General features: G+C 39.2%; 4 protein-coding genes across 6 annotated transcripts in view; 2 read left to right on the plus strand and 2 right to left on the minus strand.

Moving 5' to 3' along the window:
- The window catches only part of taf13 (TATA-box binding protein associated factor 13), a 2,166-nt gene extending 804 nt beyond the window's left edge, over nt 1-1,362 (plus strand). The window contains exons 2-3 of one of the 3 annotated variants that reach the window (XM_053317618.1): nt 371-445; nt 578-1,362. In XM_053317618.1, coding sequence (XP_053173593.1) covers nt 579-950 — 372 coding nt within the window. In that variant the 5' untranslated portion in view covers nt 371-445; nt 578 and the 3' untranslated portion in view covers nt 951-1,362. Of the gene's footprint in view, nt 1-370; nt 446-574 lie in introns of all 3 variants that reach the window. The other 2 variants (XM_053317620.1, XM_053317619.1) reach the window with 2 other exon arrangements.
- A 240-nt stretch (nt 1,363-1,602) lies between these two features.
- Nucleotides 1,603-4,734, minus strand: tnnc2.2 (troponin C2, fast skeletal type, tandem duplicate 2). Its single transcript, XM_053317617.1, has 6 exons — nt 4,651-4,734; nt 3,724-3,775; nt 3,216-3,359; nt 2,615-2,729; nt 2,358-2,494; nt 1,603-2,141 (listed from the first exon to the last, which is right to left on the minus strand). The coding sequence occupies exons 1-6, from the start codon at nt 4,651-4,653 to the stop codon at nt 2,110-2,112; spliced, it is 483 nt and encodes a 160-aa protein (XP_053173592.1). The 5' UTR covers nt 4,654-4,734; the 3' UTR covers nt 1,603-2,109.
- A 2,418-nt stretch (nt 4,735-7,152) lies between these two features.
- On the minus strand, nt 7,153-13,226 carry tnnc2.1 (troponin C2, fast skeletal type, tandem duplicate 1). Its single transcript, XM_053317318.1, has 6 exons — nt 13,212-13,226; nt 10,485-10,539; nt 10,042-10,185; nt 9,319-9,433; nt 8,384-8,520; nt 7,153-7,184 (listed from the first exon to the last, which is right to left on the minus strand). Exons 1-6 carry the CDS (start codon nt 13,224-13,226, stop codon nt 7,153-7,155), a joined length of 498 nt encoding a protein of 165 aa, XP_053173293.1.
- Nucleotides 13,227-23,825: 10,599 nt separating this feature from the next.
- Nucleotides 23,826-44,970, plus strand: si:rp71-17i16.5 (phosphatidylinositol 4,5-bisphosphate 3-kinase catalytic subunit gamma isoform). Its single transcript, XM_053317320.1, has 14 exons — nt 23,826-24,966; nt 28,965-29,096; nt 31,689-31,933; nt 32,633-33,825; nt 35,081-35,747; nt 36,259-36,324; nt 37,595-37,814; nt 38,809-38,903; nt 41,206-41,349; nt 41,440-41,530; nt 42,684-42,814; nt 43,040-43,151; nt 43,246-43,403; nt 44,678-44,970. The coding sequence occupies exons 1-14, from the start codon at nt 23,826-23,828 to the stop codon at nt 44,933-44,935; spliced, it is 4,653 nt and encodes a 1,550-aa protein (XP_053173295.1). The 3' UTR covers nt 44,936-44,970.
- Nucleotides 44,971-68,162: the final 23,192 nt, after the last annotated feature.

The raw sequence follows: 68,162 nt of genomic DNA on the forward strand, positions 1-68,162 counted from the left end.
TTTTTAGTAGGCACAAAGCGCAAGTGAAAATATGGGTTAATGAACTAGTTTATACACACGTGTACGTAGCTCACTTTAATAGACAGTTTAAGCTAGTTAGGTGGTCACTCTTAGGCGCTAATCTTTTCAACATTGTTAGGTTTTCTGAATGAAGTTTGACCTCGCTGCGTCTCCAAACATTGTCAAGAGCTCACAAAACAGAAACGAATCAGAAAATTGAAACCTACCGTCTGGCATGTTAAGCTACGGATGAGTAACAACTGCAAACTTTGTGGCGTAACGGGAACCAGTGTGAGGAATTAACCACTGGGGGGCGGCACTTTTAAAATACGACATTTGTTCTTAATTATTCACTAAACCACTTCCGCAGGCGAAGGAAACAGCTCCGGTGAAGGCAATACAAACGACGGTGTTGTTGTGTTGTGTTGCAGCAAAGAGCTACAAGGTAATGTTTGTTAGCCATGCTTTAACTGCACGGTATAACACAGCTAGTATAATGTTAATATGTGTTTCTGCTCAGTGTTAAGCTGCTTTAAACGGCCTTTATTAAAGCTGAAGCTGTGCTTTTTTCCAGCAGAATGGCGGATGAAGAAGACGAGCTGGACGAGCAGGAGCTGGAGGACGGCTCCGGCGGGACGGACGTCTGCCACGGAAGAAGAAAGAGGCTCTTCTCTAAGGAGCTCCGCTGCATGATGTACGGGTTTGGAGACGACCAGAACCCGTATACCGAGTCTGTGGACATCCTGGAGGATCTGGTCATCGAGTTTATCACTGAAATGACCCACAAAGCGATGTCCATCGGACGCCAGGGACGCGTCCAGGTGGAGGACATCGTTTTCCTCATCCGCAAAGACCCGAGGAAGTTCGCCAGGGTGAAAGATCTGCTGACCATGAACGAAGAGTTGAAGAGAGCCAGGAAAGCTTTCGACGAGGCGAATTACGGCTCATAAACTCTTAAACTTCACTATTTTTTTTGACCACATACATAGACGTCTTCATTCAATTTGGCTGTTCATTCCTTTTAATTTGCTGCCCTGGTAATTAATTGATCTGTGTGTCCGCTGTCAAAGTTTGTGCTGACTCTGCGTTATTTGAGACAAGTGATTGGCATCATTTTACATATGACAATGAACAGTGACCTGATTTCATGCTGTCTGGGACTGTAATAAAGTAATATACATATTGTTTTACTAATACTGAGTAGATTGTTTAAATTGAGCACCATCATTTTCAGAGGAGATATTATATCATGTTGCACCTTTTTTATGATTTCAGAACAGCTGATACACTTGCAGTCGCTTTGTCAAACCCTTAAATGCCCTTAAAATGACTCATGACCCCTGGAAATGTGCACTGGTCTAACATGTAATCCTCCTCGTATTATTGTGAGGCCTCTTCAGATGTAGACCTTCTGAAATACAACATTGACCCCAGTTATGATTTCAAGATACTGCAAAAGTCTGAATGCTCAACACAAAAAGACAAAAAAAATGTCTGTGGTTCAAACAAAATAGACAAAAAGAAGAAACAAACATTTTATTTATATTCCTCTAAACAAAAAAAAAATTACACAGACCATAAATATGACAGACCGACTACACGTGAGCATGTGTTAGTTAATTTATTCTGTTCAAGCAAATTACTTCTTTGTACAGTGAAGTGGTTGATTGAATTGGTCTAAGCAGCAGGTAACAGGCCGCCGTTCCGTCTAGACTACATCTAGATCTGATCTTTACCAGCAGGAGGGTCGCCGATGACGTGTTATCGCCATGCATACAGCAAAAAAAAAAGTGTGTGCAGTGAACTTTTTTCCCCCCATTTGCAGCCTTGCCGTCCTGTCACGTCGTACAGTTTCAGCGCAGCATCCATGGGCTTTTAATGCGATCACAAGCGAGCTGGGGAGGGGGGAAAGATGAAGCCCAGCCAGCGACCCTCCCCCCAATCACCAGGTGCCCTAGCTGTCTGTTGAGGATGTCAATAAGGATGGAGATGGAGAGGGAGGAAGAGGGGGTTGGGAGGGATTTGAGAGGGTTAATTGAGGGACCGGATGTGTTCAGAATGAGGGTTCACAGGGAAGAGGAGGAGGAATGTCCATGAGTCTTTCTGGTTTTACTGCACATTCTCCATCATCTTGAGGAATTCTGGAAAAGAGAATAAAGATGGGGTTGTGTTAGTGAAATTGCGACATTCCAGTGACCATCAGCAGCACACACATGTCCAAATGATTTGTCTCCTACAAGCAGTATTTATGACAGGAGTAGTTCAACTGTAAGATTGTTGAGACTGTTGATAATAAGATGAAACAAAGAGGCTAAAAACAATGAAATCACATAAAATATATTTAAAAAAATAAGTACCGTCAAAGTCCAGCATGCCGTCAGCGTTTTTGTCTCCATCCCTCATCAGCTCATCAATCTCCTCCTCTGAGATGGGCTCACCGGTGCTGCGGATGATGAGGGCGAACTCCTCTCTGTCGATGTAGCCGTCGGCGTTCCTGTGAAAAGAAAAGAGAAGTATATTTCATTATGAACGCATAGAGATGGAAAACATATAAGAAATCAGTTTGACACGCACTAAATGGTCCACGCAGTGCGCAGGAACAATGTAAACATACTTGTCGAACACACGGAAGCACTCTGCCAACTCTTCCTCGCTCTTGCCGGCCTGGTCCTCCTTTAGGAGCCTCACCATCATGACCAAGAACTCCTCGAAGTCGATGGTGCCGCTACCTGAGAGTAAAAAGAAGCCATGTCATTGATTAACAATGATCAGCCGTTCCAAAGGCTCAAAGTGCTATACGCTCCCTGTGGGACTCGACATCATGGTCGTCTTTACGCACAGTTTTACGCACGAACCACAGTGAGAAGAAACACTGGAGTTAAGTAATCCTAGGTTAGATATAGTTTATATAACATGATGACATGTGAAATTTAAAGCAAAAGTATTAGTAAAGATTACTATCTTTACTAATAACGTCTTGTTTTGGGAATAGGGTTCATATTGGTGGGACAAGATCGATGTTCGTTGTGCGCATCTATGTGCCTAATCCTCATCTATCCAACTCATTATGCGTTATCATAGAGGGTCTTTGTGCCCTATGATGCTAGATACAGGTACTGGATTAATTGTGCTGATGTGTGATACTTATAAAGTGCGCAAAAAATACAAAATACGGTGGTTGCCGTTTAAAATACAAAGTGCTATCAGTTGCTCACCGTCCTCATCGACCTCCTCGATGATCTCATCCAACTCCTCTCTTGTCGGGTTTTGACCCAACATTCTCATCACCTGGCCCAACTCCTTGGTGCTGATATCACCGCCACCGTCGGTGTCGAACATGTCGAAGGCGGCCTTGAACTCTGGAGAAAGATCACTGTTATATATCTTTGTATAGGAGCATATTTTATTTTTCTAGGACTTTTATGCTACATCCTAAATGCATCACGTAAAAGGTTACAACACCTGGAAATAAGCCTGTGTGGATCATTAAGGAGACATGTGGCAGTACGCTTATTATCACTCTGCTCCTTCAAATCCAATTACCGGCTTTTGTTTCTGAAGGAGCTCATTCTAACAGGAAACTATAGGTGGAACTCTATGGCTCATTCTATATTTATATTTAGATGAGTGATGACTGATCAGTACTTATAACCAGCTACTGTACACTCCTAGCTCCTGGATACAGTAACGATATAGTAACGCGTTACTGTCATCTGTACTCACCAGACAACATTTCCTCGCTCAGGTAGGAGCGGGCCTCTTGTTGCGCGTCAGTCTGGAAGAAAACAGGGGCCACTTTGTTACTTCACAATCACCACAGGCCTCATTTAGGCTTCGTTAGATATTCAAATTAAAACCATGTTAATTGTTTAATTGGATATACTGTAGCAAGCTCTAAGACGCATAGGCTGCTCCTGTGGCTGTTTTTTTTTAATATGACCAAAAACTATGATACCACAGGAGAGTGAAAAATGCCATTACGCACAGCACAGGGATATTCTAGACACATATTGTATTGTAGGTATTTTGAACTTGTATTTCCAATTACTGCATGATATATGTTTATCATGGCATCCTTTCATTAGTAAGCAATGTTAAAGGATGTAGTGCATGCGTCTCTATAGGATTGTTGAGCTCAGTGAAAATGAGCCCAGCTATTTCAGGCTCAACACATTACGCTGGCTGTATATGGCCGGCAGACATCCAATCCCTTGGAATTTGACGCCTAAGCAGAAGCGGCACCTTGCCAGTTGTGCGGCCCACCCCTCTCCCCCCCCCCCCTCCATCTGCACCCAATTCTAATTTACAATTATGAATAATGTGCGCACTAGAGAAATGGTTAAGATATATACATTTTTATATATATATTTAGCAAGAATTCTAATGAAATGCAATTAAAGTAAGTATAAAAATGTACTAAGAAGAAGATAAAAAGAATTTAACATATTTTAAGGGAAGCCAACAGTTAAACTTCTTAATCACATTTAAAGATGGAAACATGCTTCCCTACAACTCATACTCTCACATGCTTTATTCATTTAAAAAACACTAAAATTGTACTTTTCTTCATGTGGAAATAACCAATGGCTAGTCGACTGATCTACTTGTCATATTTTCAACGGGTCATTTTGCACAATTCATTGCTCTTACCATATTTGTGGTTTAGCTTTTCCCCCCCAAATATCCAAGGAAAATAAAAGCCCAAAGGAGTGGTCAATCCGTGTGCACCCCAACAGAGAGACTAGACGTCAAGTGAAGGTTCAGACACACTTTAAACTGGACGGCCAGGTCCCGCCCCCAAGCTCTCACAGGTCTCCAGATTTAGTATCCTGAACTTTTAGGGTTCTGGGGCCAAGGTAAGCCAATCACACTTTGGAGGGGAAAAGCTCTTGTTTCTAGGAGTTGAAGTGGCTGAGAATGTAGTAGAAGTTAAGTCTTGGGGGTAGTTTTTGGGGCACTTTTGGGTCAAGGTACAATCTATGTGAAAAAGAATGGAGATGTAAAAAGGGAATAATGCAAAGATGCAAGAGAGTATTGGAATGTGTCTGTCACCTGGTTTGTTAAAATGGAGATCATCAGAGGTAGGATGTGAGCAAGGACTGTGACATACTGAAAAATAGCTAATACTGAAAAATAGAATGCACTGAAATCATAAAAACATATTAAATAACTCCACAGAAACCTTCAGTTGTGATCACCTTAGATAATGACTCAAATTTAAACAGAAACAGTGAAACTACACATCTTGCAGTTCGTCATCGGCCATTATATAGACCTTGTAAACATAAGAGAGTGGTCAAGAAGGGGGGAGGGGGGAGGCACAGATTTTAAAGTAGGTTACTGGTTTTGTGATGGTGGTGTTTCAAACTCGGGGCGTGAAACTCAAAACCGAGAGAAAGAAATTCTGCAGGGCTGGACCCCATCTCACCCAGCAACCCTCAGACCCCCCTATCCCCCCCCCCCCCCCCACCCTCCACTCCGTCTCCTCCCCTTTAGCTGTGCCCTGAATAGCAGGCAGATTTCAGACTGAGCAGCACAAGCGTAGAAGCTGGTGCCACGTCGCCTGATAAACACAACCTGGTTGCTCCTTATATGGCAGGCGGTTCCTGAAGGGAGGGCCCGAAAGATGAGCGAAAGGGACAGGGAGGCAGGGAAGGTGTGATGCTGAGGAGAGAGCAGCCATGAAGAAATGGGAGGGATGTTGCTTTCTTTAAAGGTGGTGGGGGGCTGCGGGCTATACTCAGAGGGAAACCTGCGTTTTCCCACCAGGGAGATAGATAGAGAGAAAGCACTCCGACTGCTTGTCTGGGGCTTGGCTACAAATTGTTTGCCTCTTCACCTCTCACGCTGGAGCTGAGACATTCGGGAGTGGTGGGGGGGCATTGATTTCTGTGCTGGGAGACCGCTTGCCTGAAGATCAGTCACAGAGATTAGAGAGTTCTGACAGATTTAGGCAGAGAACCTGTGGGAAAAGATCAATTTAAATCAGATAACTGGAAATTTCTGCTTCAGATGACATTCAGTTTTTTGTTGAATGAGACAGTGATTTTGGTAGAAGTACCAATTAAAAGTTTGGCCACACTTTTCTCATTCAGTGGGAAAGTGTGGCCAAACTTTTGACTGGTACTGTGTGTATGCAAATAGAGGTCATTCTGAAGTCCAGTGATGAGGCATTTTGAAGTTGAGATATGGAATAGTGAGATAAGATTGATTGTAGTTGAACAACAGTGTGTGTGTGTGTGTGTGTGTGTGTGTGTGTGTGTGTGTGTGTGTGTGTGTGTGTGTGTGTGTGTGTGTGTGTGTGTGTGTGTGTGTGTGTGTGTATGTGTGTGTGTGTGTGTGTGTGTGTGTGTGTGTGTGAGTGTGTGTAAAAGGTGGATATCGGTGGTGTAGAAAGTGTGCATGAGGAGCTGGTGTATATAGGAGCAACAGCTCTCGAGTATACAGGCATTTGATTGTGTGTCGGAGTGTGTGGTGACTCAATGTGTGGCTGTGCATCAGTGTTTATGTGTGGGTGTGTGTCTAAAAAAAAAAAAAAAAAAAAAAAAGTTGTGATGTCAGGCAGACAGTGGTCATCCAGAAGTCCCAGAAAAGCCTTTGATAGATTGAAAAAGAGACAAGAATCAGACCAGATAAGACGCGTCGAGCATGCAAGGTAGAATAATTTGCAAAGATCCACAATGAGCTGAAGGAGAAATTTGATTTATTTAGAAAGCACAGAACAGGGTGGAGAAGAGATTCAGTTTTAAAGAGAAGAAGAAGGAAGGGGGGTTGGTGGAGGGTGGGTTAAAGCTAGTAGGTGGTGTAGCCTTTCTTGAGAACCGACAGCTGCCAAGGGACAGCTGGGTCGTCGGCGTAAAGGAGGCGGCAGGCAGGGTGGAAAGTGCCATCGTCTTAAAAGGTTTGAACGGATATTTATAGATATCCTCACCATATGAGAAGGGGAAGGGGGGTGGGAGGGAGGGGGGTTGAGTGAGGGTGAAGGCGAAGGCATTCTTCAGCTTCTATCCATTCTGACGTCTCAAAAAGTACATCATATTCACAACCGTAGAGGGATTCATAGAGGATTTCCATCACCCTTGTCTTGGTTTTAATTCTCTCTCTCTCTCTCTCTCAGAGGAAGGGTCACCGAGGAATGTAAAGCTGGTGTCATTACTGGACGTTCTCCATCATTTTCAGAAACTCTGGAGGGAGAAAGAGAGGGCAACGGTCGATTAGCCAACCCGCCATCGATCCAACATACAGTGATTGATCAATGACTGAATGGATGAATGAATTAGTCAGTCAGTTAACGTCAGGCCACAGTGTATAGAAAGTCTTTATGTGAGGATATTTAGTTCAAGTGACTGCAGAACATAATCTGTTTTACTGTAACTATTTCAATGTAACTTATTACATTTGATTACTTTTTCATTCATTTTCTAATTTTCTAACCAATGTTTTCAGCTGTTAGGGTAAGTGTTCCCATTAAGCACCAAAATCTAAGTTCAGCTGTTTTTCATGGATACTGACATGTTTTATAAGGGAGATCATTTCTTATAAAGCAACATTTATCTCTCATTTGAAAATGTTTTCATTAGTTCATGTAGAGTTTGGAATATAAAATAAAGATATTTGATGAATAAAGTGGCTTTAATTGGTACTGTGAAACCATTTAAGCCCATGTGTGCTCCATATAAGCCATGATTTATTTACTAAATATAAAAAAATTGATTTCAAAGAATTAAAAAAAGCAATGTACATATTCAGTAACATATTAAAAAATGAGGAAAAAACACTCACTTAAAGGTCTGACTTCATAATGAAGCCCCTTTGTAATAATCAACAAGGTTTTAAGGTTCAAGGGTATCTCTATTATTTAGGGGCAATTCAACACTTTCATAAGTAACAGTAATTTAATGACACATTTTTTTCTCAGTAACTGTAATGGATTACCCTTACATTTATTTTGTAATAAAATTACGTAACACCATTACATGTAACTAGTTACTCCCCAACACTGCTTATGGGGAGGTTGAGATTTGAAGATTGATACCACTATGAGATGTGAGTGGAATTAATGTTAGCATCTAACGCTCTGCAAAGAAAATAATAATTGTTTTTTTCCAAAATGTTGAACATTTCCATTAAACGAGAGTTAATTGTGGACTGTGTTTTCATTTTCTGCTCAATATATAGCTGGTACCACCTTTACTTGTCAAAAAAAAGGTGTAATTTTTAAAAGGGTTTACAAAATAGTATATTATTAAGTCTGTAATTGAGTTAAACAAGTGAGAATGTATGTTTTTCTCTTCCTCTGATATTTATAATCTCTTTTTGGAAAAAATGCTGCCTGGATCACAGGAAAGAAAAATCTCCTCCTGTTCACGTGGCTTTATCTTACCATCAAAATCAATCTTTCCGTCCTTGTTATTGTCAGATTCTCCAAACAGTTCATCAATATCTTCTTCTACGACTGGTTCTCCGGTGAGATGGAGAATGTCTCCAAACTCCTCCCGGTCGATGAAACCATCTCCGTTCCTGTGGGTAAAAAGCAATATCAAAGTCACCATGTGAAAACAAACAAACCTCTGCTGACTGGATTATGAGATACTGAAAACAATATTATTGGTTGAAAAAAACAAACAGTAACGTTGTATTGACAGACATGTGACAATATCTTGGCCTATATAACTACTGGATGGACTGCCACTAAAATTAGAATGGATATCCATGGCACCTACAAGATATAGTGTGATTTTTTTTTGGTAAAATGTCTTACTACTAACCACTAAAGACTAAATATATGGCCATGACATGGCTCACATTCATGTCATACTCAAGATAAATATAACTTGGTGATTCATTTTCCATCTACCGCTATCATCAGGTCAATATTTGTCCAATACTTTAGTTTATAATTAAATACTGATGACATTTCCATCTGCCACAGCTGTACTTTGTGTTTAGTGCCAACTATAGCAAATGTTAGCATGCTAACATGCTACACCTTAATGGTGGCATTGGTAAACATGATTGGCATCAGTCATTGTTAGCATTCTAGCAAACACTGCTGTTGCTAATTAGTTTCACAGAGCATGCTTGTGTCTATTATTGTTCCTTCCTATAATTTGTATAACAATAACAAATAAACATTTTCCATATGGATTTTACTTCAAGAAGTAAAGTTAAATAAAGAGATGTGTGCTCTCTGGTGGTCAAACAAAGGAATGGCAACACAGATGCTAAATTGTCTCAATCATTTGGCTTATGTTAATTATATATAATACTAAGAGTGCTAAAACATATTTGGCTTTCCATTAGGGTTTGGTGTCATACTTGTCAAAAATACGGAAGCATTCCGAAAGTTCTTCTTCACTCTTTCCGGCCTGGTCCTCCTTTAACTGTTGCACCATCATGACCAAGAACTCCTCAAAGTCAATGGTACCGCTGCCTGAGAAGAGGAGAGAGGAGTAATGTGTGAGTAACAGTTTTTTTTGCTCTAAGAATCCCATAATCAATAATCTTGTTTCCTGTGTCCTTGGAGGTCAAGCTTATTTGTAGCCACTTTCTAAAAACCATTCCAAGTGTATGTGAGTCACAACAGAACACAACCTTTTCTTGACCCAAACTACGCATGTTACATAGGCTACTAATACAGTAACTAACTGTGGTAGTTAGTACTATGTGCCAGTTAATCTAAACAGATAGCACAATATTTTTTTTCCTGAGTTTAAATGCTTATTTTTTTATTTTCCAAGACATTTCTGGAGTTGTTTCAAAACTACACACAATTTATTTTAGTTTTTCAGCTGTGAGAAGGTCCTCCATTTTCTTACATTGCATCATTGCATTGCATTAGTGTGTGCATCAAAAACACAATAAAAAAGTACTCTCAACAGAACACTCAAACCAGCTAATATAGTCCACTGTCTTATAATTATGAGAACAGGTACAGGGAACACTGAAAGCTCAATTTCATCAATCATATCTATGGTTTTTGCATTTTGACACAAGATCCTTTGTCCCTTTTCTATTTGTTTGATCTCACAGTGGTCTCACCATCCTCATCCACCTCCTCAATGATGGCATCCAACTCCTCCCTTGACGGGTTTTGGCCCAGCATTCTCATCACCTGTCCCAACTCCTTGGTGCTGATGTCACCGCCACCATCGGTGTCGAACATGTCGAAAGCAGCCTTGAATTCTAGATGAGAGAAGGACATTGGTTGCAACTTCACACAAGCTGAAAATAATGCCAAGACTTTGTGCTTGAATTTTAACATTTTAGAGGATTACAACAAGCTGACTCATGACTCATTTCATGAAATTTTTTTTTCATGAATTTTCAGCTCATTTAAGAGCCATTCATTAATAATCAAAATAATTACTAACAATAGGATTGGAACAGTTGGAATAAGTCCAATCACTGGAGGAACGTCAGAAAGTGTAATTCACTAAATGATTCATGTGAAGAGATGCATGATCATGATAGTACAAACTGACCTGCAATCATCTCCTCAGTCAGGAAGGAGCGGGCATCGCTTTGGGCGTCAGTGGGCTTAAGAGAAGTAATTAAAATGAAGGGAGGAGGGGACAGTGGTGGATGAATGAAAGAATAGGACAGTAGTTATCATTCATATCACTCATATTCATGTGAAGCTGCATAATGATGACGCTGAACTTGTTAAGAACTAGAACAGGATGTAAGGAGTGACTATAGTCTAAGGATGATAGCATCTTCATCAACTCTCTATAGAACCATTAAGATGTTTGTATCAGAATTTATCAGCCACTTATTCTCTGCCAACCTGTCTATTCCTTCATGTTTGGGCCCCCTTCACTGCAAATCATAGAATACAAAAAAGCACTTCTCAAATCCTATTGTGGTGTTTTATGGGTGGTTTTGCTATCTTGCAAGCAGTCACTGGTTTACATCCGCTGTATCAGACACCAAATACAAATGTCTTTTTAAATTTACATTACAGTTAAACATGATATCTGGTTTTAAGTTTAATTACACAGTAACATTATCATTGTATCATATTGCATGTATTGCCTATTTCAAGGGGGTTTCTAGTTTTAATAGGGTTATTTTCATACTTTGTGAAATGAATGGAACACTTGTCTAATGGGTAAGAAAAGAATTACAGTAGACTTTGAAAAATGGTTAGTTGTAATGCAAAGTATGTCTGAAATTGCGGTAAAGACATGTGTTTTTGTGTCTTTTAGTTGATACACATTGGTATGATCCTTCAGTGGTACGCTCTGGTCATTCTACCTCCTTCTAGTTAAGCCCTGTTGAGCCAGAGGAAACCAAAAGAGAAACCTAAAGCCAGAGAAAGAGCTGTCATTGACATAGTGACAGCCAAGGACTGGAAATAGTCTTATGTCAGGTAAGAAGTCATGTTTAATCCCCCACCAGCTGGCTGCAGCTGCTGATGATGGTTCTTAAAGGGGAACACCACTCAATATTAAACATGTTAGCACAGACTCAGTGTTTTGACAAATCAATATGTTGGAACAGTTACACCTGAGTGTGTGATGGCAACTGATGTTTGCTTGGTTTTTATCTGTGTTGTTCCAGTTTTTAGCAACAAACACTTGCTGCCATCTTTCCAGTCTGTTCTCGTATCCAGACTTTAAACCCAATGACATCACACCTTTAAATTGCACTGAAGGTCATGCATCCAATATCAATCTTTCTTGACGATGCTGGCTTCTTTTTTCATTTTCTTTATGAAACAGAAAAGAAAACACACTATCCGTGCTATTACATCACGGCATTGCAGAAGAATATTAAAATTGAGTGGTATTCCCCTTTAACTGTTCTATAGACCCTTGTTCCTCAGTAGTTGAGGACGACAGCAAATTATTTTCCCCTCTTTTTCTGTTAACGTGAAAGGCGCTCACTAATCTTGACAAATGGAAGGTCACACAAAACAACAGGGGGTTAGTCATTCGTCCACTTTAAAGCTATTTTTAAGGTGACACTCTGGAGAGGATTTGGGAGGGATTTTCTCAAGGTGAACGTCCAAAGTTAGGACACTCAGAAAAGGCGCCATGTCTCACTTTACTCAGCTGTGTTTCAGCTTTCTATCTTTAGCGTCGCTCCCTATAATCTAAATATCAATCGTATTGAGTTAAGTGACAATGTGATGGAACACAAAAGCGTAGTAAAATCACATCTGTCTGTCAACAAACTGCAGAGAGGAGTTACAGAAGTTGAACAGAAGGTTTCCAACAGCAGCTTATCAGTCAGAGAAGTTAACTTTCCTGTCTTGAGCAAGCGTAAAAAAGTTACCAACAACCAAAACACCATATGTGCCTCGAATTAAATGCTACTTTCAAGAATCCCAAAAGATAAAAGCATTCGTAGGCATCCAGCTGATAATCCAGCTGTGTTGCAGATGAGGACTTGCTGTGTGACTGTGGGCGAGCAGAAGAAAACATTTCGTTTTGCTTCGGATAATTGTTTCCATCTTCTGTCATCACGCTTTTTATCCTCCCAAAACAAAAAGTGAAAAATAAGTCCTCAAATATTCCCTTTAACCTCCATCTCAATTTTCGGTTTCTTACCATGGTGGCCGGCTGTGCTGCGAAACAGACACCAGTGCAAACAACAGACGGCTGAGAAAGAAAGTCTCCCTTCTACACAGTTCAGGTAGCACTGTGGCTCCCCTCCCCTCCATAAGTACCCTCTCATCCCACTACACTTTTACTGAAAATGATCAGGATTGGGCAAGAGACCCCCTCCTCAGAAGAGTCAGCCAATCAAATCCAACTTTAGTTTGTGCCCTCTTACAAACTCCCGATGGACATCCCCTTGTGTGGCACACTCTCCAATCCGCCATATTTATATTTAGATAACAGACAAGCCCCAGTGACATTTATTTAAGAAGAAAAAAAAAGAAAACACAGCGGAGGCATCGGGCAGCTGGAGGTTATTTTGGCCATGGATCAACTGGGCATCTCAGTGCAGATGGACACTTGATTTCACATACATTAGAAGAACAGGACGCATGCACACTCATACACACATCACACGGACAAACGTGCACAGAAAGATTAACACCTCCCAGTGTGCACAGATTCTCTACCCCTTTCGCAACGTCCGTCAACTCATCTATCTGCCTGTCTCCCTGTCCTCACTGCCTCGGACTTGGCCTTGCACTTGTGACATCTGTAACTTAAGAGGCGTGCAAATAGACTTTTGATCTCACACAGCTGTACCTCATCTTTAACCATCTTAGCTATTGGTTTCTCACTACTTTAACAAGCAAAACGACTAAATTAGATCACCTAGCCACAAGCGTGATTATGCAACCCATGGTTAGTACATCAATCATTCACCAAGCTGAATCATACTGGACAAAGTATATGCTTTAAAGGCAAATTAAAATGAATATACTGCTGCAAAACTCTCACCACTCTTTAGTGCCATTGTGTAGAGGTCTTACATGGAGGGAAAGATGAGCCTTCAGCCATGGTAGCATCTCTGTGAGTCTATACTTAGCTAAATGGTAACATCAGCATGCTTAGATGGTCACATATGACAACAGGTATTGTTAATGCTCACCATCATAGTTTGGTTTGTTAATTATGTTCATTTGCTGATTAGTATGAAACACAAAATACAGCTGAGTCTGAATGGATTGTCATTAGAATAGATTAACAGGTATTGGGTCATAAACCAAAGTATTGGACTAACAGAAATGCTGACATGATGATGGTGGCATAAACTTTCAGGGATCACTGAAGCCATTAGGATTCATCCTCTAGGGACCTTAAATGAAAAAATAAATCATCTATCAAATAGTTGTTGGGATATTTCAGCCTGGACTAAAATAGTGGAAAAAATGTTTTATTTGTCACATACAAACATATACACTATCAAGTGTACTTTCCACTTCAGCTTCCAGGTCAGCTGATGGAAACAGATGAGTCTCAGCTGATATTGGTTTAACACTCTGGAATTTTAAGAAGCTTTCACTGGAATTCTATTTATGCACAGAGTGCTGTTACATTGGCTTAGAGACTAGAGCAACTGCAGTTGCTCATCATTTTCTATCTTATCTTCAGACCAAAAAGCATGAGTGCAAGACATGCAGTTAGTAAGAAGCAATGGTCATTATTGAAAAGTAACAGAAAAAAAATAAGAATCATTGTTGCTTCAAAAGACAATAAAGATTGAGGCTTTTCCTGCAGCTAGGAGGACAAAATGAAAATGAGGCCAGTCAGTCATTCAGTGCTTTATAGAAAGAAAGAAATGTACTGTTAACTTAAATCATTAAATTGTATCAATTGTATCTCAGTGTGTCAAATATTCTCATGATGATCAGCGTACTAAAATTTAGATTTTTAATTGAACAAACAATTGAACATTTATAAAAAATAGTTGCAGATTATTTTCTGTCATTTGACTAATCAATTATTTGACTAATTGTTGCAGATCTAGATTTTTTTTTCTTTTTCTTCTTTGGACCAACCATGAACAACAAAAACATTTTTGACAAACACAATTTAGACTGGCCACCCATGGGTTCTCTGCTTGAGCTAGGCAGGTCTGAGTTAATCAGGAAAAACTTTTGAAGAAAGTGGTCAGTATGATGGTTTCACAGAACCAATCATTAGCTAATGATTCAGTGATAATGGTATCTCCCAGTCTGGTCTCTAGAAACTCATCATTATCTTTTATTTGGTCCTCAATTCTCAGCTATTCTGGAAGCATTTATTAATGATTCATCAATTTTAGGTTGTTCCTCATTTGTTCCTTAATAACTGCACACAATTTTTGTACCATATATTATTATATATATATTATAAGTATTAGAAGTTAAAGAATTACCTTAATTATTACAGTTCATCCTGAAGGGAACATGAATGCCAGTAATACATTTCCTGGTAATCCATCTAACAATTGTTGACATAGTTCAGTCTGGACAGACCACACTGATATTCTTAGAGCCATGGTAGAGCTTTAAATATCATTTTTCATCACTTTGAGCACCACCAATTCACTTTCCTTGTAATGTGGTGGTGACAAGAATCTCTGAGCTAGATAGACCTGGCTTCACTCATGTATGTAGATTTATACAAAATTTGAAAACCATTTCTTGTTCATGGGGATATGTCCAAAATTTTGACTGGATTATGTATGTAAGATGGTTTAAAGTTAACAGTGTACTGGCCGAAGTTACGTTTGTGCAACAAATTTTCTTCAAATCCACACATTGTATCAGCATCAAGATCAGGGCAGAATTTAGTGGCGAAAACATTCACCGACTAAGATATATATTGCTCACTACACCAGTTTTCCCCTTCTCGTCGTTGAATGAAGTTTGCATGGAGTGAAAATGTACTTGCACAGCAGCTTGGGTAGATAGTTATGTTATTTTTAGATGATTTATTCATTATTGGAACCCAATAATTAACCGTTGAGTTAATTTCAGTAGTATGAAAAATAATTATGAACGCCACAGAAAATGATCACAGTGCCATGCCATTCATTTTCTAATAAAAGCTGGTTTAGATTTTTAGTGTAGCACCTATTAAGTTGCATGAAATTAAATCAGATGTGAAAAATAGGGCACCCTTGTCATTTTGTTGATTTGAATACCTGTAACTACTTAGCACTGATTCATTGGAACACAAAATTGGTTTGGTGAGCTCATTAAGCCTCGAACTTCATAGATGAGTGTATCCAATCATGAGAAAAGGTATTTAAGGTGGCCAATTGCAAGTTCTTCTCTTTGACTCTCCTCTGAAGAGTGGCAACATGGGGGCCTCAAAACAACTCTCAAATGACCTGAAAACAAAGATTGTTCAACACAATGGTTTAGGGGAAGGCTACAAAAAGCTATCTCAGAGATTTCAGCTTTCAGTTTCCACTGTGAGGAACATAGTGAGGAAATGCAAGACCACAGTCACAGTTCTTGTTAAGGTCAGAAGTGGCAGGCCCAAGAAAAATATCAGAGGCAAAGGCGAAAGATGTTGAGAACGGTCAAAGACAACCCACAGACCACCTCCAAAGACCTCCAACATCATCTTGCTGCTGATGTTTAGTTCTAATTAGCAAAACAAAGCTAACAAACTAAACAGAGGTGGTGAGCGTGTCATTTATAACTGCTAACAAGCTAAACAAAGATGATAAACATGGTTAAATGTATACATGCTAACAAGTTAAACAAAGATGGTAAACATGGGTAATTTCATACATGTTATCAAGCTAAACAAAGATGGCAAATATGGGTAATTTTATACCTGCTAACAAATTAAAAGACTGTGGTGAACATGGTTAACTTTATATCTGCTAACAGGCTAAACAAATATGGTAAACATGGTTAATTTTATATTTGCTAACAAACTAAACAAGGATGATGAACATAATGAACTTTATATTTGCTAACAAACTAAACAAGGATGATGAACATAATGAACTTTATATTTGCTAACAAACTAAACAAAATGATGAGCATGGTTAACTTTATAACAACTAACAAGCTAAATTAAGATGGTGAACATAGTTAACTTTATACCTGCTAACAAGCTAAATTAAGATGGTGAACATAGCCTAGTTAACTTTATACCTGCTAACAAGCTAAACAAAGATGGTGAAGGTGGTTAACTTTATACCTGCTTAGCATCGGCATATTAGCATTATCACTGTGAACATATTAACATATGATACGCTTAGCATATAACTAAGCACAACCTAGCAGGGCTGCTAGCATGGCTGTAGTCTTCTAGTCACCTGCTGGTGTTTAATTGATTATTCAACAAGTATTTTGGGGTTTTTTTGCTCAGGTGTTTTTGGAGCGAGGGAATACATTTGTTTTTCTTGAGTTTTTGAAAGTACATTATCCATACATCATCATCTTGTATGTCTTTGAGTATATCTAGAGTAGAGGGCTGTTATTCAAGAGATTAAGTGCATTTATTAAAACAATCATTTGAGCAGAAATGCATTTCCTCCTTTTATTTCTCTTTGGCAATCTGCATAGACTGTATAAAAGAAAGGCAACCTGTTCCTGCAAAACTTAAAACTACTTATTTAATTAAAGGACCAATATGTAATATATTTACTGTACGAAAAATATCTGAGATTAAGGAAATATGCTAAAGTAAAATGATTGCCTATGCGACTATAATACTACAGTCAGTATTTTCTCCTTGGAAATGTCTATTTCAGTGTTTTGCCCTGTGTGATTCCACGCTGCTTATTCATCATTCAATCATTCAATTCTGGTGCTGGCATGTAATTTAAACACACTACATAATGCAGTGTTAGGAGGTCCTGGTCATTTCATATATTTCTATTAGATCAGACACTCATTTTGACACCGCAGGTTGCCAGATATGAAACATTGGCACACAAATGCGTGTTGCAGCCATGGAAACAAACAAATACACTGGATCAACTGAGATAGATTCTACCAAACATAAAAACCCATATAGGTCTGGAGACAGAGGGAGACAACCTTCCCCAATATTTTGAATTGACTGCACTATCCATTTGAAATGCAGTGTTACATATTTCCCCTTTAAACTACAGTTAAAAAATTAAATGAGCAGTGCTGTTCACATGATCTCAGTTTTTGGCAGGTTTAGAGCTATTCCCCTTCTTACAGTACTAAACACCTAGTCACATTCCATATTTCTTCTCTATATTCAGTACTCCTTCTTTATCCCCCTCCTACTATTCTCCATGTTTTGATTCACACCATCTCCTCTTTCCATCATAACCTCCTGTCACCCCTCTCAGTCATCCCCTCTGCCTTCCCCAGGGGCCATGGTGCGAGTTCAGCTTCCAAATGATGTCACCACATTCGACGAGTGCATGCTCGCTGCCTGACTGACAGCACCAGCTGATGCTGTGCAACACAGCACAACATTTTCCACACCTCCTTTCAGCAGATTGGAAACAAAGATGTGGAATGGTGAAACAAGGTTGGTTTGCAGAGAAGGAATGAAAGAGGAAATCATTTGTCTTTAAAAAAAATAAAAAATCTTTTTCTTATTCCTGCCGTTTCTTTCTCTGTCCACCTTCTTCTCCCTCCACTTCTCCTCCTTCTATTCCTGGACATACCCCAGGGGAGGAGGGGGGGTCAGCTGAACCCTGTAGACAAACACACTCTAAATAAGGATGGAGATATACCATCACTCCTCCCCCTAACAGCCCTCTATCCCCCCAACCTAGAACCCTCTTGATCCCTTATTCACTTCTCTTATTCCCTTATTTGCTCTTCTTTAGTCCCTTTCCTCGCCATTCCTTCCCTTTTTTGCCTCCTGTCTTTTATGCATCTCCATCACTCATTACACTCCTCAATAACCTTCCTAATGCAGTGAAGCGTTAGGGGGGTGGACACAAAGATATGAACTCTGGCAGGTGCCAGAGAGTTGGGGGGGGGGGGGGGGGGGGGGGGGTTTGTGCAGAGGGAGTGATGAGAGGTGAAACATTCAGACAACTAGTTATTGTAGGTTGTTTTTGTCTTTTCACATTTTAAAAAAACAACATCATTTCATATTTTTTTCATATTTTTTAAAACAAATCAACACTATAATATCCTCCTTAAACTTTAGCTAATAATAAGTCCCACACACATCACCCCTCCCCAATTACATTTGCATACCAAAGGAGAAAAGAATACTATCCAGCCCAATTGATTCCATATCTGGTTGAAACTAGACATGCAGAATACATAGCAAAATATGACAATTAATCACTGTAGTTAACCTTTACCATAGATTTTAAACCTTCTAACAATCCCAGGAAGCAAAGAGCAGAGTTTCATCATTTTGCACTTGATGAACACATCTGAAGCCATGTAATCCACTTGTAGAATCTTTTCTTCAGTAATGTAAATTCTTGCCGTCAGTATATTTTGCATACTTAAAGTTTCATTCACAGTAACCTCATAACCAATATCTGTTCTTTCCAAATCCATTGAATCCTCAAATAAATTCTTCCTGTTTTACACTATACATTTTTTCTTCCCTTTTTTGATGACAGGGGACAAAGGCCACAAGTGATACCACAAATCTGGGGGTGAGCAGTGTATTTACCAGACATCTCCATCCCTCTCCTCATCACTGCTGAAGGCTAACAGCCTGTCCATTACTGTCCATTTTGAGTCTGATAATGTTCAAATCAGATCTTTCAAGGTATTTCATAATATTTTAGATATCGAGGGGAAATTACAACAGCTACACCAAAATGTTGGAAATATGAAATTACCCAGAGCTCTAACCCTAACCCCAAATGAGTCCGTGAAGCATCAGTACCTTATTGGATGGACACAACAAAAGGAGACAAGATAACTGAAAATCAAAGTACACCATCTGTTTTGACTCGTGTCTAAGGCCCAGTTTATACGTACCCGGTTATTTTTAAAAACGGAGACATTAACCATCGTTTGCACCCTCCATTTAGACACAAACGGAGAATTCACCCCTGTAAACGATGCTTTTTAAAAACTCCGGCCAGAGTGGAGATTTTGGTAAACTCAGTTTGCACGTTTGCATGTAAACAGAAAAACGGAGATTTGGGGAGCTGAAACTGCTCCTGGGTTAAATGCGACATTGTTTATAATCTATGGTGATCATGGATGCAGAATAGCAGTCGCATTTATGCTGGTGCAATCCCTTTGGATTTGTTTGCATTTGCAAATACAAGTGCTGTACTATGTGGAGGAATGAAGTGACGTTGTTGTTTTTGCTATGCGGGATTCTGATTGACTAACGTGGCTTTGCGCTGCTCTTGACAGCATACACGGGTTAGTGTAACGGAAACTATTCTGAAAACAGACTGGTGTGCATGCAAAAGGAGAGGATGCAATGTCCGTTTATGAAAATAGCCGGGCACGTGTAAACGTAGTCTAAGTAACAAAGGACCAAAAAAGAGCAAAAAAAACCCAAACCCGTTTTCTGGGTTTTGATTTTCAGTTTACTCTGTTTTTCCGTAACACTTCTGTGTTCCTGCACTCCTCCTCAGCCCATTTTTCTCTCCACACCTGCCCCGCATCAGGTTCATTAGCCCTGCCTCAGCCTTCACACCAGTCAAGTATCAGTCTCATCAGCCCTTCCCTGTCTCCAGTGTCCTCTCAGCCAATAAACTCCCAGCCTGCTCTTATCTAGTCACCTTTTCCATATCAATGAATTAGTTCTATTTGTTCAGTTTTGTTAGATCCTTTGTTCAAGTTAATCCTGTTCAGGTCTGCACTTTTTGTTGTATGCCCATCCCAGGACTCAAGCATTTTTTTAATGCAGCCCTGAAGATGATCTTCTATTCATAATACATTAGAAGTTCCTAACAATGCATCACAAGGGACCATCAAATTATAATGTAATGTAGTATGGCCAAAGTCAACATCACTAACTGCCACTATTAACTCCAGATACAGACTGACCCATTATAACTTTCTCCATCAAACCTATATTACGCCACAGGAATTGCGTAAATATGAACCTAAGATATCCAACCTGTGCTTTAGATGTGGTATAGACGAGGGCTCATTCCTGCACTGCACTTGGTTATGCACAAAACTTCATATATTCTGGCACGATTTTTCTGACACCATGACAAAACTTTTAGGACTGCATCTCCCACCAGATCCTCATATTTGTTTGTTAGGAAACACTAGAAATATTGATGCACAATTAAGAAAAGCCCAAAAGAAGTTTCTCGCATTGGCCTTGTGCGTTGCTAATGCCAATGCGTGGAAGTCTAGCTCCCAACTCCCTATAACAAGATGGGTTTGAGAAATGAACAGCTGTATTCCACACGAAAAAATGACGTACACACTCAGAAGTGAATATAACACTTTTATAGAGATTTGGCAGCCTTATTTGGCCTATATGGACACCCTGCCAACTTCTGTAGTGGACAGGTTAGAGAAAGATTATTAGACTTAAGCTTTCGATCATCAGTACTGAGTATTGTTTGTCTCGCCTCTCGTTTTACATTACCTTTTCTGTTTGTTGTTGGTTGGGTTAGGGAAGGGGTTTAGAACTAATTAATATCTTATCAAATTAGGCTTATATTTATAATAACGTTGCTTTGATTTCAATCTGCACAGCTGAATAGAGCCCAATAGCCAGCACTCACTGAAGTCTCAATACTACCACTGTTGAACCTCCACAAACAGTAAAAAGTTTACACTGTCAAGACTTATCATTGATTCCCTAGCAAGAAAAACACCTGTCTATATGTTTACTTAGACATAGAGATTAAAATACGCTTCTTGTGTTGTTTGAACAGTCATCATCATTATCAGTCATAGCTGCTGCTCTAAAAGTCTGACTCTTATCACCTTCTTGATATGTATGAGTCTCAAGAAGGTGATAAGAGTCAGACTTTTAGTGTTATCTTTTAAATATGTAAAAAAAAAGAGAGGGGCTGACATGTTAAATGAGACTCATTCACAACAAAGGTCTAATGGCATAGAAAATGCACAGGAATAATAATCAAATAGTAGACAACCTTGCAGAAGAGCCAACAAATGGAAAAAAAACCTGAAAGAAATCTCTCTACAAACAGTGTTAGGTATTGAACTAGACTATACAAAACAGTTGGAATTTGTGCTGTGGTGTTAAGTCCATTAAGAGCAAGCTTTTAGTTAAAGTTGAATAAAAATCTTTTGAATGTACCTTAAACCAAGATAAACAACATATTTGTATGTCCTTAATTGTACTGTGAATGCCCCTGAATCACATGTTACATCCTTCTAGAGGCCAAAGATCTTTCGTCGAGCAAACAATATATATTGTGCAGGAGAAGTGTTAGCTATGTGCTTTGGGAGAAATGAACAGAGAGTGCCACTTTCCTTCTTTACTGCACACACTATGATGCTTTAAAAGTGTCCATTTTACATGTAATGCCTCTGCAAAACCTTCAAATCTTCTGGTATATGTTCTGGTATATTGGAAAGATTTGAATGGCTGTTAACTTTTGTCTCAAAAGCCTGTGTAAAGGACCATACTAAGATTTGTGTTTGTGCTGGTTCGATATTTTTTTATAATAACATGGGATGGGTTATGAGCTTAATGTTTCATTTATTTATTTGGTTTTTTTTTGTAACGACTTAAATATGCTGAATTTGTATGTGTTTAATATGATCTGTATGTGTGAATTGACCGGATATTCCTATCCAGTACCATTGAAATCAGTCCCGTAGGCGGCACAGCGGGAGTTTTGCTTTGTCTTCATGGCAGCCGGCGGTGAGTGAATACTCCGCTCGGGCCTGTTAGATTATTGTTGGCACTTTATGCTAAATTTGCATAATCTAGAGCTTTGTTTGGTCAGTTCACATGTTCACGATTGAAGGGACGATCGCATTTGCCAGTTGAAGGTTTAATGATGGAAGAAAGGACACGTATCTCATGTTTGCTTTCCTTGGAGAGCGCAGCGAGGTATGATGTTTTGATTGTTTATATTTATAACATGTAGAAATATTTGTATGCTTTTTAGCTTTTTGTAGTATAATTAAGGTGACTTTCATTCATAATATTGATGTGCAAACATATGTGTGAAATGTTTTTTTTGTATGTCGTCAATATAGTTTTCACGGTGCGTAAAGGACTCAAAGAATAAAGTTGCAGCTTGGCATCAACCTGCTGTTTGGTGAAAGAAATAAAAGAAAACCTTACGCATCAGTCGGGGCTCTGTTGTCTTCAATCCAAGGACTGCTACAAAAAAAAGAAGGTAAATGTTATTTAGTTATTATTATTATTTAATCAGATTTTCCAGCACTATATGCATCATGTTTCAGCCATTTGTGAATTTCAAATGTAGATATAAAGGCCTGAAAATTTGAATTGGATCAGGTGTTTGTTGTATTTCTGTAAGCCTGTGAGAGCTGAGCATAACAGCTTCATTTATACATGTATTCACTCAGTACATACACCATTAGTCAATGTGTATCCTTGACCTAGAGGTCGATACAATAAATGAAGTCATACAATTGTCACCTATTTAAAATATAGCATAAATCCTGCCTCCAATCTATAAAGTAACTGGCTTCTGCACTGCAGGTATCAGTCTATAACACCAGGGGTCAGTCTACACCTTTTGGTAACCTTTTGGTTTCAGTCAAAAAGAGACTGAGTTTATTACAAGATGGGAAAATTTCAAGTCTGGAAAGATTTCACCAACTCAAGTCTTCATAACTTGAATGGAATCAGTGACACTTTTTGGGCATTTTCGATTCTTGTTTCTTTCTGTGGTAGTTGACAACTGAGGACAGACTGTTGGTTCCCAGACAGGATTAGGATGCCCAAGGATCAGCTACAAACTGACAATGAGACAGAAATGCGAGAATAGTGACTTAGGAACATTTGAAAAGTGAAAAAAGATGCTTAAACATCACAAAGCATTGTGTCTATTATGACAAAGGTCTATAGAGGCTGATGTGAATTCTCAAATCTGGACCTAAACCTGTACATTTCTGATTAGTGATTAAACTTTTTTGGTCAAAAGAGACTGTTGTTATTGTTGTTTTTTTAAATTCTGGCCTGCAAGGAAAAGCTGATAGATGACAGAGAATCGGTTTGTCTCTCTTAAACACCTGTCCCTCGTCAAAATATATAATGATGTTATTCTCCACAGTAAGCTAGAAGCTGTTCAACAGGTGCGTAAAAGCGCGTGTTGGAGCGCTCCAGATGTTTCCAAGTCTGCACTTTATGAAACACACACAGAGACGCGCGCGTGTGTGTAGATGTTGTGAAGTCATAGATGGCCAGAGACGCTGGACGCTGCAGACCATGCATATACAACGTCTCCGCCAAGGAAGAGGATGATTAGAACATAAGTGACTGACTGTTCCGACAGACATGCCAACGGAAGCGGTGATGACGGCAAACAATCGAACCGGACAATGCAACTGGTTCACTGAGGAGAACCAAACTGAGCCGCACCTGGACGCTGACCACTGCCTTTTTCTATCCGCACTGCCATATGGACAAGCAATCCCAGTTCTCATATGTGTTTTTGTGTTGCTGACTCTCGTCTCGTTTCTGATTAACGGGTTTAGTCTGTTCAGCCTCGGGTTTTCGGATGATCTCTCCTGGGAGCCGCGTTCCACTCTTCTTAAAAACCTCATATTGAGCGACCTTATGCAGTCTTTCACCTTCGGTCCCGCTGTCATCCACTCACTAGTCCAACGCCGGACGATGGCTTTCAGCACCTGGTGTTACTTCCAGTACTTTGTAGGGACCACCAGCATCTTCTCCAGCCTCGTCACCATCACTTGCATGGCACTGGAGCGCTACCTGTACGTGTGCCACGCCATCCACTACTTGGTCATCCTCACTCCTGTGCGCTTGCGGTTAGTCTTGAGCCTCATTTGGGTTTACGCTATGTCGATCGGTGTCGTCAACATCGTGTTGCTGCACAGCACAGGAACGGAACATTATGATCATTTCACCAGGGGGCTACTGTGCGAACCGGACACGATGGAGCAGCAAATGGGTTTCCCGCGCGCCTCTGCTGTCTATCGGAAAATCACGGGTACCTTTACTCTGCTGCTGTGCCTTCTGGTTTATGCCTTCTCTTACACGAGGATGTACCAAGCCGCGCGTAACGCAGTGATGCCGTTCAACGCAGTCAACACCACAGCGCGTAAAACTGTGATTTTCTACTGTGGCATGCTGTTTCTGCAGTTATTGCCGCTGCTGCTCAAATCAACCTCAGACGTACTGTGGGAAGTCGAGGGGACCGTGGCTATGGTGTCACTGTCCTCTCAAACTCAAGGCGTGCGTAAGGGGAATGAGATCCTCTCGGCAACGGCCGCCACGCTCCATATGTCCCTGCTGGTGATGCTTATAGTGCCACCGTGCATCAACCCGCTGGTGTACGGGCTGAGGAACGCGGAGATGAGAATGGCGCTGCTCAAATTGTTCCAGAGATGGACTGAGACTAGAGGCGAGGGTGTGCGCAGAGTGGAGTGGATAAGAGTTGGAAACATCATGCGTCAAAACCGAGCTCAAGCGGGTTAGGTGGAGTCCAATGTGAAGTTTTTTACGGTGATGGAATTCGGCTGGAACAAACAGATTTTATGACGATAACAGGAGGGAAATGAATATGCACAACAAAAAAGGTCTGGAGACTGTTTTTCCTTGCCATCTCATCTCTATCACCAAAACGCAAGAGAAGATCCAATCAGGGAAACTGGAGAAGCAAGTCCAGTCATTAAGCTCGTTTACATGTTTGACAATCAAATTGCAAAATGCTGCAATATTTGAAAAAAATGTGTTGGGCAATTCTCGAGGCAGCTTGTGGATGTTGTATTTTGGGAACACTGTTTTGTAATTGTATCGGTTTATTTGTCAGTTTAAGTGTAGTCGTGTTGCTTTACGGGAACGGTTCGTTGCTGTAGCCTACAGATTTCCAGGTATCTCTACTTTACTTGAGTATTTATTTTTCTGACGACTTTTTACTTTGACTCCCTACATTTGAACACACATATCTGGACGTTCTTGTTAAAACAGGCTCGTTACTTGTTTCACTTTATTAAAAGAAGACATGATGACATGCAAATAAACGATAGAAAACCAATCTTTTTTTTCCCTCTTTTGGTGTGTGCGCTCCGCTATTGGAAGGGAAGTGCCAACAAAGTGTGCAGGCAGTGCAGGAATATGACAGCAGCAGGAAGACTCCTACCATATGAACGCATGCTGTGTACTGTGCACAGATAGTGAGTCAGTCAGTGAGGTTTTACTTTCGTACTTAATTTTTGACCCCGTCTGTTTTGACTGTTCCTACTGTCTGTCCTTCCTCCCCTCTTTCTCTTCCTTTCCCCCCTTCCTTCTTTCCTACCTGAATCCCCTTTCTTTCTTCCTTCCTCTCTCCTTTCCTCCCTTCCTGCCTCCCCTCCCTCCTTTCCCTCCTGTCCTGCCTTCCTTCATTCCTTCCTTCCTCCCTCCTTTCCTCCCTCCCTTCCTCCCTTCCTTCCTTCCTTCCTTCCTTCATTGACTAGAGGACAACAGGAGGGTTAAGTACATTTCAGAGCCTGTACTTTCTTACTTTTACTTGAGTATAGGAGCTGAATCAGTACTGTTCTGTACTTTATATCTGTACTTCTACTTAAGTACAAAATGTGAGTATTTGATTGTATTTCAAGTAAAAGATGACTGTCACGCTGCTGGAGGAGAGACTGTTTTAAACGTTTAGTTTTTTCTTTGTGACTCAGCCCTCTAGTCCTCTGGGTGCACTGAAACAAAGGCATTGAATCACAGCACTCAGCAACAAAGACTGGGGCAGGTGTACAGAAGTCCAGGGATCGCTACAATTGTTCAATCAACCTTACTATTACTCTCATGACAGTGCATTAACTATAACATGAGAGCAGGAAGGCCTTAAAGACAGGAAGTAGAAGGTCAAAATATACCTACAAGCATTTCTAAAATTCCCCAGTTACCATGCCTGTGTCTCATTTGTTGAATATCTACAAAACAAGGTGTAGCTTCTTGCCAGTATGGTAGCCATTCATTAATCACTGACAACATTTTTGAATCACAGTTGTAAGCTGCTGGAGGCTTTATGAGATGCTTTGCATTAAACTGTTGATGTTGCACCTGTGGAGATACATATATGTATGTACTGGGGAGTATTTGCACTTTACTTGAGAATGTGTTTTTGAGTATCACCATTTTCTACAACGTTATACTTCTCCCCACTACATTTCAGAGGAGAATGTACTTTTTACTACACTGTATTTATCTTACAGTTAAAAAAGGAAGGGCGTTGTCAAGTGAGAAACAATGAGAGGATTGGATAGGCTCAATATGTGCATGAATACATGCTTACATACATGGATGTGTAAAGGTTTAAATGTATACTCAGGTCATAAATATACATAAAAAGATCATGAAAAGTAATGAGGCCTATAGTATGGTTCATGATGGGACTAATAACTTAAATAAGTTTTAAAATAGACACAATTTATTTTATATTTTATATAACAGTGATTTTATGTATGCATGTATGTAGTTATTTTTGATGGAAAAATGTAGCAATGATTTATATATTGAAAACAGTAAATATAAATATATATAGGAATATTGACATAAGAAATCATTATTATGTAGATTATGTTCATATATATATGAGGAAGTTATTATTCTAGCAAGCATTGATTTATGGAGTAGGGGTGGTGATTACTTCTTCCCACTCCCTTGAGACCACTGTGCTTCTTTGTTTTTTATGTTAGTTTGTTTGGGGTTTTTTTCTTCTTTCACACATTTGAAATAAAAAGAATCTAATCTAATCTAATGCCATTTTCATTGTACTCTATTTGATACCCCTCTTAGACCACATGACAACTAGGCTGATTATGGAAGTTTTATTCTTAGTTAGCTTGGTTACTAGATATGATCAATCTGTCTTTATTAACAGACTATGCACCACAGTCCTTTTAAAATAGCTGCAGTTAAACCTCTTCCTAAAAAGTCTAATCTTGATCCAGATGTTTCAGCCAACTATAGAACTATATTTAACCTTCCCTTTCTCTCCAAGACCCTTAAGAAAGCAGTCGTCAGGAAGTAGAATGGGTCGTCCATTTATTAGGTCAGTGGTTCGATCACTAGCCCCAGTCTGCATGTTGAAGTGTCTGTGGGTAAGATACTGAACCCCAAATTACAGTGAATGGTTGTGTGAGTTTGTGTGTGAATGTATTGAAGATTACTTTGTATTGCAGCGTCTACCATCCCATACATCCATGTATGAATGTATGGGTGGCTGTTGGCACATATTGTAAAGCCTTCTGAATGCTCAATACGACTAGAAAAGTACTATATAAATGCAGTCCATTTAACATTTTCATGACTTTCCACTTAACAAGAGTTTATTTAAAGATTTTCAGCAAAAAAAGGGGAAAACAGATCGGTTTTCTATTACTTTTGCACGTCACATCAATGATATCATGTCACCATGTGGATCATTAACCTTGTTGCAGTGGGCTCCCTCGTTCTAGTTTGTGAACTAACAGCTTAGGACATGGGGAGAGGGGCGGGGGGAGGTTGACCTCAGGTCTCTTCACTGAAAGCCTGAGGTAGGAGTAGCCCACCTCATTTTATATGGTAGCCTACTGATGCAAACATTTAAAAAACAGTCACACTACCAAAAAAAACTATATACTGTGAATATGTCATTTTTTCTGGGTTGTGTGTGAAATTGTTAAGAATAATATGAAATCAGTCTGCACACGATTGTATTGACTCTTGGTTTAAACTGTAGGAGGTTGGGTAATATTGATTTATAAGTATGTTGTTCTATTTATATATTTGTGTAATATAGGATTTTATTTATATTTTTTATTAGCAATATGTTATAATTTGTGATAATTTGATTCTTTATGTTATATTTATATGCCAAAACGGTTTCTATGTTTCATACGCTATTTTTGGTATTTGTGATTTTTATGATTGTATATCATTTTGGTATTTATGGTTGTTATTTATATCTAAATGATTTGCCAAAGGTTACGGGGGGGGGGGGGGGGGGGTGCAATAGAGGCAATGGGGAAGGTGCACAGTTAAAGCACCTTGAATAACAATAACTCTGACAAAACACTCAATGCAGAGTCCACAGAAAATAAAGGACGGGGTTAACAGATCATTAGAATAGGGACAATTCTAATTAAAATAAGCTCTCTTTAAAATCAAACATCCAAAGATATGAGTGGAATGTACTGTATTCATCTTGCAACTGTATTTATAACCTTTTTGCTGCTTAACCATATCATGTTATAAACTACTTCAGTAGATTTTAACAACAAATATTACTGGGACTATTACAGAAAATTGCAGAATTGTCATTATAGACACTATCACTGACTATCCCTGTAACCAACTGGTCTTGTTTTTTTGTGTTTGTTTTTTTGTGATTATGTACAATAAGAAAAAGAATAAATAAATGTTGCAAATAATGTACTGTGTGACGGCCCCAGAGCCTGTTGCCTTGGTACTGTGTATTGTCTGTGTCTGTTGCAGGTCCTTGGCTGGGCGGAGCCAGGGTGCCAGGTGATGAGCTCATTGGGAACACCTGGCCAGTGTTCCCCAAGTTACTTAAGCCGCCTGCCCAGATGATTTGTGTGCTGGTCTCTTCAGCCAACACCACCCTCAGTCTGTTTTTGTTGTGTTTCTTTATCTTGTTTTAACATTGACAACATGCACCACATATTTCTCACTGCTTTCCTACACCTCCAGACACTACTGATACTGACTTCCACACCTCATCTTAGTTGTTTTTGTTAGCCTTCTTTAATAAAAGATGATTGTTTGATATTCAGTCCGTGTACATCTCCCTCTTTTGTTGCGGCCTGGAGCCGGTCGTAACAACTGTAACAGAGTTTACTTTGGGCCCATTTATATCTGGGGGGGGGACTTTGACAGTGTAAAGTGCTTTGAGCTGTCTGATGACTAATAAAGGTGCTGTATAAAATCCGGTTCATTTACTATTTACCAAAGTGACAGCCTCAAAGGGTTAGCCTGGGTAAACCCATGCTCTCTTTCCAGCGACATTTCACTTTGTACCTTATGAACCTACTAGACACTGCGCTCCCAGCATGCAGGTCTACTTGTGGTTCCTAGTATCTAAAAGTAGAATGGGAGGCAGAGCCTCTTTTCTCTCCTCTCAACCCCAACCGGTCAAGACAGATGTTCTCCCTCTCTGAGTCTGGTTCTGCCTGACGTTTCTTTCTGTTAGAACCTGCTCTGTGTAAAGAGCCTTGAGATAACTTTTGTTGTAATTTGGCGCTATACAAATAAAGATTGATTGATTGATTGATTGATTGATTGATTGATTGATTGATTGTTTCGCTCAGTCAGTCCACCAAGACAAGATTTTCGCCTGAGATAGGGAACCAATCACCGAACGGGGAGGCGGGCTCAAGGCGATGGCGCCCGTAGAGCGCCTCTGTTTACATCCAGCATGGCGGCCATGGACAGTAGATTGTGTGCTAAATAAATTATAGAAGGCAAGTTCACTTTGAAAATTTGATCGACATTTGTTGATCCCGCCTTAAATATGAGAAAATGAACTCACTTGTGGTAGGGTTACATTAGCGTGTAAACTGGTTTATTAATCAAAGGGTTCAAAGTCATCCAGATCAGACAGCATAAATGTCAGCATATCATTTATGTGAGATCAAGGCAGCGCTTGCTTTAAGCTGGCATTTATTAACAAATGTAGTATGACATTAAGGCAACACCTCAGTAATTCAGCCACACGTAGTTCATGCTCATTTGCTATACTACAACACAAGTATAACTCAGTTGCACAAGAATTTCTCAGTCTGTCATATTATAGAAAAGGGACTGACTTATTGAAGGGGAAATACTGTACTAAGTCCTGTAGTTTGAAGAATGAAAAGAAGAACTACTGTACTTCCTCATGTAAATGATACTTCAATTAGATAACATGCTGTACACTATTAAGCACTTCCCTGTAATACATAAAGGAACAGATGAATGTAGCATTGACCTATTCACTGATCAGTGTTGATCTTGAACGTGTGAACCAGAAGAATGATGTCACAAAATGTCGATACTGAAGTTATCTGCAGAAGAACACATTTCACTTGTTTTCCCTTCAATAACTACAATATAGTATCTGCTTGTAGTAACTAAAGCATAATCAAACATTTTGTATGGTTATAGGCACTTGCAGCACTTGGTGAAGGCTAGGGAAGGATCCATGTCCATGGTAAAAAAAAAAACATCGAAAAACTCAACAGTGACTTTTAGCATGTTACCTCAAAACTGTAATCGTGCTGTTGTGAGTGCTTAAACACAGCCATAATTATTATTAATTGTTATTTTATTTTATAATGTTTAATACAAGATACAAGGGTGATCTTTAATTCCCAGGCATTTTCCTTTGGCCTTGGAACCAGTAGCAAGCAGTTAATAGTAAAACAAAGTGTTCTTTTCAATTTAAGTGCAAACAACACTCCTTTGACTTACTGAGATTTTGCCAGAATGTCTATAATAAAGTACTTGGAATAAAGTGATACATACAGAGTACTGTACTATATGTTGGAGACTGGTAATACTAATCACAGTGACATGTAGTAGGAGTAATCCACTTAAAATAGGTTATACACTTAAACTTGCATTTCTTTTTGCTATTTCCAGTTTTAGAATTTAAGTTGAATCCACCTTCCATTTGACAGCACCTTCACAGACTTGCTCTGTGCTTTGACCGCAAGCCAAACAACCCAAACAAGTTTGGCACATTCCTGTGAGACATTCAACAATGCATCGTTTTGACCTGTTTTATTATTTTCATTGTGTATCATATTTATTGTCAAGTAAACCATTGTCAAACTGCTACACATTACATTACACAGGCGACACTATGAAAATGTCAGAAATGTCAGGCTATTATAATTTGTTATCTATGTGCAAAAAGGGAACAAGGAAGTCCAATCATTTACATTCTCAGTGAATGTATTTACTGATGTTGGTGTTTCAGTATGGTGATATAAAAGAATGAGGAAGTCACAGAAAGGGAACTCACATTCTCAAACAGTGAAACAGGTGCAGACTCACACACACACTCCACCTCAGAATCTTAAGAGAGCCTGTTAAGAGATCTAGTTAATACGTTGCTTTGCCATAGATTACTGGCAATGCCATATTACCATCCTGTAAATCATTACACATGGTTACATTCTTAAGAACAGAGTTCTTTAAAAAACTATTTATGTTCAGGTTTTGCTCACTTAAAAGTAGTGATGGATCCCACATTGCTCCTGAATCAACCAGTTGGTTCACGTGCTGGAGACAGTCTATCAGGTATATTGACTCAAAGCTGCTCTGAGAACAACCTGAAGTTTGTCTGTGAGTTTAAGCCTGGTGAAGAGGACTACAATGTGGATATGGATTTTGGGTCTGTGTCAGTCGTCCTCCCTGCTCAATGCAGTGTCCACCAGCTACGACTACGCATCTGCATGCAGGTAGGAAAACCACTGGGAACAGGTAACCTGTTGTTCAGAAGTGTGTTTGAAATTTGCATTGTTCTTTGTTCTCTGTCTGAGGTAAAACCCTCAGATGATTTTTTTCAATATACTCATCATCTGCCGGCCCACCACTTTTGTTCAGTAAATATTACAGATATCTACTTTCACTTAAACAGCTTTCTCTCTTGAGGATGCATTAAATCCTCTTTCACATTCCAGATGAAGTAAATATATTCAACATAATATATCTGTCTGTCTCTCTGTGTGTGTGTGTGTGTGTGTGTGTGTGTGTGTGTGTGTGTGTATACATTACACACATACATATTCTATTTTTCAATACCCTAGATCTATTTACCCTTTTCATCTCCCTGTAGTGTAACCTTCTGGCATCCTCAAGTACTACTCAAGTTATGTGCTTTTTGTTGACACAATTTGCCCTACTGAGAGGGTAAGACAAGGGTACCTTCTTGGTCCCTTCCATTTCCCTCTTGAGCTTGGAATCAATGGGCCCCAGTATAACTGTAATGCAACACCTTTTTTAATTTATTTCAGACTCTCAGACTTGTTTAAACCTTTTTCACTGCTTTTTATATTCTAGTTGCGTGGTTCCTGTGACTGTAGACTCTTAGTCTTTTTTAAACCTATAATTAAGCTGCCACCACAAGATTTTTCAAATGTTTGTTTCTATACCTTCAGGCACAGGAGCAGAATTGCCATCCAGACCCACTTGCAATACTGGACCCAGAGAAATACACTCTGCTATATGCCAGGGGAGAGGACTGGTATGAGGCCTACGATGACTGTCAAGTTATCAGGACACTAGACATTCCATGGTCATGTGATGACACTGACCAGCTATTGGCACACATAGTGGTAAAACCGCTGGTGGCAGTTGATTCAGAGGAGAAACAGAAACAACAGCAGTTTCTTTCTTACCTGATTGGACATGACCTGGACAAAGAAGCATCAGACAGACTGGGTGAGCTAACATTTACCCGCAGGAAACTGGCATCTCCAAGAAGACAAGAGCTAAGGAATCGGGATTACGAGTTGTATGCCACAGAGCCTTGGGTAACATACGTTCCTTTCCCAAACGACTTACTAGACTGGCTAAAAAGAAAGCTCCCTGTCAACCTCCATTACATGAACCAAATCAGCTTCAGCATACACGTTGATTTGGGCGCAACACCTAATGTCCTTCTTAAGGTTTTTAGAAGGGTGATGTCAGACCAGAGATGTGGTTACGTCATTTCTGATAGTCTAGCGTTGAAAGTCTCAGGAAGGGAAGAGTTTTTATCTGGAGACTACCCCCTCACTGATTTCCATTGGGTTCGACAGTGCTTGAAAACCAATCAGGATCTCCACCTGTCTGTGATCCCTGTGTCACAGCTTGTCGAGGAGACTGTCAAGTTTGTTGACTGGCCACTTGTTGACAGTTTCAGCGGCCAATTCAGCTCCCATGAAGATCTCTGCCTCCAAGGGAAGGATGTGGATGACATCTACATGATATCATTATGGGACTGTAACAGGAAACTCCGTGTCAAACTGCTTGGCTTTGACATCCCAAAACTTCCAAGCAAATGCCCTCAGTCTGTTTATGTAGAAGCCTCTATTCTTTATGGTAACAAGGTTCTCTCTTCAGTGTCTTCCCTTTCTAAGGCCTTCGCAGACGAAGTACTGTGGAATGAGTGGCTTGATTTTGATGTTCTCCTCAGGGATCTGCCACGTGGAGCCAAGCTGGGTTTCACAATTATTGCCAGTGGTAATGACAGCTCCCCTGTAACCAAAGACACAAAGCCACCATTGACCTCAGGCAATAAAGCACCAGACCAGCAGAAAGGGAAGGGGAAGGAACTCTACTTTGTCAATCTTCTCCTCATAGATCACAGGTCAGTTACTTTTCAGGTACTTGTCATTGTCTTTTTGTACAATGTCATTTGTTTTAAAGTCCAACTGAAATTAAATAGGATTGTCTACTGTAGCATACGTATTTGCTAGGTAAATCACTTGTCCGGTCTTCTCCTTTGAGAAAAAAAATCAGAAACCAAAATGGAGAAAAATGGAGTTCATTTGAAATTCTCTGGGTTCATGATTCCCTTAGTTTTGCATGAATTCAACAGAATAGTGTTAGTTATCAGTAAATCAAATCTTTGCATAACGTTATGATGTCAGTTAAATCATAGGAAGATGATGGTCACACTGAGCCTGCTAGCATCCTGCTAAACAACACAAGACTCTGAAAAACTGACATTAGTATTCCTGCTAAAGGCTCCTTCTTATCTAAGTTACAAACATGAACACATCCTCCATCAAGCCATCAATAATAATAATACATTTAATTTGTATTGCACTTTACATTTCAGCAATCTCAAAGTGTCAGCAGGTTAGATAGATAATTAGTTTGTTATTGTTATTTTTATCGTTTTGCTGCTGGCTGCACCACAGATTGCCCCTCTGGAAAGATTTCTTGAAGTTGAACTTGAACTAGTTGCTCGCCTGCCTCACATTAAATTGCGTAAACATAACTAAATGTTGAGTCACTGCCTATAACATGATGCCTGTCCATGGTATGTAGGCTACAGCAAGTTTACATACTCACTTGTTCCCTACATGACCCTCTGGCAGTTGCACAGCCCTCAATCAATACCCTCTGGCAGGGAATAGGAGCATTTCTGAAGACTTTTTTTCTTCATTTTAATCACAAAAAACTATAAATTATACATTTCATGCACAATGCTCTGTCCAAAAATCCCCGCATGGCTTATTAAAGAGCCACAAGTCGGTTGAATTTCTTTCACAATTTTACATTTCAGACTTCACAGATATGAGCAGGTTCAAAATTACAATACAGTGGTCTGTTCTTTGGATATGAAAATGTATTTTTAAGGTCATCAGTGTCTAGTAGAAAGTAGCATAAAGTTATTAATAACACGGTACGGATACGGTAAGGTAACATTGTTCCCCAGTCACTGTAGCGGTAATGATGCAGATAGATTATTTTGAGGTTTTTATATGATTCTGCAGCTTCACATTAGTGTTACATATGTATTCATATCTGAAAACTCACATTTTGGTCAACATACATATGTTGTGTGAATAACTGTAATTATGGGGATGACACTCTGCACTTGTTCATCCCTGCAGGTCTGTGCTCACTCAAGGGCCCTACACTCTGCACATGTGGTCCTACCCGGATGTGGAGGAAGAGGCTGTTACCTATCAGGCAGACAAACTGTCCTCCGCTACCAATCCAGACATAGTTGATTCTATGGCTATCAGCTTCCTTCTGGACCGCTACAGCTTCCCTGTGGTTCTCCCAAACAGCTTCAGCACCTCTGAACATTCTGCCAGCCTGACCTCCAAACCTTCCCCGACCAAATCTACTGCTTCTTTTTCTGCACCTTCCTCCTCCACACCTTCCTCACCCCCATCCAACTTTCTCAGCCCAGATCCTTCCTCCCTGCATCTGAAACCAAACCAGGGCCAATCAAAAGATAATATAACCTTAAGATCCCCATCTCCAGTGTTCAACACAAGCAAGGCTTGCCTCAGAAGATTCCGGGAAGAGAGCGTCCGCTACGCCTCCAACCTCCCACAATTCTTGCGCAGTGTAGATTGGATGAACCGCGGAGTGGTTGAGGATGTCCACTGGTTACTTGGAAAATGGGATCCAGGTGAACTGGACTTAACCGTGGCCCTGGAGCTGTTGAGCATGGACTTTGCAGATGAGACGGTCAGAAGATTAGCAGTCCAGAGACTGGAGAGCCTGTCTAATGATGATGTATTGAAGTATTTGCTGCAGCTGGTGCAGGTATGTGTTTGTATCTAGCCACAATCATTTGTCAATATAGAAGTGTGAGACTTGACAAAAGTATGTTCTGCTGACCTTAAAAAATGACAGATAGAAAATAAATGATCATATTTCTATTAATAAGTCATTATCATTTTAATTCATGTAATTCCGTTGTAACATTTTTTCTCAACATATGTGATAATGTGATAATATGTCAGTGTTGTGTTTATAGCTTGTTGAATTGCCCCGAGGTGGTGCAAAAGAATCAATGATTGCAGATATGAAGATGTTATTTTAATTCATAGTGTAACAGCTATAAATTCATTCTGCAGTCAGTTACTATAATAAGACAACTGAGAAAAATGTTAAACACACTTTAGTGGCCACATAATTTATGACTCTTGTTCATTGTGAGCAAAGCAGAAAGTCCCTTTATTCCTCATCTATGTGGGTGTGGGGGTTAGTGAGGTTGTGACTATAGACTGACGACATTACTTACAGAGTTTCTCCATCCTGTTTATTCATACAGACTCTCAAAGTGGAACCTTACCACGACAGTTTCCTCACTCGATACCTCATCCGGAGAGCTCTGGGGGTGAGTCCTAATATTCACTGTTTGCAACACATACCATACAACCAGTGTTGGGGAGGAACTAGTTACAACAATTAAATTACAAAATAAATGTAACTTTAATCCATTACAGTTACTGAGAAAAAATGTGTAATTAAAAAAGTTCTGAATATGTTGATGATTACAAAGGAGGTTACATCTGAAATCACACCTTTAAGATTTTGCTCAGGAGAGTTTTTTCATCATTTTTTAAATATTTAGTATGTTACTGAATACATTTATTACTGTTTTTAATTATTTGAAATCCTTATATGGAACCAATTAAGCCCATGTCAGACTTTTGACTTTTTTTTTTATCACATATCTTTATTATATTTTATATTTCAAAATCTACATGAACTAATGAATACATTTTCAAATGAGAGACAAATCTGTATACTGAATACATTCATTAGGACATTTGAAAAGTAATCAAATGTAATAAGTTACATTACTTTGATTAAGTAATTGAAATTATTACATTATTTATTACATTTTAAATGGGTAAATAGTAATCGGTAACCTATTACATTTCCAAACCTTCTCAACCCTGCATACTATGTAAGGATTAGTACATATGGATGTAAATAATAAATTATTTTGCCAATTTTGTTGCCATTTCTCCCCTTTAAGTACTTCGAATACATCTGTGCACTGTTGCTCTGTTATTTTGTTTATTAACTCAATAATCACTGATAATTAATGAATTGTATCTTTTAACATATTTTATGCTGAAAGATTATAATGCCTGCATCATTAATTTACAGTCATGAGAGTGACTACCGATTACAAAAAAATAAAATCATGAACCATTGTCTTTTTATTCATATAAGTTAAAACTACTTGACACAAGACCTCTCCTACATCACTGTAAAGTCTGTTTTCAGTGTTTGTGCATTAGAGGCAGTGTGAGGTTTACACCTCACACTGTAGATTGTATCCAAACTACTTGTGATGTCACAAATCTCACCTCTTAAACTGCCTTCTAGTGTCAAAATCTGCACATGCATCGTTCTATGCAGATATTAAAACACCAAAACTATGAAGTATGTTAAGCAAAACCTTTTTTTGACCGAAGCGAGATTTGAAGTTTAAATAAAACACAGATGCTTAAGAGTAACACTGAAATTAGCTCATTTGGGAGCTCTAAACTGCCATTTATTTCTCCTAAACCTCACTTCTTTCATGCTGTGTCGCTCTACTGTGGCATTTCTGTTCTTTCAGTCCATACTAACTCTCTCCTCTTTCACTGCAGAGCAAGAGAATCGGCCACTTCTTCTTCTGGTATGTCCGCAGTGAGGTGGAAGGTTGTCCATATTTCCGCCAACGCATGGCTGTGATTCTGGAGGCCTACCTGCTGGGCTGCGGTCAGGCCATGCTCAACAGCTTCACCCAGCAGGTCCAGGCTGTGGAGGCTCTACAGGAGGTCGCTATGATCATTAAGCAACACTATCCAAACGACGTCCCTAGCACAGGTAGGACACATGCAAAGGGATTAAATTGAAAATAAATTAAATTAAAATTAAAGGGCTACTTGTTGTTTTAAACTTCAAGTTTATTACAGACTTGATGAAAATTTAATTAACATCTCCTATGGGTGATTTTAGGCTGTTTGTGACATGACATGCTCTCCACCACTATCCTCTAAACCCCAAATAAGGGAATATATATTCAAGAAGAATGGTGTTCATCCCTCCAGTAGAGAAAAAGCTGTTCTGGTGGCACATACTGCAGTGACCCAACACCTTGTCTAATCAAATTTCCTTTAATTTGACACCTGCCTCTGCCTGTATATAAAGTGGTGCTACATACCAGCTGCTCATCAGCCAGTGATTCATTGAGGAACAGGTGATCATGTTAAAATGCATATCTTCTCAGTAAGAGTAAGAGGAGCTTCTTTTGCATATACATTGTTCCAGGGTGTGGCTTCTTTTCTCCTTTTACAGGCTTTTTCATGTTTGGCACTTGATCTTATTCTTGTTGTTACATCTCTAAATAATGGTGTTTCTTAGAAAAATCACTTACCTGATTTTAATTAACTTTATTGTTTTACTACTTAACAATTAGACTATAAAATATTCAAGTCTTTACAATTTAATATGATGATACAGCCTACAGCCTTTGATACAGCCTCATGCAAAAATTATGATCAGGCTATAAACCCAGTAGTTCGGTATAAGTCAAAAAAGAAAAAAGAAAAACAGAGATCTCTTGAACATGTATGAACTTTCTTTCATGTACCAGGTGTCTTGGAACTCTATTTTACACTTGTCATTTGGCCTGAGCACATTTAAAATCAAATTAAGCTGATTCAGTAGCTTTAAAAGAACATAACCATCAGAGATTTTCAAGATGTCAGTTGGGCTCCTACTGTAGGCTAAAATCATTCAGGAGGCCTTAAGGGAGCAACATCACTAAAATTAATTTGCTTAAATGTGTCTTTGTGTTCCTGTTCTGCTGCTGTTTCAGCTCCACTGAAGCTTCAAGAGCTTCTTCGAAACAGTAATCTGCCAGATGAATTCTTGCTGCCCTTTGACCCCCGCATCAAAGCCGGAAGGATCCTGGTAAGTGTGTGTGTGTGTGTGTGTGTGTGTGTGTGTGTGTGTGTGTGTGTGTGCAGACTGGTTGTGTGTTAGTGTTAAATGACAGTGTTTTGAATAGTAATGCCATTCAGCTTTTTATCTTTGTGTGGTCCTGATGCTTTAATGAAACGGCATTCAGAAAACATTTTGAACCACATACGGTATTCATATGTAACTATCAATGGTGTGACTTGTTACTAATAGTTTCTGTTATTTGATTTTTTTTGGCCAGTTGAGGAAAGTGTAACAAGCTGTATCCTTAAACAGTTCATTTGGTTATTGCTCTGTCATTCACTTCAGCTGCAGTTTAAGGTTTAGGACACATTTAAGAGGCTGAGGTTTAAGCTGCACCTGCAGTTTAGTCTAAATCCAGCTGCTGTGTCCTAAAAATCACTTAAACACCATAAGAGGTCAGTATAGGTGTGATTTAACATACTATAGGTGTTGTATCAGAGAAGTTTAAGGACATTTCCACTCTGACCTGAATATGGTGTTATAGAAGCAGCAATGAGTGTGAGTTAAATATTTACCAACCCAAAATTAACCTAAATGTGGCTGAACATAATTAAAGCGGTTCATTTTGTGCTGCTACTCTGACCTACAGTAGTCAGAATGTGAAAGGATCTCTTTGTTAAAATGCATGTTTTACACTGAAGGAGCTCATAGATAAGATGAAGAAGAAGACTTTATTAGTAGACAGGGACATTTACAGCAACAGCAGCAAAATAGAAAAGTCAAAACGAACAATAAATAATAAGCAGACTCAAACGGGGTCTTGTTGTAAATGAATTAGAGTACTGACACATTGTACTGGAAATGAAAACGATCTCTCTCTATATTTCTCTGTTAGCTACTATTAGTGTGGTTTTATATGTACAGTGTGGCTGATTATTCGCACAAAGTCACATTTGATTGACTGAACTTTTGTAAATGCCTCTGACACATAATAATATGTAATAATGTGAAAATGAAAAGAAAAAAGTGAACAGGAATACAGTGATATATGTATAAATATAGCATTGGTTGGAAAGGACTGTACTTACAGAGCGCTTTTCGAGTTGTTAAGACCACTCAAAGCGCTTTTACATTACATCTCATTCACCCATTCACACACATTCATACACTGATGGCAGGGGCTACCACGCAAGGTGCCAATTCTCATCACATCGTTGGTTAAGTGTCATGTGGACTGAAGGAACCAGGAATAGAACCGCCAATCAACCGCTCTACCTCCTGAGCCACAGCCGCCAGGGGTTGGCAACTCCTTCACCTTCGACTGAAAACAGCTCCCTGCTACATCTGCGACACAATGTTAATGCGAACAGTTATACTGAAACAAAAAAACGAATCAATGAGTTAAAAGACGCTGAAACGTTCCACAGAGTCAAGTTATTATTCCATATTACTTTAAACAGGAATGTGGTTACAGGTGTGAAATGTTTATGGAAAACAGTGAAAGGTATTATTTGTGTTTAGCTGCTTCTGTCTCTTTATGTAATCTCAGACTGACTGGCCAATCCATCTGTTGCAGGACTCCTTATACTTAGATGTACTGAAGATAGTTCTTGATGACTCTGGCTGGATGTTTGGGCTCGTTGTCATGGGTTAGGGTTCGGGTTAGGGTTGTCATGCTGCAGAATGAATTTAGGACGTCATCTGTGTGGTGTAGCTGTATGCACGGTGAATATGCAGCACAGAGTTAGTTTTTGGTCTTTTTGTGGAAAATGGGTCTCAGAACCACGTCTGCTTCCGGAGAAACGTTGCCAGGCTGCCATCTGATGATTTGATCTATAAGAAAAGCCTCCAAACATCTGAGGTTTAAACATCAGGGTTGATCTGTTAATAAATGTTGGTGATTCTTACAGTGTCTGTTATCCACAGCTGTTTATACTGTACTGTGTAAAAAGTTCTACATCTGAAAAAAAAACATTATTTTCCTGAGTAATCAAAATGGGCTGATGGCGTAGCAGCTGTCATGTACTGTATATTTAAATATGCGTGTGTACAAATGCATAATCCTTTGATATATATGATAAATATGTGATTTTTTTTCATTGAATTCGGTTTTGCATTTATTTATCTGCCCTTTGTTAAATTAAACATTCATGACTATATAAGCAACAGGGTAGGTATAAGACTCCAAAACTCTAATCTGCATCATCAGGACTGTGTGGGTGATCAGATTGGACAGACAGTGACCTGGTGGCAGAAAACGCTGTGTGTGTTATTGTAGGACTTCATAACTTTTTTAAGACTCACTAACACACGTATCTCTCTTACCCAGCTGGACAAATGCAAAGTGATGGCCTCGAAGAAGAAACCTCTGTGGCTGGAGTTCTCTCCCATGCCGTCACCCAACTTGTCTACACCCATCGGAATCATCTTCAAACAAGGGGACGACCTCAGACAGGACATGCTGGTTCTTCAAGTGAGGGGAATTTCTATGTATTTATTTATTAATAGCTTGAATGTTGTGGTGAATGTGTTTTACATTTGGTGTGTGTCTCTTTCTGTACAGACGCTGGTGTTGATGGACTCTATCTGGCAGGAGAAATCTCTGGACCTTAACCTTGTTCCATATGGCTGCATCTCCACAGGACACAACATAGGTACGAACAGTAATGTAGTTCAAACAAGAAGAAGAACAACAGTTTATAAAGTCAATACAACTAGCCAACTGACATAAGTGACTAAGAACACCCAAAATCTCCAATTTCCTGAAGTGTCCTGGCCCTGGTATTTGGGACCAATAATTTGATATTAAGTTTTTAGCCATGAATAGTTCAATATAGTGATTTAGGGTATTTGTTTTACTTCACCTATTTGACATTCCTACATCATATTGTAGGATCAGGCTTTGTACATATTGTACCTAGTATATGCCACCAAGGAAATGCTTCCTGCCCCTTATATTGGTTTTCAGTTTAGAGTTTATCTCAATGACTTGAGGGTAGATTCCAATGACATCTGTTAGTTAAAGGGTTAAAAAAAGAATGGTTGAAATCAAAGCAGCAGAGACATTTACATTTACTTCATCAGAACTGCTTGCCCCCCCCCCCCCTCCCCCCCAGCTTTCTGACAATGGACTCTTAGCTGGCTGCGTCTGACCATTTCTGTAACTTTATCTGAAACCATCGAGTATTGAGTGCATCGGGAGGAAAGGAGCCAGGTTACACAACTTTTTCTGTCCCCGTTCGTCTTAACAACCAAGTGCAACACTCCAAATGCTTACCAGTCAGCAAGTGTGCAGCATTATCCCTGAATTAACATGAATTACATCACCTGAAATGATTTTCCAACTCTCCATGATTACTTTCCACCCCGACCTCGAGTATAATCGTTCAGATCAACCATATACACATTTGATTTCTGATCAAGTCAGACAATGCTGCTTACAAACTATTTCATACCAAGCATAACCTATGGCCCCTAACCCTAACCCCTTTTGGTAGTGTTGGTTCTCTTAATGCAACTTGATAGCATCCTTCATCTGCCTACTGAAAAACAACATCTATCAACTTTTTGTAACACAAACTTCATGTTTTTAAAAAGTCTCAAGCCAAGTAAACTGGATTTCCCTTTTTTTAGTCAAATACAGGATGGCAAAGCATATTGGACTATAATTAAGAGATTAAAAAGAGAGTATGTGGGCAAAGTTTGATGTACAGACACTGTAAAATACCCCAATGCTACACAAATGATCTTAGATCTTTTAAATAGTCTCCTATTCTATGTGAACTGAATGACCTTTCTGTTGAACAGGTATGATTGAGATTGTGAGGAACGCAGTGACCATTGCCGCTGTCCAGAGGAGCCACGGAGGAACGAATGCAGCCTTCAGAAATGACGCTCTGTTTGAGTGGCTCAAGTCCAAATGCCCACTTCAGGAAATTGCAAGTCAAATGGAATAAATGAAAAAGATAAAGCCACACAGCAGAGCTACTGCAATAGAAATGATTGCTCCTTCAAAAATTGAAAGCAGGCATTTCAAGCTTCACCCACACACCACAATACTTTATCAGAAAATAGTGTAGTATGCTTGAAATAGTTTTTTTTAATGCATTGCTTTATTTTCTATGAATTTCTTTCTGTTCTTCTTTGATCTCATTTGACTCTAGCACTACAATACTGTGGAGCGCTTTGTGAAGTCCTGCGCTGGTTACTGTGTTGCCACCTATGTACTGGGTATAGGAGACCGTCACAATGACAACATCATGATCACAGACAAAGGTATACACAACCATAAATCCTTGTTCAGAGACTGCACTTATTCTTGCATTTCACTTTAATCCTGACAAAATGACTGATGCTCTTGTATTTTTAGGGAATCTGTTACACATCGACTTCGGTCACATCCTGGGTAACAGGAAGCACTTCCTCGGTGTGAGCAGGGAGCGCGTTCCGTTCGTCCTCACGCCTGACTTCCTTTATGTCATGGGAAGGGTCAAAGGCCGCAAAAGCCTCTACTTTCAACGGTTCATGGTGAGAAGATGTGATTGTGTGCACAGCTGTAATTGTGGATGTAATTAAAGTTTGTAACGATGTATTTTTCTTACTGTCAACAAATTGTATGACATTTTGTATTGTCTCCAAAGGGTCAGTCATATCAGTAGCCTTCAGCAAATATTTATTGAATACATTTCTGCTACAGAATTGTTGCTCTAATGAGTCTCCATGGGAAGATGGTGTGTGTTTAAATAAACAGCAGTGGGTGCATTCATAATAATTAACGAACATGCCATCCAGTGCAAGGCTTCATTTAATGTATTACTAAGCAACAGAGGAGCTCTATAGCACAGAGTATATACAGAAGATATATCAGGCTTTGGATGCACACACAATAAATGTTGGTCTCTTTGTGGCATTTTTTGTTGAATAAGAAAAATGTAGCAAATCGTCAGACGTATCCTTTAAGCATACAGGTCAATGAGGGATTTTGTGTCCATGTGGTATGTCAAATTTAAAGGGTTAATATGTGAAAATATAAAATGTATGAATAACTTGCACACATTCTTTTTCTGCTTTTAATCCATTTTGAGAGAATATATTAGAGGATTATGGCAAAAATGTCTAAGTAGTGTAACCATAAAAGATGTATATTTAATCTGGGGAATCATGTCAATCAGGAAACATTACAGTTTTTTTAAATGAAGTAATTATTTGTATAAGTCCACTTAAATACACTGTAGGTGGATAAAATATTTAATATGTATCATTCTTTTGTGGTTACACCATTTGACATTTTCAGGAGCATTCAGTCTTACTGTTGGTAAAGAAAATGGTGCAAATGCCATTTCAAATGATATAAAATCAACAAAAATACTAAATGTACATTTTAACAAACCTGATGCTGCTTTTAAAACTATTTTTAACATATTTTTTATTGCTCATCTTGCCAACCCTTATTTGTCTCTGACAAATACGTATGTCAGTGAATAGACATTGTCTGACACAAACAGTCTAACAATGTAGCGTGTGATTTTTCTTTGGCGTCAGCTAATGATGGTCATTGATGATGAAGATGAAAGAAAAGTCAGTCCAGAAGAAAGAAAATCAAAGCCATTGTATAATTTGTTGCACACAATTTCTTTGATAACCTTTTTTTTTTTTTTTTTTGCATCAAACCTTCCATACATTTATGGGATGGGTGATATCAGAAATCAATAAATCAATCCTGTGTATGTGCATAGAGCTTGTGTGAATGTATATATTTATCTTTTTATCTTACCTTCTTGTCCTTTTCTCCTTTCTTTCAGGACACTTGCACCAAAGCGTACCTCTCCCTGCGCTCCCACTCTCGCCTGCTGGTCACACTCTTCTCCCTCATGCTGCTGACAGGCATCCCCGAGCTGAGCGCCGCAGAGGACATGCGCTACCTGCGGGATGCGCTCCAGGAGGAACAGGGCGAGGCCGAGGCCAGGGAGCACTTCCTCCAGCAAATCGCTCTGTGTGAGCAGCTGGGCTGGACCGTGCAGGCTAACTGGTGGATCCACATGATGGCAGGCATCAAATAGACTCAGAGCAGGAGGTGGGGAAATGGAGAGAGTTCAAATATCCCCATGATTTTTGTTTTTGTTTGTTTATGTATCTAAATGTAATGTCCTGAGTCTCTCTCCTCACTTGAGAGCTACAGGAAGACTTTTTAATATAGTTTTAAATGAAGTTCTGTTTGTTCCACCTATTCAAACTGTCGGACAAAAAACATTCACACCCATTCATTTTCTATGATATGATACAGAAGCTGGCAGTGAGAAATGGGCAAGAGCTACAGAGGTCAAAGTTCAAACAAATGAACTGTAACCTGGAGGGGGCGGGAGTGTGCCACAGTAACCAATCATAACATTTGGATCAATGTAACTGCACACATCTGCCCAAAGGCAGCTGAGTGGGATTCTATGTGTTTATATTCACCATAGGGCATTTATATTGGACTGCTGCATGCATGAATGCCTCCACAGTTACAGCAGACTACATATGAACAAAACAACATAAGAACTAAATATTGCACTCACCCCATGGTAAAAAACAAAACAAAAACACATTGCACATAACATATAGCACACACCCCATAATAAAACACCATGAGACAACTGCACCATTGCTTGTCTCAAGCAGCATTATTTCAAAGTTTAATTGAGAAGTTTACAGTGGGGGACTCTGTATCATCTGACAGAGGGCAAGAGGTCATAAATATATAAGATAAGTAAATACTGAGCAGAGCAATCAGAGCAAATATGAATTGAAAACGTAACCTTAGTTTAAAAGTAGAAATAAACTAAATGCAGTGAGAATAATTTCATAAAAATCAAATACTGATGTGGGTGTTAGCCTGAAAAGAGTCACTTAGGCAAGCTCTGTGTGCACATGAATGAGAGATCTTTTTCATTTATTGATTTGAGAAATAAAAGGTTGACATATATCAGGTAAAATCCCATTTATAAAAGGAGTGCAAAAAAGTTTTTTCTTTTATGTTCAGAATCAAATGTGTCACACATGAACATACGTCATAAATGGCCATACTCATAATGGCACACTCATCTAAGATAATTATAGGTTTTATGTAAGATGTGTGAGAACATGAGAACTCATGAGAAAGAAATGCATTCATCAACAGCTGCCATAGCCCCATCTTATAATGGGGCTGTTAGTCAATCATGATTTAAGTTATTTGCATGTTTTGTGACAATGGTAGAACCTAATTTTCAACATAAAACACATATTTTCATGCAAAAACTGTATGTGTGAAGTGACATGCAAGATTAAAGGGACACTCAGGAATAACATTAAAGTAAAAACAAATATAATGCACAGCAGAAGGAGCAATATTTAGAAAATATTACATTAATATATGTAAAATGTGGCTTAAATTGTCAGGCAACAAACTACTTTTGGGGTTATTATAGCATCCCTTCAGAGGTGGACAGAGTACACAGCTTCCTTACTTGAGTAAAAGTACAGATACCCCTTGCTAAATTTTACTCAAGTACAAGTAAAAGTACTACGGTCAGATGTCTACTTAAGTAAAAGTACTGAAGTACTTGTTTTTAAAAGTACTTGAGTATCAAGAGTACAAGAGTACATTTGCTAAATATTGCATTACTACTGCCACAGTGCTTACATTTATGTATAGAAATGTCCTAGATGGAGTTATGACAAATGTTAATGTTAATACCTTTGAGAATGTAAAAGGAATTCGAAGTAAAATCAAGTCATTTTCATCCCGGGCCGAGATGGACCTGTTGCGTCTTCTTCCATTGTTTCCTCCGTGGGTACTCACGGTTATGGATAGAAATGTAGTAGAGTAAAGAGTACAATATTTGCCTCTCAAATGTACTTGAGTAAAGTCATGAGTACTCCCCAAAAATGAGTAGTGAGTAAAGTACAGATCCCTTAAAATTGTACTTAAGTACTGTACTCAAGTAGATGTACTCCGTTACTGTCCAGCTCTGCATCCCTTTAAATGTTATTATTATTATTTGTCAAATACAATGTCACAAGACATGTCCTCATCCAATACAATTAGGGGTAGAAGTGGGTTTCACCTTTGAAACAACCTTAAAAATAAAAATATGCACATGAATATGTAAATAAGTATATTTGGTTGTTTGAAGATATGTTTAGTTTTTGTTTATTTACTAAAACAGTGTTAGACTTGACATTTTGTTCGGTCAGTCAAGCCAAAGCAGTGGTACTCAAACCTTTGTCCTGAGGTCCTTCTGCCTGCACACTGTGAGGGCCCGGTAGTTTTGTAATATATTTTGGTAGATTTAGTTTTTTCTTATCTACTTCCTGTTTTATTTTGGTATGTCTTGTCTAACTTCCTCCCCTCCTGTTTGCCTCCCTTCCCCTAATGTGTTACACCTGTGCCTCGTTATCCAGTGTATATATGTGGTGTGCTCTTTCCCTTCTGTGCCAGATCGTCTTGACAGTTTCCTGTCAGAGTTCAGGCGTTCATATCTCACTTTATATTCTTGGTGTCGACCAGTTTTGCTTTTTGGATTCTGAGTTTAGTCTAGTGATTTTGTCCTTCTGCCCTGTGATTTTGGACTTCCTGTTTTCTGACCTTTTGGACTGATTAAACTTCTTCATCCCTGTGTCCTGTCTCTGCATTTGAGTCCACCTGGCCTGTGCCTGATACACACCCAATTCAAATCATCAGTTTGATATCAAGCAGCTACAGCAGTTAATACTCACTTGATCACATGTATCAGTTGATCAGGAATAGGAGGTTCAAGATCGAGAACCACGATATTAAAGTTTTGAGAGCATTGAGCAATGAGATATCTAATTATGACAATAGTCCAATCAAGAACAAACATGAACTTGTACTAATTCATAGGAAGTGGATAAAAGAACAAAGCATGTTATTGGGCAGTTAGGGGGGTTTCCCTCTGACACTGAGCTTGATGAGAATGACAGTGAGAAAGAGTGGACCCAGGAATCGGGTTTGAGATACAGTTAGGAGGTCAGGGGTCACTGAAGGGTCAGTCAGTCAAGTGACATATGTGATTTAAGTGGGTGAGCGACTATGCTTATGTGTGCATGTGCATGGGCGTGTATGTGTGTTGGGAGAGTGAAGACGTCACATTCTAACATATTCTGACATATTCTAATTGTATTATGCTAAAAGAGAAATGCTGGGACTGGAACCATGCTCAATAAAATCACATTCAAATACACAGAAATAGTTTACATACAATCATACATACAGACAAACTCCACTCCCACACAGGCGTAAGCTCATGTCACTTGTTACCACTTTCTTCATGTAAGACAAATCACAATACTGACCCTTTAATGCAGAGGTGTCAAACTCATCTTCATTCAAGGGCCACATACAGCCCAATTTGATCTTGTGTGGGCCGGTCCATTGAAAAGATGGAAGGAAGGAAGGAAGAGGAGAGAAGACAGTAAGGAGAGATGCAAGAAAGGAAGGAAGGAAAGAATGAAGGAAGGAAGGAAGCAAGGATTGAAGGAAGGAAGAGGAGAGAAGACAGGAAGGAAAGATTGAAGGAAGGAGTGAAAGACAGATGGAAGGAATAAGACAGGAAGAACAAAAGAAAGAAAGGACAGATGGAAGGAAAAAGGGTGGATGGAAATATGGAAGGAAAAGAAGACAGGAAGGAAAGTGGAATTGGACTCCTCGGTGGGCCGGTTCTGGCCCACGGGCCGCATGTTTGACACCCCTGCTTTAATGTTTTTACCATGCATTTGTTGTTTCTGAGGCTGCCAGACAAACAGCGTCTCACTGCTTTGCTTAGTTACTCGAATTTTCTAAGTCTTTTATAGATATTTTCATTATTCCTCCTTCTCTCTATTTGTCTGCTCACCTCCATCAGTGCACCCTGGTTTTATCTTTCATTCCTAATTGATTTTTCCAGTACATTCGTCATCATCATTCATTTAATTTTTCAGATCCTTTTGCATCTGTGCTCTTTTCCTTCTTCTTACCCATTGATAATACCTAAAGATGTGGTATTGATCACAGTAATGTCTGAAAGTTAACTTCACTGACTCACTACATCTTGGTAAGTGGTAACCTGTGTCTTATTTTAATGTGAAAAATTCCTTGTTTCCAATGCCAAATAAACCGTGATTACATGAGTGTGCATTAAGAGCTGTCCTTTGTTACAATGAGGGTTTGTTACCAATTACCAATTCAACTCTGAGGTATCCCACGTTGCTAGGTTACAGATCCAGTGGAAGGATAATTACCAGCATTCTTGAAAGATACTTTGAGGGCATCAGACTAGATTTAAATTAACAGGTAACCTAGCAGCCAATCCAAGACATATGTTTTGATTTGAATCCTGTCACATTATAATATTATTATGTAATTAAGCACCAGGTGACACTTTGGAGAATCTGCTTTATGTGACTTTATGTGTTTGTCATTCATCAATTTTCAGACTGATTTAACATTTAATGAGTGTGACACAGGGTGAGGAAAGAAACTGTTCATGTCTTTTTTTTTTTTTTTTTGGCTCTTTGGCGTTTGTTAACATATGTTATGTGCAATGATTTTGGCCTGATATTGACTATAATTTCCAAAATGATGTGCAAAACTTGTTCAGTTGCAAAGTTGGAAGGAATTGGCTAAAAAGCTTTCATTCAGACAACAGGAGAGCTAAATCTACGTCCTCTACTTGATCTTTTAGATCAGGGGTCCTATAGTGCCATGTATAAATGTACCTTGTTATTGTGCATTCAATACTAAGATATTTAAATAATACCAGACATCCCAACCTGCAAAAAACAGGCACTCCATCCCAGCTGCCTGTCCATCTGTCTGAGGTGAGTTGCCTTTTCATAATTCGTCTACTAATTAGCCTACTGCAAAATGAATATGTAAAAATATATAGCACTGACTTAACTGACTGTACCTAACTTAACTGTACAGATACACGCATACTGAAACATATATTGTGCATATTAAGCTATAAACTAATTTTTTTTCTTCAGTCAAATGAAAGTATTTAGTCTGAAAGGGGAGAGAAAAAATATTGTTCACCTTTCTTGCCAGAAATGAAATAATATGGTTCTTATTTCATAATGTGATTGCAGAGAATTTTTAGCATAATATACATACCACAAAGCTTACAATTTCTAATAATATATATATATATATATATATATATATATATATATATATATATATATATATATATATATATATATAAAAGTCTAATCAACGAAAACTTTCGCGACCCCCCTTTGTAGTACCTCCGCGGATTACATTACAGTACATTATAGTACATTCCCACATGAGCAAGCACTTGGCAACAGTGGCCAACACTATCTTTCAAAGGACTTCACGACCACAGAGTGTTTCATAGGCCTGTAGTTATTATTTAATGTGATGGGGGGTCTTGGGGACTGAGATGATTGTGGAGCATCATTCCAAACTGGAAGGGATGTAACACAGCTCCAGTAAAAATCTGTCTAAAGGTCAGTACAGACATTTTTATAGTTCATGATTTTATTCTAAAATGCCCAAAACAGATAAGTAAACTCAAAATAAAAGATTTTTTCAACATGAATTATTTCATAGCAAATTGGTTTTTGTACACCTGTTCTCACATTGAACCTGTTTTTTAAAATTATTTTTCACACTTTTGAGTTTTGAGTCACTGTTTTGAGACTTAACTGCTATGGCAAGATTAATTGTGTCTGTTTGAGATGGAGAAAATGATTTGGAAGAGAGAATGGCAAAGGAAAATGAAAATGTGCTATGGAACTACTTCAACACCCACTGGAGTGAAAAGTTGTAAAATGTAAAGGAAGGTAAGTGAGACAGTGGCAAGTTGGGTACAAGTGATCATGTTACAGTTGCAGTTTGAAGAAGCAAGGAAAAATCATTTGGGGGAGTAATATCTGTTGTTATGTGGATATCTTTAATGAACAGAAATACAGAATCACTCGTACTCATCATAATTATTACACATTGGAGCTTGCACCCTTATAGCTTCTTTCATTTGTATGTCATTATGGGATAATATATGTTACTAATTATGGCTGTGGCCAGACTGAGTGAGTGACTTACACAGTCTGAAGATAATGATGTCATCGAATGCTTATATTTTCATTTCCCTCGTGAAGACAGTAGAGGGATGAGGTGCAAATTGTATTCAAAGAGACGAATTAAGGGCATATTCATTTCATCGATATTCATTTCATGCACGAGTTGAATATGAGAGGGAGATTAAAAGCAACAAGGAGAGATATGTAGGAAAAGGAAGGATAGAACCAAGAATAAGAACACAGTAATAAGAGAATGATTATAAGAGGAATGAGGTATATGGAGAAATATGAATATTTGTGAATATTTGAAGTAGACTTGTGCGTTTGTGAGATTCATTTTTATCAGAGGTTTATCACAGCATTCATTTTTATCAATCTGATTTTTCATATGTGCCATTGTGAGGTCAAAATCTTATTTGTTCAATACCAAATGCCTACGATCCCATCAGGCTCAGCTGAAGGAAAGACTTTTGAAGGTTGTAGCAGACAACAGAGCCATGGCTTAATGACACCACACGCACTTTAAGGCGTGCATGTAGACGCGCTGAGAGGAAGTGGAAGAAAGATCATCTACATGTTTCTTTGGACATTTTAAATAACAGCCTATTGCAGTACCAGAAAGCTGTTAAAGCTGCCAAGAGTCAGTTTTTCTCCAATCTTGTGTCAGCTAATAGTCATAAACCTCAGTTCCTGTTCAATACTTTAAATACTCTTTTAAACCCTTGTGACCACAATGGTGTTGTTCCTTCACTTAAATTATGTGAAGATTTTCTAAGGTTTTTTATTGGCAAGATCTCCGATATTAGGTCCTCTCTTTCGCTGTCTGCATTGGATCCTGCCGTCTCTCCTGTTTGCCCTGCTGTTTTTGACACATTTGAGCAAGTGTCTCTTTCAGCTTTAACTGATATTGTCCAGCACCTCAGACCTTCTCACTGTCCTCTTGACAGCATCCCACCCCGTCTTTTTAAGGATGTTTTCCATATTATTGGGCCCTGTGTTATGGATCTGATAAATTCATGTTTGATGTCTGGATGTGTCCCAGCTGCCTTTAAACATGCTGTGGTCCAGCCCCTCATCAAAAAACACAATCTTGACCCCACAGTCTTATCTAACTTTAGGCCTATCTCCAAGCTTCCCTTTCTTTCTAAGGTGTTGGAGAAGGTGGTTAGCAAACAGCTGCAGTCTTTTATTGACCTAAATGGCATTTCTGAGAAGTTCCAGTCTGGTTTTAAGTCACGCCATAGCACTGAAACGGCACTTTTAAGGATTTTAAATGACCTCTTTTTATCTGTTGACTCTGGGAACTCTGCTGTTCTGGTCCTTCTGGATCTGACAGCTGCCTTTGACACAGTGGATCACAACATCCTCCTGTCTCGCTTAAACACCTGTGTGGGCATTAAGGGTAATGTTCTTAAGTGGTTTCAGTCATATCTCTCTGACAGAAGCTTCTCTGTCCAGATGGGCCAGTATACTTCGGCTACTTCCCCCCTGAGCTGTGGGGTGCCTCAGGGTTCTATTTTGGGCCCCCTCCTCTTTTCGACATATATGTTGCCATTGGGATCCATATTTAGAAAACACGATGTCTCATTTCATTGCTTTGCAGATGACGTGCAAATCTATCTGCCCTTAAAAGCAAATGACCAAGCCTCTGTCCAGGTCTTATTAGACTGCCTCGAGGACATTCAATCTTGGATGGAAGTGAACTTTCTCTCCATGAATAAAAATAAAACTGAGATTATTTTATTCGGGAAACAAAATCTCCTAGATGGCTATGACAGCGCCATTGGCACCCTGAAGCCTCACTGTCACCCATCTGCAAAGAACCTTGGTGTTATTTTGGACAGTGACTTCAAGTTTGATAAACAGATAAGCTCAATCGTAAAAACAAGCTTCTTCCAGCTAAGATTATTAGCAAAAGTAAAGGCTTATCTCCCCAGAAATGATCTGGAGAAAGTCATTCACACCTTTGTTACCTCACGGTTAGACTACTGCAATTCTTTGTTTGTTGGTCTCGACCAGTCAGCACTGCGCCGTTTACAGGTAGTCCAGAATGCAGCCGCCCGCCTGCTGACTGGAAAGAAACGGCGCGACCACATCAGTCCTGTCCTTGCATCCTTGCACTGGCTGCCTGTTCACTTTAGGATCCAGTTCAAGGTTTTATTCATTGTTTTTAAGTGTTTTAATGGTCTGGCACCATCTTATTTATCAGAGCTTATACAGCCTCACAGTACATCTAGAGCACTGAGGTCAACAAACCAGCTGCTCTTGGCTGTACCTCGGTCCAGACTCTCTACTCGGGGGGACAGAGCCTTCTCAGTGGCGGCCCCCAAGCTGTGGAACAGCCTACCCTTCCACGTTAGAGCTGCACAGTCTGTAGAGCATTTTAAAACACTATTAAAAACATATCTGTTTTCCTTGGCGTTCAATCCCAGCTAGGCGAGAATCCTTGGCTTCCTACTTTTTATTTATTTTATTTTATTTTATTTATTTTACTTTTTATTTGTTTTTATTTGTTTTATTCTAATTTTAGTTTTTTAAAACTGAGCTCTTACTATTCATTTATTGTTTTTATTTATTATTATATTGTGTGTGATTATATTGTATTTTAATATCTGTACAGCACTTTGGTTCAACTGAGGTTGTTTTTAAATGTGCTTTATAAATAAACTTGACTTGACTTGACTTGACTTGACAAACATGGAAATCAAAAGATATAGAAGATAGCAACCTTTTTTGGGGTGGTCATTAGAGAATTATTGTAGAGATTATATTTTACACAGAAACTTCATGACAAAAATAAATAGGTAATGAGAATGATAAATATATGCTTCATTTCTAAAGTTCAGATCTGAAGTGCTTTGTTTTTTAGTTTTGCATTTCTTCTGAAAGATAGAACCGAGAGCAAGGTCTAAAAACAAAATATGCCTTTATTCAACAAAATGTTTCAATGTTTTCCTATAATTAGCCTGAATAGGTCCACTAAAACTTTCCATTAAGTGCAGGACATGATGTTTATACAAAGAGGTTACAGGGAGGTAACTGTTCAGATGGACTTGATTGTGAAGTCTTAGTTTGAAAGTGATTGAAAATCTCCAAATCTCTGATCAAGTGTCATCTTTGAACTTTCTTTCTTTCTTCCCATCCTCTTTTTCGTTCTGTTAGTATTTAAGTCTTGGATTTTCTGTTCAGTCTTTGTTTGTTTCAGTTCTGCTCTTTCATTCAGTTTAGTTTTTCCTAAGAATAAAGACTTCCGCCCTGCACCGGGTCTCTGCATGTGCATCCACCTGCTCCTCTCTCTTACAACAAGACACTATGCTGGTATGTAGTCTGTACACAGAATCTTGCTATCCATTTTAAGAGAAGACCAGTCTGACCGTCTGCACAAAGCACAGTATATCTCCTTCTAACTTTGGCTACGATTGGGTGCCGCTAACCTTATCAAGACAGTTGTATTTCCCAATTAACCTCTTGAAGCACAGAGAAACACTCTGAAAGACACAGGAACCTGCGGTTCCCAGGATGGATAGAAAATGATCAGAGAATGGCCTCGAGACTATAAACAATTCCTCCACACAATGTGCCAGTTACAATTGGATGGATTGGCTCAATGTTTTGTACAGACAGATGATAAATCCTTATGACTTTGGTGATCCCGACTTTTCCTTTAGCACCACCAGCAGGTTCAAACTTGTAGTTTGTGAAGTGAAATATCTTCTCAACTATTAGAGATATTTGACATTCTGGTTTCCTTCAGGATGAATTATAATATAATAAATCCATGACATTTCATCAAGCGTCATTATCCAGTCAAAGTTTTCATTTGTTGACTTCTTTGGTTGATGACTCAATACCTCCAAAATGAATCATAATACGGCTAATACCTTGGACGTTTTTTGGAGGGAGTATTTTTAATTGAGACCACATTCTACCCATACTAACCCTTCACAAGACTGAAGAAACACCAATGCATTGCACCTCTTTAAACATCATCATTAGTAAAGCCTCGCTGAACAGTTAGCATGGCAGCATGCATAGCAGAAGTGAAACTGAGAGACAGATCAAATGTGTGTGCTGTTACAGAGATAAGATATATATCCAATATTCCAACAGAATTATTACTTTAAATACAATATTACAATGTCTAATTTCTGTAATTTGGTGCGTCCTTGTCTCCATAGTGCTTGGAGCTGTGGTGGTCCATAGCTAACCAGTGAAAGTGGACAGAAGGGACGTTGTCAATGGCAACCATGAGAAAAATCTATCTTGCAAAGTGTTCCCTTCCCTGTTGTGTAGTAACCTTAGAAAGCCAGGTCAGTGTTCAGACATAAACTCATTCATTTAAAAGCTAAAATTATTCTTCTGACATCATAATGAACTCTGGGATGCAGGTAAACGTCACTCCCTTGCAGTGTCACTGATTTCCTTTGGTGTTCAGAGTAGATTGAACTTTTCTAGCACCAATTGAAATTGGTTGTTCTGAAAGGGGCCATTGACTAAACACTGTGAACACAGACACTATCTCAGAGATAGATAAAGGAAAAGAGTCACACAGTAGTAGGGATGAGTTACCGGTCTCATACTGAGCATACTGGCCTACCTAGATGCTCCTAATACCTCCTACTTTCAAGTAACCATCATATGATGATAGACAGTAGAACATAATAGTATTTGGAGTCGTGGTCATACTTGACTGTACAGTCTCTAGTCACAGCTTGATTGAATGCAGCATGTTCAGGTGTTCGCTTTGCAATCAAAACACAGAGATCAGCATGCACTCTGTAGGTGTGCTATGACGACCATCATTGACATTATCCCCTATTGTTTCCTGTCATGACATTTAACCCTCACATACTGTTTATATTCTTCTCATAATAAGTCACTACACCAATTCACATTCATAAATCCCCCCATAAGTTTCTATACTTATTTATGGGGGGAAAAATACATTCACAATCACTATCGTATCGTCCAGGAAAACATTTTATAGAATATGAAGAATGGTGATTTTTGAATAAACGCAGGTCAAATTTGAACATCTGCATATCCAAAAATGTGAATCAGTTGCACAAAAATAAAAAAATATGCATATATTTCCATTTTTGTATATTTTGGGTCATAGTAGGAAAAGTCTGGCTAAAAGAAATGTGTACATGGTGTTTTTACACCTCTCAAATGTGTCAAATGGACAACAGGATGTAAGGGTTAAAAGCCTAAAAAAACAACATATTTTCTGCTGCCAATCACCAACGAACACTTATGTTACCACTAAACCTCTTGAAACATCAAACATAACAAGCACTGAGTCAAATTTACAAGTGGTGAAACACTTTTACCAGTCCTGAAACAAATTTACAAGTTACACAATTACATGTTATTTTACTCATTAGAAGCTTGCTAATATATATAAAACCAACTTTCAATCACATTATTCCATTCAAAATGATCACGATCACAGACACATTTCCTGTATTTTCTGTTTGTATCTTAATAAAGAGACCGAAAAATAATTCAAATTGTCTCATGTAACTTTTACAGTCTTTCATTTTTAACTGGTGCTTAAAACAGAAATAATGATTTTAAATTCTTTCTTTCATCCTTGTTCAGTCTCAGTGAAAATGAACACAGTAGCAGAGTTTAATGATAGCGGTCTGCTCCAGGCTTCATATGCACTGAAGTTCATCCAGAGGCAACTGGTGGAGCTCTCTATGCAATGTGAGACTACTGTCCAGAGAGAACTGGTCTGTCCTCAGTTCTTCATGGAGCTCCAATACAAACTGGAGAAACTCCTCCATGAAGTAGGTGTTTCAATTTCAACCATGTTTCTTTTCTCCAAACTGATTTTAAGAAACACACTCATCGCTTTGTTTATAGTGAATACTTTATTATATTTAGTTGACTCATTTATAACAGAGATTTTGTCAATTTTGTGTGTTTGATTTAGACCCGCTCAGTGTGTTGCTCCCCACCTAAACAACCAGAGGAGGGCGACTTTGACACCATCAAGCGGTTCAGCGGTGACAGCTATGTGTGAGTAAGACTTCTTTCCATTCTAACAGACTGTTTGTACACCACAGAGAGTTCAGTCCAAACACTGAGAGACTGGAAGGAGGACTTCATACTGAAGACTTTTTGTTTCTTGTTAAATCAGAACTGATGTTCAGTAGTAGAAGCTGCTCATGTTTCTTTTTGTGCAGATCTGTGAACCTTGTGCGCCACAGAGAAACAAGTCAGGCTTTTGCAATGAAGATTATCAACTGGCTGAACCTGACCAAGGAGGAAGACATTCAGCAGGTGTTGGTGGAGAGAGCCATTCTCACCTATACAGAATACCCATACATCGTCTCAATGCTTTGTGCATTTGAGACAAACAGAGACCTCCGTGTTGTCATGGAGTATGTAGCAGGTAAGAAGGCTTTGTTTAGACAGGGATAGAACAGATTAATGAGCTTCAAACTGACTTTCCTCTATTATCTATGGAGTCCGTCCATGCTACCCACCCAACACACACTGAGAAAATGTCTCCTCCTGTCCTTATAGGTGGGGATTGTGCGTCCTTGCAGGAGGACAGGGGGCACTTTTCCTTGAAGATGACCAGGATGTACATCGCAGAGACCACCATGGCTCTGTAATACCTGCACAGTTTTGGGATTGTGCACAGGGACCTGAAACCTGCTAAGTGAGTCAATCTGTCCCATGAATCTGACATATACTGTAGAGTTAGAGTTTATAAATGAAGTTTGGTGTGTAATCTAACATGATGGTGTGTTCCTCTGTTGTAGCATGTTGATCACTTCCACCGGCCACAGCAAGGTGACCGATTTTGGCCTCTCCAAAATAGGTCCACTGAACATGGCCGAAGATGTTCAGAATACACCAGTAAGGAGGATCGTACAGGAGTTCACTGATAAAGAGGTACGCCTTTGATTTTTCTCTTCTGTGCTTATTTGAGCTCAAACCTGGGTCGTTGTTCTTATCATTTCCATTCTTCCCCCAACTGAGGACCGAGGAGGACACCAGCTATTTTAATTGTAAGTGCCAACACACACGTTTTTCCTCCTTTTCTTGGACTTAATGTATGATGGTTGTTGCTGTGGTTTCTAAAGCCAATGCAGACCAGCAGTGCCAGGAGGACCAGGGTGACGAGGATCCAGCTCCTGTTTGACCCTGTAAATCAATTTCTCACTATCAAATACAGACAAGAAGAAAATGATCTTTACAGCAGCCCGGAACATCTGTCAGCTCTAATCGCCTTCAAACAGACTGTGGTGACCAGACTGGCAGAGGACGAGGAGGAGGAGCAAGAGTTCAACTATTATGAAGGTAAGTTTAATGAGTGTTTTGATGAACAGGAAACAGATGATGGCTTTACGAGGAGGAGTCCAGTGAGGAGAAGGAAGAGGATCCTTAGGAGGAGTTATATCAGAGACATTATAATAAGAGGAGACATATCACTGAAAAAATCGCCCATTGAAATGCATAGGGAAACTTCGTAACGCCAAGATGGCCGGTGTTTGCACATGTCCCGCCTCTTCTGGTGCCGTTGCTCCAATCATTTTGCTGGTCCTACGCGGTCACGTTTTTAGCGACACTTGGAAGCCATTTTCAACAGAGACATTTTAAAACACATGATCAGCAGTTTATACTACTTTGTGTACATATATTTTGTAATGCTTTATCCAAAATTGTGGCATGATCTGGGAAAGTTGACTGTGAGCAAACTCCTGTCTCTGCTGTGAGCGTGCGATGACGTCTTGCTGTCAGTGCCTGCCGTAAATGAAGACTGTTGTGAAGTATTGCACATGCGCAGTCCAAGATACCTGTAAGATAAAAGGCTTTTAAAACGTTAATTTGATACCAAACCATCAAACCCTTTCAGCGATTATAGTTTGATTTTCATCGTGATTTCAAAACATGTTTTTTATGTCCCTTAGACCTCGGAAAATGGAGCTACAGCTCTCTCCCTATTCATTTAGATAGCCGGTTGGTCTTCCAAATAGCTGCCCGGAGGCGTGGCCAATTTTGCCGCCGAGTGAGACGAAACAAAAAGTGTTTAATGCACTACAATAAATTCACGATAGAATAAAAGATTTATAGATTAGAAAACAGTATTAACTACTGCCCACTGTGTGATGTTGGGAACCCGTGTGTCCACCATGAAAGAGGATCCTCAATGATTTTACACTGGTATTTTTCCCGTGGTGAGGACACGTTAATTTTACAAATTACGTGCTGCCACCACGGAATTATGTGATAAGAGTTTGTGCCCCCTTCACGTATTTCTGTGAGATCAGGTTGCATGAAGCAACTCCCGCCCTACTGCACCCTGTTACATGTAGTGTACGATTTTCGGACATTTTCTTCTAAACACATTAAATAGGTCATAAATGTATATGGGTCATTCCGCAGAATGAGTGCCATTTGCTGGTTGTAAAACCTCAAAAACAAACTTAAGATTTCATTCCATTTCAACATAGAATTCAACAACATAGACATTTACTCATTCAAAATGAGTACTGGTCAATCTCAGGCTAATTTAGTTAATGTATTACATCATCCGAAAGTTGATGACCATCACATTTTTCTCATTGCTGTTACCAAAACTTCAATTATATTTAAAAACCATGTATAAAAGTATTTTAACCACTTATATTGTTTTCCCATTAGAAAATATGTTAATGTAAATGAAATGGTTGGTTACATGATGAAATACTAATATTTATGACAAAAATGTACTATATTTTGGCCAAATTTGTCGTTTTTAAAAAAAATGCAAATTAGACTTTGTCTTTTCTTTTTATTTAAAAACATCAATTTAATCCAAAGATTGAGCATTTATGTTATTAAGCAATAATACAACTGATGGAATCAACATGAATGTAAAAAACTTATCTCAGCTTCTCTTTTTTTGGAGGAAACCATTAAGTAATCGGAAAAACATTTGGGTAACAGGAAAAAAAAGGTAACAGTAGTCTGGCATGTATTAAGTATTGCAGTTGCTTTGGCACAATAAACAGAGTATCATGTGAACATACATTGGCAAATGTTAAAAAATATCTCAGTAAGGCATTGAATAGTTGGAGATTTCATAACAGAGCATCAGATATGGGTGTCTACAGTGACTTAAAGACAACATGGAGCACATAGAAGAATACTGAACTCTATATTCAGTCTGTATGCATGTGGAGGTTTGAGAAATAATCTTATGTTAATAACAGAATCATGTTAACATACATTGGCAAATGTTAAAATATCTCATTACAAAGTATTGAATAGTGGGAGTTAAAAGGAAGTGTGTATAAAAATATGAACTGATTGTCTGAATGAGTGACAGCTCAACATGGAGCACACAGAAGAATACTGAACTGCATCTGTGATTTTAGTGATTTTACATCATGCACCCTGTCATGCCCGTGTAATGTTAGCATGCATGTAATTGTGACATAATTTGGCCTTATTCCCTGAGCGTCATCCATCTGACAACAACAATGATAACCGACAGGTAATATTTTATGTGCACCAATATAGCTATGACAAAGAATTATATGTAGACTGAGGTTTTACGTTTGTGTGTAATGTAAAACATGGACCGAGGGACACCTAAAATGAGCGTCAAAGTGGCTTCCGAGGTACCCACGAGGTATGTTGTATGTATGTATGCAGTGGTCATGATGACAGCCTAATGTCTCTTTTCCTTATTCCTGTTTTCTTTTCCCATGTACAGGTCTCAGTGTCTTCCTCCAGCATATCTGGCAGCCACTGTTCCTGTGACTTACCTTGTGCCTAGACTTGGGCGGTATATATATTTTTTTCAAGCCTTCATAGCTTCCAGACATTTACCTTGGTGTATGGTATTTATTACACATTTCTGGCGACTAATTTCCATGGTGACTAAAACATTTGAAATGAAACCACTATAACAGTATGAAGCACTCAGAAAGCACCTTGGTATACTGCAACACCTTTATACCGCCCAAGCCTACTCCTGCCTCAGCCAATCTCAGGACCAGAGCTCCACCAGCCTCCATTGTAAAAGAAGTAAGTTGTGACACACACAAATATATCATTACTCAATAATACATTTATTTTATATTGGACACATTTTATAAACAAATAACAATATAAGCAAGCAATAAACTATAAATAATAAATCAATCTAAAGGGGAGGTTTAAAACCTGTGTATTCCCCATCTTCATCAGGGTACTCCTGATGAATGCGGAGGACAACACAGGAGGGGATGACAACCCGGTTGTCCTTTCCCAGGTATCCCCAGCACCAGGACACAAAACTCCTGTAGGCCAGGTAGCGAGCACGCCTGTAATAAAAAATGTAGAAAAATACTTTGATTTATATTTTTATGTATGTTTCTTTTTGGTATGTTGTCCTCTGTGTAATCAAATTTGACACTGGAGCTGTCTTTCACAAAACATTATTGACATGTGTTGTCTTTTAGAAGAACCTATCTCAAACCAAACTGAACTTATTTGTTTGATTGATGTAATAAACAAAAAGCCTTTCCCTCCACATTTTTTGTCATGTCTTACAGATTGGGACCTCGGAAGATGAGTTTGATTCATCAACCTGCAGTCTACCTCATCATATTGGCTAAATAAATGGACAAGAAAATGGACAGCAGTTTTTTTATTCCAAGGAATTTCCACGACCACACAGCTACATTTTCAGAAATAATAATAATAATAATAATAATAATAATCTAGTGATTGCTTGTATAAATGTCCAATCATGTGCATTCAGTTTATACATCTATATATCAAGGTGATGTACATGTTGGTTGATTTACTATGTAGTGGAAAACAGCTAAAGAATGAACCAGTATTTATCTGTCCAACATGAGAGTTCATATATAGCTCAGGAAGATGAAGTATTAAAATGGATACAGTCAAGCATCACTCATGTGCTTTGAGTGTAAATGAAATACACTGTATACATTAGTCAACTATAATATGATTGTATAAATGATGTAAGTTTATTCCCGGGTACTAAACCTTACCTCTCTTTGAAAGGCATGTCATTTGATCAACACAAGTGTAATTTATAAATATCCGAAATCAGTAAAACAATTATTATATTGTCTATGTTACCCAGATCTTTCCTTTTCCGCCAGTGGTCCATGATCTGCCTGATAAATGTTTAGGGCATTCTGCAGGGAGTAGGGGTTCAGGCAGACTGGCTCCAAGCCTGGATGAAGAGTCATGCAGCGTGGCTCTTCAGGCAGCTCTCCACATCTACTCTGAACCTATAGGAATATGTGTAATAGGTGTTTTAGTGCTAGACATCTAGTATGCTGCTGCTTATGTATTCATTATTTGAATTATTATTGTGAAAAACAGTTTTTATTTACATACAGCATTCAGCTCCTTGCAGCAGACATGTTCAACCTCTGTGGGCATTGTTCTGCATTCTCCACATGTGCACCTGCACAAGTACATTTTTAATCACAGTGTGACAAATGTTAACCATTTCAGTTGTCAGTTCAGTATGAAGCCTGGTTCAGCAAAATGACCTAATCAGTTGAAGCATATTGTCTTATTCAGCCTGTGTGTTGTAATGATGACATTCAGCAATCCACAAATTAATCAGAAGACAGGTAAGTAACTGACTAAGTGAAACTGGCTAGTGTTATATTTTACTTTTTTGTAGTCTAATTAGTTACCTAATGTGTTTCCCCACATTTGTTGAATAGTGTGATCTGAAAAAACGAGTAAAATGCCTCCTTTCAAAGCTGGACAAACTGAATTTACTTGGGTTTACCACCCACTACACTCTTAAAAACAAATACTAGTACTACCTTTATTAGGTATAAACAAAAGGAGTAATTAAATTAACGAAACAGTAATAAAAGTCAAGTGTTGTTTAATCTGTGAACAGACAAAACTCATAATTCTTCATTACATGAAACCCTAACGTTTTTGCTAGGCTATAATAGTCAGTGGGAGCGTAACTCGGCGGCTAACTCTGTTGCTAGCTTGGCGGCTAACTCGGCTAACTGTAGACTCCCATAGTCAGTAATACATATTGCTAACTTGCATAAATAGGAGAAATACATTACCATTCTGTTGCAGACTGTGAGGCACGAGATTGTGCAGGTTCATTGTCTGACTCCGAGTCAGAGTCTGGCTCTGATGGCTCAAACATATAGGGCTGGGTCACTGCAATGCTGCTGTTAGCGCGAGCGTCCATCGCTACTGTTGCTATGTTATACGGAGGCGGCCTCCATCCACTTGTAGGTGTGTTTCCAGCGCCTTCAGCAGACACGCCCCCAGCGTTTGGCAGCACAGAGAAGTGCTTGATTTTTCATGATTTTAAAAGATAATTTTACATACTTAAACAATTTTTCTAGTATTGAAATTTGGAAGGATGGTTAATAACACATCTGTCTGTGATGTGACTCAGAACACAAATATATTTTCACTTTACACGGTCTTTAAGATATTATGTTCTTCATTTCCAATGCATTAGAAAATAGAAAATTCAACATTGTCTAAAAAAAAATATTTTTTCCCCCAGTTTTACAATTGAGTAGAATTCAAAAAGTAACTAACCTCTTCTAGGACATTCTGAAGCTTTGCCCAGATTTCCCTGTCGACTTCTACGTGGCGTGATGTGACAGGCTTGGGAGGTGGGATGATGGACACAATGTCGTCAAACACATACTAAGAACATCATCTCGTATGGGCCAGAAAAATCTGTTGAACCCTATACAGGCCATACTGCGGACCTCAACATGTGTTTCGTCGATGTCAGTGATAACTCCAGGGTATAAATCGCCATCATACTTGAGGACACACCACTGGCCAACTGATTCAGACCTTTGCCACTCTCTGATGTCTGTTGATGTGGATGCTGTTGATGTGGATGCTCTTGCAACTGCCTGACTGAATGTGAAATGCTTTGCGTCAAAGCATTTACAGAGGAGATTCTGTGCTGCTGTGCACATGCAGCTGACATCCCTGTACACAATTTCTCCATAAGCAAGAGTAACTGCTTGATGCATCCGCATGGTGGCCGGAAGAGGAGGCAAATTATTGGGCATGCCTAAAACTGCTTTGTCAATGTCTTCCTCATCGACAAAAAACAGCTTTACAGAGGTGCCACTCTTCAGCAGTGCAGAATACAGCTCTGCAGCACCAGGAATATCAGTTCCCTTACAGACTAGGCAGTCTGCCGTCCTTTTGAGTGCCCCTCCTACACCATCAGGGGCGCCTTTCCCATGACTCGCCTCAAAGTAGTTCCAGGTTCCTGCTTTAAATCCTCGCTTTAGAAGCTCAGTGCTTGCCAAGAATAGGTTGCCTCGCTGCCTGTACTGCGTACATGGACCATCACTGTAAAAATGCACTGTAGTGATGTCAGAGTATGTGCTCTGCACATAGTCAAGCACCGGAGACAAGTGCTGCCAGATTGCTGGTGGGCCTTTTAGTCGTGAGGGAGAGATTGAACAGAAGGACAGTGGACTGGAGTTAGAATGCACATAGAGCACACCTGTGTGCAATGTTGCCTCCTGGTGCGAGGCTCCAAAGTGGACCGCTTGTATTTCAGCACTGTATTTACACATAATTCTCAGAGAAGTCCACATGAATTAAACATTCATGGGCTTTCAAGCCATTTCTGAGTGCCCTATAGTGGATTTCCTTCTCCCCCTTTGCTTTTATGTACTTACTCCTGATGGTTTCTACCAATGCATGATGGAAGAGCAGTGTTTTTTGAACGGATGAGCGTGGAAGCTGTGCCATTTTTCTTTTGTTCACGGAGACTCATTTTTTCTTTTCAGTCTTTGGACCTGTTTTTTGTATCTCTCCTTTTTTCGTATTTCCTTTGTCAGAAGATGTTGTAATTCTTCCATTTGTTTTGTTAACTTCTTTCTTGTACTCCTGGATCTTCGCCGTCCTTGATACATCATTGTACATCATTGTAAATGCACATATTTATGTATTTAATTATTTATTGACAGCTTATGTATAGCCTATTTTATCACCTAAATTATTCAGCAATTATGTAAATACTCTTTAATATCTCAAAGCACTTTTACAACTGATTAAGTCCTCTATACTGCATGTTAATTAATAAAGGTTTCCATTGTCTACTTTGTTACTACGCTGTAATATCTGGTTATGCTTAGCACTGTATGACAGACACAGATACACAATGCACGGACTAAACCTTGAGGAGCTGGGCTGCACATCTATAGCTTGCGCTGGCTCAGGGCTGTGTGGAGGAGTAACAAGGTCTTGTAGTGCCCTTTTTCTCTCTTGCACCCTACAGTACACTTCCCTCCACTTCCTGCGGACTTTTCGCTGCTCTCCAATGTTTTTTCTTATCCCTGATTGTAGGTCTCTCCTATACTTTTCCTTCTCCTTTTCTAAATATCTCGCTCTCCTCTCAGAATCTGCATCCCGTCGAGCGCGATAGCGCTGCTGCTTTTCAGCAGCACTGAGTGCTTGATGGGGTCCCTGTAATTACGATTCACATTATAAACTGATCTCAGATGACAAATTTACTTTAAAGGAGAAATGTAAAGGCAAAGTTTGGTGTGAATATAACCCTATTGGCAGTCACTGAACGCTCTCTGTAGCAAAAAAACAAAACAAAAAACAAAAGAAAGACATAGACCGAATAACAAATCAATAACTAATATTAACTGAAAGTAAGTCACTATGCCCCATTTACTTAATATTAGGCCAAATAGTGAACCAGCTACTATGTTGTATGAAATTGTTCTGTTCTTTTTCCTATAGACAGCATTCAATGACATTGATTCATACCAAATTCCTCGTTTAACTAACTTTAGTAAATTCATTTAAAATGTATGGAATCATGTAAACTCATTAATATACATTAATTTATGATATTATTTATATTAATTCATTCATAAAACAGGGCACAACTCATTGCTGTTACCGCCACTCATTGCAAACATTTCTCTTCTCCTGTGCTTATGATTGAGCTCTTTTAAAGCACTCTATGTCCTTTTAATGATTTTAAAGTTAATTTATTATTTCATGCTGCAATCATTTTATTTCTGTCTTTCTATTTTTCTGTACTTTGTTTTTATTATGGAACACACAACAATGTTACATCCCATGAACATAACTTTAACTTTACCTTTGGTTGTTGCCTCTCGTTGCTCAATTCAGTGGTCTTCTGAGGACTTTCAAGCAATCTTCGACGGAGGCAGGGGCAAGTACTGTACATCCGTGACAATGGCTTCTGACTTCGTCCGACCACAGGCCATCCTCTTGGCAATGTCCGAGTCCGGATAAATAGTTGGGGCTAGCTTTGTGCCACAGTCTCCTGCTCGATATGATGTAGCATGTTGGACAGTGTGATACACACTCGTCACCTCTGCAGCAGTCACTTTGTCAGCTAGAAAGTCGTTTTTAGGTCGGAGGAAAGCATCCATAGATTTGGATGTCTCTTTCTGTTGGACACGTTTCTTGTGAGTCTCCGTGAGTCTGTGTCGTTTTACATCAAATTCCCCTCCATGTCCGACTGAGAAGGACGTTTTGCAAAGGTCACAAAAAGCCCTCTCGGTATCCCCCTCAACACCTTTCAGCCACAAATATTAATTTCCCCAGTCTTTCTTGAACCCACACCTTCTCTTTTTAATTGATGGAGGTGCCTCAGCCTCTTTCTCCATTTTTCGATTTGGAAAGCAGGGCGTCTTAAAGTTCCTTCCCAGTGTGTCTGGTATGAACGTGCGTGCGCTGTCATGACAACAAGGAAAAAGTTGACAAAACTTAGTCAGCAGTTCAACTGTAGCCTACAAATCCGTCTAGCTAACCTGACCCAGGGAGAACAAACGTCAATCATTTCATTGGATCATTTGCTAGTGACGATAGAGTCTGTGGACCACATCATAGGTCTACACGCTAGGTGGAGGCCACTGATTGGCTGAGGTTACGGCTTCAGCTGGCGTCCTCCTCACCATGGTAACCATCACTAGGCGTCATTGGTTAGGCTAATCTAAACTGTCAAGTAATGTTCGTTTGGCTGCCTGGGGCTCCAGGATATAGAGCGACCAACTTTTTTTTGAGCAAGCATTGATTATGCGTGACACGGTATCAATTTGCGGGACGCATGAATTGGGCATGAAACGCTGTGCGCGCACGCGCTACGCGGAACGGGTGGTCACTCTGAGTGTACCGTTAGCCAGTTAGCTGCCGAGTTAGCCGCCGGGCTAGCAGTGGAGTTAGCAGCAGAAAGCTCTCAGAAGTAGCATCCATGTTTCGGGTAGAGGTGGTGACTTTGATTGACAGGTGACACTTGGTAGGGGGCGGGGTTTCAGCAAATTTGGTGGGCACTCCCATAGCGTTGGGATTGCACTCCCAAAAAGGCTGTATTTTACACAACTTTGAAGCCTAATTTCACATATTTGGCGATTTTTTTAATCATTCAAATTTGGCAGGGAGGTTAACAACACACTTTTCTGTGGTATGTCAAACTCAGAACACATTCATTCGTACTTTACATGGACTTTAACTCTGAATTAACGTTAATGCTTGTGCTATTGGTGCTCATTATGGTTGAGCTTGGAAAATAACAAATAGGTTAAAAAAGGGTCAAATAAACAATAGGCAGAGCTAATCTTATTTCTTTCTCGTATCAGGAGCACCGTCCATGGATTGTGATGGTCCAGATTTTGTTCCATCCGTTTTTTGACACAGCAGCACCAGAGACACCTCAGGAAAGGTGGCATGGTCAGTGTCATGTCATGTATTTCTCCTTTCTGGGTAGCTTGTTAACTCTCTGAGCAAATAAGATCTACAGTATGTGTATGGCCTTCTTTATTACGTTATTGCATTATCTCTTAATGTGTTGATTATTTTGGGTTTTTAACGTTACTGTACTCTATTGTTTGTTCTAGATATGAAAGAAAGAGAATACATAATGCAGATAAGGCCCCTGCTACCTGCCCCACAGCTCGCCTGAGGCAGATCCTCTAGATTCTTCTGAAGGAATGCACAGGTCATACTATTCAGTGTGTGTTTGTGTTGGTTGGTTGGTGGTCGGGTGAGTAGAGTGATAGAGAAACAGTCTGTGTGTCGTGTGCGTGTCTTTGTATGTTTGTTTTTTAAAATGTGTTTACTTTTTTTCCCACAACAGAGTAAATTTACAAGAAATAACAAACTCATTTCTTCTTCATATTCTTCTGTCTGCAATGCAAACATGAAATTGAACAGTACTTATTTATTTAGGTTATGTAT

The sequence above is a fragment of the Scomber japonicus genome, chromosome 4 (genome assembly GCF_027409825.1).
Source record: "Scomber japonicus isolate fScoJap1 chromosome 4, fScoJap1.pri, whole genome shotgun sequence".
NCBI lineage: Eukaryota > Metazoa > Chordata > Actinopteri > Scombriformes > Scombridae > Scomber > Scomber japonicus.

Excerpts from the sequence above, each read along its gene's own strand:
- tnnc2.2 (XM_053317617.1), bottom strand. Across the intron at positions 2,730-3,215 it reads CGAGGAGGTCGATGAGGACG|GTAGCGGCACCATCGACTTC; the intron begins GTGAGCAACTGA and ends TTTTACTCTCAG. Across the intron at positions 2,142-2,357 it reads CGGCATGCTGGACTTTGACG|AATTCCTCAAGATGATGGAG; the intron begins GTACTTATTTTT and ends TCTCTTTTCCAG.
- tnnc2.1 (XM_053317318.1), bottom strand. Across the intron at positions 10,186-10,484 it reads GACTGAGGAGATGATTGCAG|AATTCAAGGCTGCTTTCGAC; the intron begins GTCAGTTTGTAC and ends TCTCTCATCTAG. Across the intron at positions 9,434-10,041 it reads TGAGGAGGTGGATGAGGATG|GCAGCGGTACCATTGACTTT; the intron begins GTGAGACCACTG and ends TCCTCTTCTCAG.
- si:rp71-17i16.5 (XM_053317320.1), top strand. The coding sequence starts at position 23,826 with ATGACGGCAAACAATCGAACCGGACAATGCAACTGGTTCACTGAGGAG. Across the intron at positions 41,350-41,439 it reads AGGACATGCTGGTTCTTCAA|ACGCTGGTGTTGATGGACTC; the intron begins GTGAGGGGAATT and ends CTTTCTGTACAG. Across the intron at positions 42,815-43,039 it reads AATGCCCACTTCAGGAAATT|CACTACAATACTGTGGAGCG; the intron begins GCAAGTCAAATG and ends ATTTGACTCTAG.